Below are 72,089 nucleotides of genomic sequence, written 5' to 3'. Positions count from 1 at the left end.
ACGAAATGAGTGTCCTAAACCTGTTGCCACAATTGATACGTGCTGGGACCTTGTAAGAACCTGAATCCTTCTAAAAAAATATAATGCTGTAGAACACCCATTAAAGCTTTTAAGATTATAATCCCATGCCACCTACAAAATCATACCAGGGCTAACAGCCATACATGTTTCTATGAAAACCATTACGCATGGAGAATTGCCATAAAACATTTGGTTATTTCTGTGAAGGAGAAAGGAGAATTGGAATTCCGTGCCATGTACTATACTATGTATTACATATTAACTAAGAATACACTAAAGAACCATTTCACATGACAAAAATACAACCATAAATCATATCTAATCTTTTCTAATGCTTACGACAGCTGTCAGTTACGCATGCTTAGCATTTAAGGGCAGCCAGTTCAGCAGGACATTTCATCTTACTACCTTCAAAAAGTATTCATGCCCTTGACTTATTCCACATTGTTGTATTACAGCCTGAATTTAAAATTGATTACAAAAAAAAATGTTCTCACCCATCTACACATAATGACAAAGTGAAAACATCCTTTTAGAAATTAGCAAATTTATTGAAAATGAAATACAGAAATATCAAATTTACATAAAGTATTCACACTCCTGAGTCAATATATGTTAGAATCACCTTTGGCAGCAATTACAGCTTTGAGTCTTTCTGGGTAAATCTAAGAGCTTTGGATACCTATATTGTATAATATTTGCACATTATTCTAGGCCACTCAGGAACATTCAATGTCATCTTGGTATGCAACTTCAGTGTATATTTGGCCTTGTGTTTCAGGTTATTGTCCTGCTGAAAGGTGATTTTGTCATCCAGTGTGTTGGAAGCAGACTGAACCAGGTTTTCGTCTAGAGCTAAGCACAGGCAAAAGCCTATTCCATTTCTTTTAATCCTAAAAATAAAATGTCCTAGTCCTTGCCAATGACAAGCATACCCATAACATGATGCAAAACTAGCTCTCACAGGTCTCACGTTCATCCATCTTTCTCAAACATACAATTTTGAAGTTGTTCCAGATGTCGAATTTGGAAGTATTTAAGGCATGAACTCCACATTTTTAAGGTTAAGTTTAGGTTAACTCCAAAATATTAAGGTTAGGCATTAACTCTTAATGGTTAAGGTAAGGGTTGAGATTGGGATAGGCTTAAAACGAAACTCTCTAAAATAACTTTCTATTGCTGGATTTGAACATGCAAACCTTTGGCTTACGCCTATCCACCATCCCTGTCCTCAACGTCCTACAAACAACAAAACCTACTTGAAGATATTGCTCACTGTTGCCCCTAGTGGCCAGTTTCCACGTCATCTCCCAACATGGATGGAGTCGAACACTGACTTGTAACACGGGTGACCTGGCTGTGATGCAGCCACCATGCTTAAACATATGAAGAGTGGTACTCAGTGATGTGTTGGATTTAAGCCAAACATAAAACTGTTTCGGGACACAAATATTTTATTTATTTTTTCAATTTTACTTTAGTGCCTTATTGCAAACAGGTGCATGTTTTTGAATCTTTTTTTCTGTACAGGCTTCCTTTTTTTCACTGTCATTTAGGTTAGTATTGTGGAGTAACTACAATGTTGTTGATCCATCCTCAGTTGTTTTCTCCTATCACACCAATTAAACGCTGTTTTAAAGTTACATTTTTTTGTAAGCTTATATTCAAATTGCACACAACAAGCTTCAATACCCCCAGTCACAAGGGGAGTTATGGCTGCTTTAAAATGAAACTGTCAACCTTGTTACAGTCAACCCTGAAACTTTAATCACCTTTTAGTTATTTTTTTAATGAATTTAACCTCTGGAAATCAGAAAACATGTTTAATGAAGTTGAGCACGTGCTCTTTATGACAAAGTTAAAATTAGGTGAAAATGAACAAAATTACACAACACAAAAGGCACTACTCGTGGAATGACCTCCTTGCAATACAAGTGTTCAGGAAAAGCTACTTTTCAGTGCTTGTAATTGTGCCTGGTGCATCAGTTAATGCCTAAGGGTTGTTCTTGAATTACGGCGGCATTTGGGCTTGGTCTTTTCGAAAAAATATTTAGTCTTGTAAAAAATACAAAATAAATGCATTTGGGTACTTCCCATTCGAAATCAACTAACATGGCAGCTTAATGACTAAATGTGTGTTACCATTATGACAACATTGTACCACTAGTAGGAGTAACACCACCAATGAGACATTTTTGTTAAAATTAGGATTTTCTGAAATGGAGGCCACACATGCTCAAATCTATTCTTCATGATTTTTTTTTTTTTACTAATGATATGATTAATGATTGCACACAATGTTATTTCCCTTCATTCAAATTTCCACCAGTCTAATGTTCATTGCTCATGTTTCTTGGCCCAAGTCTCCTCTTCTTATTGGTATCGTTTAGTAGTGGTTTCTTTGCAGCAATTCAACCATGATGGCCTGATTCACGCAGTCTGCTCTGAACAGTTGACTTTGATATGTGTATGTTACTTGAACACTGTGAAGCATTTATTTGGGCTGCACGTTGAGGCTTGTAACTTTAATGAAGTTATCCTCTGCAGCAGAGGTAGCTCTGGGTCTTCCATTCCTGTTGCAGTCCTCATGAGAGCCAGTTTCATAGTGCTTGATGGCTTTTTCCAACTGCACTTGAAGAAACTTTCAAAGTTCTTAATTATTTCTCCATATTGACTGACCTTCATGTGTTAATGTAATCATGGACTGACATTTCTCTTTGCTTATTTGAGCTGTTCTTGCAATAATATGGGACTTGGTCATTGACCAAACCTTGTCACAACACAAAAGACTGGCTTAAACACATTAAGGAAAGAAATTACACAAATTAACTTAAGGCACACCTGCTAATTGAAATGCATTCCAGGTGACTACCTCATGAAGCTGGTTGAGAGAATGCCAAGAGTGTGCAAAGCTGTCAAGGCAAATGGAGGCTATTTTAAGAATCTCAAATATAAAATATATTTTGATTTGTTTAACACTTTTTTGGTTACTACAAGATTCCATATGTGTTATTTCATAGTTCAATTTCTTCACTATTATTCGACAATGTAGAAAATAGTCAAAATAAAAGAAAAACCCTTGAATGAGTAGGTCTTCTAAAACCTTTGACCGGTAGAGTACGTGTGTGTGCATAGAACAAGTGCAAGAGACAATAAACTGCAGGTAGTCCAGGTAGCCATTTGATTATCTATTTAGCAGTCCTGTTTAGCAGTCTTATGGTTTAGGGGTAGAAGCTGTTCAGGGTCCTGTTGGTTCCTGCTTGCCATGTGGTAGGAGGTCAAACAGTCGACGGCTTGGGTGGCTGGGGTCTGACATTTTTTGGACCTTCCTCTGACGGCAGGGAGATCAGCCCCAGTGATTTACTGGGCCGTACTCACTACCCTCTGTAGTGCTTTGCAGTCTGTAGCCTTGCAGTCACCTTACCAAGTGGTGATGCAGCCAGTCAACATGATCTCAATGGTGCAGTTGAACCTTTTGAGGATCTGAAAGCCTAGCCAGAACTTTTCAGCCTCCTGAAGGGGGAAGAGGCACTGTCGTGCCATCTTCACAACTGTGTGGGTGTGTTTGGACCATGTTAATTCCTCACCATCTTAAATAAGCATGCCCTATTCAAAAAAGTGTAGAACTAAGAACAGATATAGCCCATGGTTCACAACAGACTTTGCTACCCTTGACCAGAACAAAAACATCCTGTGGCGTTCTGCATTAGCATCAAATAGCCCCTGCGATATGCAACTTTTCAGTGAAGTCAGGAACCAATATACTCAGTCAGTTTGAAAAAGCTAGCCTTAGCTTTCCTAACAGAAACTTGCATCCTATAGCACTAATTCCAATAAGTTTTGGGACACTAAAGTCCATGGAGAATAAGAGTGCCTCCCCCCAGCTGCCCACTGCACTGAGGATATGAAACACTGTAACCACCGATAAATCTACAATAATTTCAATAAGCATGTTCTATGACTGGCCATGCTTTCTACCTGGCTACCCCAGCCAACAACTCAGCACCCCCTGCAGCAACTTTCCCAAGCCCCCCACCCCCGTCTCCTTCACCCAAATCCAGACAGCTGATATTCTGAAAGAGCTGTAAAATATGGATCCCTACAAATCAGTTGAGCTAGACAATCTAGACCTTCTCTTTCTAAAATTATCTGCTGAAATTGTTGCAACCCGTTACTAGTCTATTCAACCTCTTTCGTATCGTCTGAGATCCCCAAAGATTGGAAAGCTGCCGCGGTCATCCCCCTCTTCAAAAGGGGGAGACACACTAGACCCAAACTGTTATAGACCTACAGCTGAAGTCAGAAGTTGACATAAACTAGTTTTAATGACTGCAACCTAAGTGTTTCAACCACTCCACAAATTTCTTGTTAACAAACTATAGTTTTGGCAAGTCAGGTATGACATCTACTGTGCATGACAAGTAATTTTTCCAACAATTGTTTAAAGACAGATTATTTCACTTATAGTTCACTGTATCACAAATCCAGTGGGTCAGAAGTGTACACACACTAAGTTGACTGTGCCTTTAAACAGTTGGTAAAATTCCCTAAAATGATGACATGGCTTTAGAAGCTGCTGATAGGCTAATTGACATAATTTGAGTCAATTGGAGGTGTACCTGTGGAGGTATTTCGAGGCCTACCTCCAAACTCAGTGCCTCTTTGCTTGACATCATGGGAAAATCAAAAGAAAGCAGCAAAGACCTCCACAAGTCTGGGGGAGGCCTGCAAGCCGGAGAACACCATCCCAACTGTGAAACACAGGGGTGCCAGCATCATGTTGTAGGGGTGCTTTGCTGCAAGAGGGACTGGTGCACTTCACAAGACAGTCAGGAAGTTAAAGCTTGGTCACAAAATGGGTCTTCCAAATGGACAATGACCCCAAGCATACTTCCAACGTTGTGGCAAAATGGCTTAAGGACAACAAAGTCAAGGTATTGGAGTGGCCATCACAAAGCCCTGACCTCAAACCTTTAAAACATTTGTGGGCAGAACTGAAAAAGCATGTGCAAGCAAGGAGGCCTACAAACCTGACTCAGTTACACCAGCTCTGTCAGGAGGAATGGGCCAAAATTCACCCAACTTATTGTGGGAAGCTTGTGGAAGGCTACCCAAAATGTTTGACCCAATTTAAAGGTGATGATACCAAATACTAATTAAGTGTATGTAAACCTCTGACCCACTGGAAATGTGATGAAATAAATAAAAGCTGAAAAATAATTATCTATTATTCTGACATTTCACATTCTTAAAATAAAGTGGTGATCCTAACTGACCTAAAACAGGGAATTTTTGCTAGGATTAAATGTCAGGAATTGTGAAAAACTGAGTTTAAATGTATTTGGTTAAGGTGTATGTAAACTTCAGACTTCAACAGTATATCTGAATGTAGGCATACTTTTAAGATATACAGTGCCCTCTATTATTGGGAAAGTAAAGCAACTTTTTAGAAAATTATGGCTCTATACTTCAAAATGTTTGATATTTAACCTCAAAGTCATTGTTTAATTTGAGACTTGTCACTTTAATTGAGGGTATTTTCATCTATTTCAGGTGAACCGTATTTGTACATAGTCCGTCCCCCCCATTTCAGGGGAGCAAAAGTATTTGGGGGGGGGGGGTGTATGTAATCTTCTGACTTCAACCTTATATCCATCCTGCCCTGCTTTCTAAAATCTTCAAAAGCCAAGTTAAACAGATCACTGACCATTTCGAATCCCACCGTACCGTCTCCACACTAAAGGTCCTAAACGATATCATAACCGCCATCAATAAAAGACAGTACTGTGCAGCTGTCTTCATCGATTTGGCCAAGGCTTTCGACTCTGTCAATCACCGCATTCTTATCGGCAGACTCAATAGCCTTGACTTCTCAAATTACCTTCTCGCCTGGTTCTCCAACTACTTCTCAGACAGAGTTCATTGTGTCAAATCGGAGGGCCTGTCTTCCATACCTCTGGCAGTCTTTGGGGGTGCCACAGGGTTCAATTCTCAGGACAACTTTTTTCTGTATATATAAATGATGTTGCTCGTGCTGCTGGTGATTCTCTGATCCACCTCTACGCAGATGACACCATTGTGTATACATCTGGCCCTTCTTTGGACACTGTGCTAACAAACCTCCAAACAAGCTTCAACGCCATACAACTCTACTTCTGTGGCCTCTAACTGCTTTTAAATGCTAGTAAAACTAAGTGCATGCGCTTCAATCGATTGCTGCCCGCACCCTCCCACCCGACTAGCATCACGACTCTGGACGGTTTGAACTTAGGGAATTGTAGATCTCCACATATTCTAGGTGTCTGGTTAGACTGTAAACTCTCCTTCCAGACTCACATCTTCAATCCAAAATTAAATCTAGAATCGGCTTCCTATTGGTTGGCCCTCACTACATATTCGTTGCCAAACCCACTGGCTCCAGGTCATCTATAAGTCTATGCTAGGTAAAGCCCCGCCTTATCGTAGCTCACTGGTCACCATAGAAACACCCACCCGTAGCACACACTCCAGCAGGTATATTTCACTGGTCATTCCCAAAGCCAACACATCCTTTGGCTGCCTTTCCTTCCAGTTCTCTGCTGTCAATGACTGGAACAAATTGCAAAAATCACTGAAACTGGAGTGTTGTATCTCACTCTCTAAATTTAAGCATCAGCTGTCAGAGCAGCTTACGGATCACTGTACCTGTAAACAGACAATCTGTAAATAGCACACCCAACTACCTCATCCCCATATTGTTACTTATCCTCTTGCACCCCAGTATCTCGACATGCACATCATCATCTGCACAACTATCACTCCAGTGTTATTGCTAAATTTTAATTATTTTGCCTCTATGGCATATTTGGACACACTGTACATAGACTTTTATTTTGTGTTATTGACTGTACGTTTGTTTATGTGTAACTGTTTTTGTCGCACTGCTTTGCTTTATCTTGGCCAGGTCGCAGTTGTGAATGAGAACTTGTTCTCAACTGGCCTACCTGGTTAAATGAAGGTGAAATAAATAAAATAAAAATTAATTAGTGATGTGGACACCAAGGAACTTGAAGTTCTCGTCCCACTCCATTACAGCCCCATCAATGTGGACATACTCGCCTCTCCATTTCCTGTAGTCCATGATCAGTGCCTTTGTCTTGCTGACATTGAGGGATAGGTTGTTGTCCTGTCACCACACTGCCAGGTCTCAGACCTCCTCCCTATAGGCTGTTTCAGTCATTGGTGATCAGGCTTACCACCATCGTGTCGTTTGCAAACTTGATGTTGACGTTGGAATTGTGCGCCACTACCACACAGTTGTGGTTGAACAGGGAGTACAGGATCGGACTAAGCAAACACCAAGGGGCCCCCATGTTGATGGTCAGTGTGGAAGATGTGTTGTCGCCTACCCTCACCGCCTGGGGTCGGCCCATTAGGGAGTCCAGGATCCCGTTGCAGAGGGAGGTGTTCAGTCCCAGGGTCCTGAGCTCTGGGATGATGGTGTTGATGTTAGCCATGACCAACCATTTCATAGCTATAGATGTGAGTGCTATGGGGCGATAGTCATTTAGGCAGGTAACCTGGGAATTCCTGGGCACAGGGACTGTAGTGGTCTGCTTGAAACACATTTTGCATCTCAGACCAGGTCAGAGATAGGTTGAAAATGTCAGTGAAGACACTTGCCAGCTGGTCTGCGCATTTTCAGAGTATGTGTCCTGGTATTCGGTCTGACCCTGCAACCTTGTTAACCTATTAACAAAAGGTCTTACTCACATCGGCTATGGAACGCGAGATCACACAGTCTTTTGGAACAGCTGGTAATCTCATGCATGGTTCAGTGTTGCTGGTCTTTGAAGCAAGCAGAGAAAGGCATTTAGCTCATCTGGCTGGCTCAAGTAACTGGGCAGCTTGCGGCTGGGTTTCCCTTTGTAATCCATGATAGTTTGAAAACCCTGCCACATCAGTCGAGCATCAGAGTCGGTGTAGTAGGATTCGATCTTAGTCCTGTAGACGCTTTGCTGTTTGATGGCTCGGAGGTCGTAGCATGAGTTCTTATAAGCATCCGGATTTGCGTCCTGCTCCTTGAAAGCGGCAGCTCTAGCCTTTAGCTCAGTGCGGACGTTACCTGTAATCCATTCTGGATGGGGTATGCACATGCTCTGTGGGGACAACGTTGTCGATCCACTTATTAATTAAGCTGGTGACTGATGTGGTAAACTCTTCAAAATTATCAGATGAATCCTGGAACATATTGCAGTCTGTGCTAGTGAAATAATCCTGTAGTTTAGCATCCGCTTCATTGGACTACTCCTGCATTCAGCGTGTCACTGGTACTTTTTGCTTGTAAGCAGGAGGATAGAGTTATGGTCTGATTTGCCAAAGAGAGGTTGAGGTAGGGCCTTGTATGTATTTGTGTGTGTGGAGTAAAGGTGATCTAGAGTTTTGTCGCTTCTAGTTGCACAGGTGACAAGCTGGTAAAACGGATTTCGGTTTCCCTGCGTTCAAATCACCAGCCATAAGAAACTGAACGTGCATTTTCTTGTTTGCTTATGGCCCTATACAGCTTGTTGAGTCCGGTCTTAGTGCCAGCATCGGTTCGTGGTGGTAAATGGGCAGCTAATATATAGATAAACTCTTGGTAAATATGGTCTGCAGCTTATCATGAGGTATTCTAACTCATGCGACCTATTTTAAATATCCTTTTATTGATCTATACAGTATATTAAATACTTTTTCACTGCTTAGCCTTCAAAATAATATATATTTCTCTAAATCCCAACATGTCACTACACCTCTACACAGATATCACCAGTGGGTGAAGACAGTAGCCATCAGTAGTTTATAAAATACATACAAATATATGTTTTGCAATATAAAAATGACTCATGTTTTCTTATTAAATAAGTTAAATGAAAGATTGTTTCCCCAACAAGTTATTTTTCATTTGAAAGTGTTCTTGTATAAAAATGGTGAAAAATTAAAAGGGACAGCATTTACCACTGCAATTCAAAAATGACTCCTAATTATGTTCTGACTCATTACTTTACTTTATCTGGACATTTCCTATGACTATCACACAATCATATTTATACCCCATATTTATACCCCAAGAGTCCTGGGAGATGCCCACTGCAGTCATTGCAACCCTTCACTTTGACCAATTCCTCAATTTTTCCCGCAAACTCCTCCAGTCCTTTCCTTATCCAAGCGATACATCAATTATTAGTCATAGCCGCTAGCCCCAGAGCGACAGGGACCGCGTTGTCCATCTCCTTCTCATCTTGGCTGCCACAGAGAGAATACCTGACATCCTACACTCCAATCACATTATATCTCTCCCATTTCCTGCTCACATCCAAACAAGGCCAAGCCTTTTGGCAGCGAATCGCAACAACTCATCCTAAAAGGTTAATACAGACACCGTAGTTTCCGCTTAGTCACTCACTAACTCAATTTGAAGGAAACAAATCATGTTTGACAACGTCTTTTACAAACAACTTTTCTTATTTTGTCCTCTGCTCACCAGATCACAATGACAGCATAATATGCTGAGGTAAACACTGCTATTATTCCTATTCCCAATGTTGCTCTATTTTCTCATTAGGTTACACTTAATGTTATAGCCTCGACAAACATACCATCAAACTAATTTTGGCTTCCCATAACATATTAAATGCATTTTCATTACAAGCACTATTAGATTGCTGTGCCCCATCATTGGGCACCTAATTTATCACTCAAACAATTCTGGAAACTGACCAACCAACACACAAAGTGTCATTTCAGTCAACATCAACTCTGCAGAAAGGAATTGAAGCTGGCAGGTGAAGTGGAGAATCACACTCACTCTTTTACCTCACAACATGGCCCACATACTTTCCTTAAATCATTCACTGGTACTGAAGCACGACTGATGCATAAAACACTCCACCTTATAGCAGAGAGAGACACAAGAGATACTGTACATAGACATAATGTAGAGGGGAAATGAGAAGAGGTACCACAAGAGAGACACACAAATGTAAAAGGCAGAAAGAAGGAAAAGGCAGACAAAGAGAGAAAGAATCTTTGGAGGATGAGCTGGCAAAACGGTTAAGCTCAGTGAGGCGTATCTCTATCTTCTCTCCCTCCCTCTCTAGCCCCCTCTGCTCCTGGACACAATCAACACTGAATCAACAAGCTAATCAGAATCACAAGGCCAAACTGTTGGCACCCTCACCTCTTCCCAGGCTGCCCTAATCTCAAACACATGATAGAGACAAATCCAATGAGCTCCATCCATTCAGCCATCAGTTCTCTCGCAAGCCAGTGCCATGACAGGACAAATTTGACCCCTATTGCATCAGAAGTGAGGTTGTCTTTACTGGAGATATTAGGCTCACAATGTAAAAGGGTGGAGATTCTTGGTTGGGTCACTGCTGTTTATCCTTGAGGGAAATGTTTTGATCTCAGACAGTAACCAGACGTGCAAATTAGATGAATTTATGATTTGTTTGAAGTGACGGCAAAAGACATGCAGGAATAAACCTCACACAGATAGCCGTTTGAAGTTGACACAAAAGAAGCTGATGGTTATGCTTCAATGTCTCGTGTGTCCAATTCTAAAAAGGAACTTTCTCACCAATCATTGATCACCAATCATTGAAGATACTGTGTGTCTATTGTGACATCTCTAAATCAGAACCTACAGAACTAACGTGTTTCTAGTCATCAAACTACAACTTCACCACTGCCGTAGTGCTCTGTGGGATACAGTAATACTCAATGACTTGCTCTCGGTTTAACTTTCCTGCCTGTAGCGAATTAACTACATGTGTAAGGGGCACAGAGTCAAACTTTGGCCCAGTCAGCAGCACACACGCGTCTGCCCTATACTCCGTCTCGTCTAGTCAGTAGGGCTCGTCCATATGGAGATGGTTAAAAGCCTCATTAGTCGGCCTACTTGAAATACAGTCGCAGTGACGCTTGTCCATAAAAGCACAAAGTAGAGTGGTTTCTGCGGTGGCATTAACCAGGTCGAGGCATCGAACCCCAGAGACTTGGCACAGGCCACGTTCGCTCGAGTGATGGCTGAAACCTGAACGCATTCCAAGAAAGGAGAAGGAAGGACGTTTTCTTGGAAGGTCTCTGGAACCTTTTCGTTGGAGTAGACTCATCCATCTTTGGGTGAGGAAGGATGGAACATTTTCAGAAAAAATGTATGGTAGCCTACAATGGGATATGGTCCATTGAAAGAAAAATGACTTGGTTTTACTCAAAACATATGGTATTACGAAAGTGTAGCTTGAGGGAAGGCAAAATCTTTCACTGGATCGACATAGAATTTTTACAATTCTGTCTGTCTAAAAACTAGATGAGGATCCACCAATAGGACAACCATCTACAATGTGACATTTCACCTGTATTGAACAGGTGACATTAAATTACCCTAACTTCTGAAGTTAGGGATATGAGTCTATACGTGAAGCTTTATAGCTAAAGTATGTTAGTTTGAGGGTTGGATAATGTTACCCAAAAGTGTGTCCGAGAGAGATTTGCTGGGCCGTTTGATTCAGACCCTAAAAGTTCTGATCTGTTTGGTGAGCTGACAATATGAAAAAGGGCAGGCCTAAAGCCACTCCCTGTAAAATCTACAAACAGGAGAAATTATGCAGAGCTATTGAGAGGTTTTATAATCAAACAGCACTCCAATTTTAACGGTGTGTGTGTGCGCGCATGAATGTATGCGTGTCCTCATTACCAGTTCACTTGAAACAATAAAATTGTATTTCTTATTGAGAACCTTTATTTTACCTTTATTTAACTATGCAAGATCCTGGAGAGAAGTTGCTTCTTTGCTGCCCTTCTTGACACCAGGCCATCCTCAAAGTCTTCGCCTCACTGTGCGTGCAGGTGCACTCACACCTGCCTTCTGCCATTCCTGAGCAACTCTGTACTGGTGGGACCCCGATCCCGCAGCTGAATCAACTGTAGGAGACAGTCGTGGCGCTTGCTGGACTTGCTTGGGCGCCCTGAAGCCTTCTTCACAACAATTGAATCGCTCTCCTTGAAGTTCTTGATGATCCGATAAATGGTTGATTTAGGTGCAATCTTACTGGCAGCGATATCCTTGCCTGTAAAGCCCTTTTTGTGCACAGCAATGATGATGGCACGTGTTTCCTTGCAAGTAATCATGATTGACAGAGGAAGAACAATGTTTCCAAGCACCACACTCCTTTTGAAGCTTCCAGTCTGTTAGTCAAACTCAATCAGCATGACAGAGTGATCTCCAGCCTTGTCCTCGTCAACACTCACACCTGTGTTAACGAGAGAATCACTGACGATGTCAGCTGGTCCTTTTGTGGCAAGGCTGAAATGCAGTGGAAATGTTTTTTGGGGTTAATTTGCATGGCAAAGAGGGACCTTGCAATTAATTCTCTCTCTTCATAACATTCTGGAGTATATGCAAATTGCCATCATACAAACTGAGGCAGCAGACTTTGAAAATGAATAGTGTCATTCTCAACTTTTGGCCACGACTGTACAGCCATAAACTTTGAGCAACTTTACAACAAAAGACAAAACTATGTATTTGCATTGATTTGACTACAATTATCAACTGTATCGCCACTGACATGGAATGAGCCGTCCTACTGTAAGTGCAGGGTTGTTGGAGAAGCTTCTGAATGAACCCGGTTGGAAAACGGAAACCACAGAGCCGTATAGTAACACTGTCAAAGGCAATTAAAAGTGAAAACCTCAGTCACTAGAGAGATAAAAGATGTACTTATGAAAACCACAATAGGTTGTAATTGGGGTCAATACAGAGGTATTAATGCAATACTGGCGTCCTCAGTTCTGTGCCAAATGTTTTCTCCCACACAAACACACACCCACCCAGGGTGAGAGGGTCACCACATGGTATCCACTGACCATTTCTAAATATATGGCAGAAAACAGACTCATTAAAGTGATCTCTTTGCTTTTTATTAGGTGTTATATCTATGTAACGCAGACAATTGAGAGGCGTTTCCACTCCCTGCAGATGCCAATTGCGTGTGTGCGGGAGAGTAGGCCTGTGTGTGTGTGTGTGTACATGCATGTCCAGCCACACGTGTATGGGTGTTTGTATGTGTGATGGGAAGAAAGAGAGCGCATACCTAAAGTATGAACATCTGTCAAAGCAAGCATGTCCATATGCAACATTGAATGTGTGACTGTGCGCAGTCTACCAGCGGATGAAAGAATTCAAGTTAGTAAATCAGTCGCTGTCAAAAGTAGGTGAAGTTCAACACAGGAACCTGTCAGACAGTCAATATACATGGATTAAAAGTACCCTTTTAATACCTTCAAGAGTCACTGCATAATATCTTCGAGGTGATAGATTTTGACCCACAGGAGATTTTTACGCTTCATACTAACAATTAAAGATTAATTGAATGCCGACTATTAACAAAGCATCCGATTACACAAGTGGCGCCATGTGTCTGTTTGAACAAGTACTACAGGACCTTCTGGGGCAGTGTGACCCGTAAGCAATAAGATAAATTCCCATCAAGAGAGGGGGTGTGGGAATTGTGTAAAGGTGCACAGCAGATTGCAGTGAGTGCTTGTGCATGCATGCGAACAGTGGACTTAGTTTACGGTACTCACCACCAATGATTTAACTTAAATTCCTGTCAATATTCCATCATTTCTGAGCAGCACTCCGATTGGTCCAGTATACAGTATTTCTGTCTTACCCATCCACAACATAAGAGACAAACAGAAAGGTTTCCACCAAGCCACCTGAGAGTACCAAGTGCCAAAAGAATTCAGTCAAGTCACTGTCCCTGGTTTGTTATGTAAGCCTGTGCATTCTTAATGGTCAGGGGTTTGGAGCCAGGCCTGGACCCAGATGCCTGCGTCTGCTGTGTATCTGTGGTGTTCTTGCTGGTAGGCTGTGTTTGTTTGTGTAAGAATAAGCGTATTTGAATGACGGTGGTATGTATAGTATGCAGTGAGAGGGAAGGGATAAACAGTGAAAACAATAGCCTATCTACAATATACTTGGAGGTATTTCTTACAGCCTTGCATCCAAACCATGACAAACCACTGGTCTGAAGAGTTGTGTGACTACAATGTACAACCTTTGAACAAATGTACATTTGTAACATCAAAGAAATTAAGGATTGCGCCTTTGTGGCCACAGAATGAAATGCCCCAAACAAAAACATTTAAGCCAATCAACGTGCAGTACTCACAAAACCCCTCCCCCTCATCCCAACCAGGTCAACACTGACCTAATATCTTCCTTTCTATAGACAGATTGTGTTTTTAAATCAGCATTTCAAAATAAATACATGTCCTCTCAGGTCTTTCCCACAAACACTGATCCCAAATCCCCATCCTTCGCTCTGGAGAGAACAGTCCTTATGGGGCTGATGTCAAAGGTCACAGAGGATCACTGATCAATAACCCCCTGCCTGATCGATCAGACTTCCTTTTCTTTTCTCTCCACCAACCAGATACAAGCTCACTGCATAACAAGAGAGCTCGGGATAGAACGAGACAGGGGAATGGGAGAGAGGCCTCCCTTCCTCCCTCTAGGATCACTAAAGTATTTGAGTCTTGCTTGATATTGTCAAGGACTAGGCATTGATGAGAGCGGTGCATCATGATACACCTGCCTTGCTATGGAGTCCTCCTGTTTTTGTTGTAGAACTAAAAAAGGGGTCTTACAGGAGATGTAGCTCTCCAGTTGGTAATTATTTCCTTATGGCAAAAAACACCCACATCTCCAGACATTTAGACTTACTTGCTACGCTTCTCACCCAGATTGGTAGCCTATTTGACTAACAGATATTCTGTACAGAGTAAGTGCCTAGGGCGGAATCCAAATAAAGCTGCAGTGGGTGTGTGTGTGTGTGTGTGTGTGTAAAATGAACATTAATCGCCAATAAGGCATTGAATTTAATGGAATAATCACACACATGAAAGATTTGGCATGTAATGAAGAGCCAGAAATCACCATTATCAAAGTAGATTTCTAACTAAAAATGGGGAGCTAGCCGATGCATATGGACAGAATTATGAAATGTGTCCAGATTAAATTTTCAGTTTCTGATGATTGTCTAAACACTATCAAAATAATCTGTCAGCTTTGATTATCAGAAAAGACAGATAAGGGCTGTTTTTCAGCATCTTTGCCAATACAAAATGCACAGGTTGTATTTTGAGGGCAGTGTTCTCATTCCAAGAATGAATTATGCTCCTCAAAAGATTAATTGCAGAGCACCAGTAGTTACAAATCAGAGAAATAAGATGACGGAATAGGAAAGGCACTCATTGCTAAATCATTAATAATGAACTTGCATTACGTTGAGTCCAAAGCGGGACCCGAGGATGACATAATATGGACGGGAGCCAAGAGCTGGGCAGTTAAAGGTGGAAGGCATTAACCGCCTTCACTCCTCACAACACGGACGCTATCACGGAAGCAGACAAATCGCTCTGAGTGGGTTTCGGTCATCTTTCAGTGTTGCTGTCTTATAATATTAATGTTTGAATTCTTTGAAGCAGACTTGCGTTATGACACAGGGGCTCATACATGGGTTCAAGTCAGATTCATCAAGACTTGAAAAGGCAATTCCACATTACAACTTCACTTTCATTATCTTCAGCCAATACCAATGTGTACATATATGAAAACAATGCATTTCAAAGTTATGTAGAAGAAAATATACATTTCTACCTGATGACAAAAAGTTTCCATTTTAAAAATAGTGAATTTCAAAAACACTGAGATAGGCAGTGACATGGTGAACAAGAAAATGACAGGAATCCTGTATAGCTCAACAAAACAAGTAGTACAAAAATGCTTGTGCATTTTCATTATTGTGTGTCAAACTTGACTGACTCATTGACAGCAACTCACAATTACCCTAGATTCTTTCTACATAGAAAGACACACTACAAGCCAAGTGGCTGAATTCCATAATACATTTGCTTAAAATGGACCATTTCATATGCAGCACACCCTCCAGTGACATGGGGAAGGGTAGGAAATTAGTTAACTTTCAAATGAAATGTTGATGAAGATTGGGGATATGATCTGTGCAGCTTTGGCCACAGAGACCTCAATTACGCTCGCTCTCCTTCCTCGTCATCTGTCTTGACATTCTCATTGGTCGTCAGACATCATGCAGGGAGCTAGCCCGAGTCCCCAAATTATGACTATGATTAAAAATGTAGAGATCACAGCTATATTTATAGACAGTTCAACCTGGACCTCACTTCACACACTGACCACGGTCATCATCCTCAAGCCAAGACCACTACATCATCCTTTCACACCTTCCGCTCACCTCCTTACTATGAAATATTAACACCAGCATACTGTATTTTGGAGGGTGGGTTAAATGGGGGAAAGTAGCACCTGTGCATTTCATCACTGGGCAGCGATAGACCTGTGTGCTTCCTCTCTAGACAGTAGCTATTAGTGTTGGTAGATACACCTGCATAATGTGTCCATTAGAAGCAGTGTCAATTGCAAACATGACAGTGATACCTGAATGCGGTGTCCTTATAGGACAAGACTGCGTAACACACTGCACCTCCTGTCATTTGTTGTAGATGTACTGTGTGTAACCCAGGAGTATAAAGCCTGTATGTGTCTTCAGAAAGGACAATTTTCTGCCTTACTGTATCGTCTGCAAAAAGCTAGTTGGATCCAGGCCAAGGTGTGTGAGTGTGTGTGTTGGAGTGCTGGGAGGGAGATGTAGGCAGGCAAGCAGGCAGGAAGGAAGGTACATTGGGTGCCTGTGAGGTCGGGGGGGATAGGTGGAGTGTTAACAGGGGAGACACCTGACAGCAGTGGGGTGTATGCGCCCTGGCACTTCTGTACATTCATGTCACCGCGGATAAAGTCAGCACCTGTGAAGAAGAACTACAGCACTGCTGCCACGGTCAGGGACAGGAGGAGTTCTATATATGTTGGTTCTTGTGTCCTCCTCGGTCTCCCTGTGCTCACTGAACAGACAGCTAGGGACAGGTGGGCACCGGTGGAGATGCCAGCACCCTTGTCATTGTCAGGCACATGGTATGAGATGCATGTACAGAACACAAGCTGAAGCTGTGGTTCTCTCTCTGCTTGGGTAACAGTCAAGAAGTCCACTTGGGATGTGACCTTGTGTGAGTCAAAGTGCCTCTCCTCTCCTTCGACTGGAGAGGCAGGATCTGGCTAACACTTTATTAGAAAATGACAATGGGGCACACGCTAGTGTTAGGAAGTTAGCGCAGATGAATAAGCGAACATGATACTATTGAGGCACAGCCATGGTGGAGAGTGAGTGTGAAGGGCTAGTAGTGTTGTGTATTGTAGAAGACATGGCATAATGCCCAGCGAGAGTCATCAGATTGAACCAGTGTGTGGGCTGCTTACTTAATTAGACTTTGCACGGTACCGGGTGCAATAATAATCAGTTCTCATTCATCAAACTACTACTGGCTGAAAAAGAGAGTCATCTTACGTTTAACTAGAGGTTAACACAGAAGGAGTGCCTATATCCATCACACTTCCCTGATCCTGGCTTTCGGCTTTCACTCCTGTCTCCATGTATATGGAATATTAAATAAACACACACACGCTGGACAGGGGCTGCAAAACAAAGCCAAAACAACTATGATTGGATGGCCCTCCGCTCTTGGCAGCAGTTTACCTGTTCAATAAATCTGCCTCCCGCTTCCAGTCCTGACATGCATGTCTAAGGGGGATCCACGCGCCTTTTCCTGCCCCATAACACACAGCACAGCTCAGCAAAGCCAAAGGTTACCTGGAGTTGGGCTATCTATCAACGTGTTCCCAGTTCACCCCTGAAGAATGGCTTGAGCTAACTCAAGCTAAAGCCTGGTACTGCCACCTCCTGGCACAGGGAGTAAACAGGGGAACCCCTCAATCCCAGAGTCCTGGGAAACTAACCTCTGCCTACCAATGTAATGAAGCACTAGTCCGGTTAAAGTAGTTATAAAGCTACAGGTTATAGAGGTGCTAAAATTAATGTGAAAACACATTGTATGTGCACAACATACAGGTAACTGCCAAAATAAAAGTTAACACTTGAAAGAGGGATAAAGTATATTGAAAGCTGCAGTTTCCACACAGGCGTGGTTCCTGAGTTAATTAAGTGATTAAAACATCCCACTTATGGGAGATTCTGGAGCGGTACCCAAGACACACTATTCCACCACTCGTGGAAGAATGTGTTCCTTTATTTTGGCAGTTACCTGTATTTGGATACTACACCTAGAAAGAGCCGGTCTGCAACAACTTCTCTCACTAGCACATAATGGGACATAATTGTCTGAGTGGTGGGTCGTTTTTTTTCTCCACCTCTTTTCTTTCTAAATTACTTAAAATGACTTTCCCAACACTTGTGCTTTAAGCAAACATCCAACTGTGGTTAAACGGTGTGGAAAAACTCACCTTCAGCAGTGGGGCGGGGAGGGAGAAGGGGAGACAAAGATGGGCGCATGTGCTGTGAATTAGCTTTCGCGGGTAGGCTTGTGGTGGAAGTAACCTTGGAAACCAGCACGGTTGTTTCTGCATGGCTGCAGTCTGCAGTGCCTCAGGGGCTCAGTGACCCGGGTGCGAAGGGAGGAAGAAAGACAGCAGGCCGAGACACACACACTCCCCCTCTCACCAGTGGCCCCCGGGGAACCCTTGCACGCACCTCCAACCAACCAGCCTCTCTGTAAGGCCTCACTCTCTTTCTCCTTGCAAGTGAGTCGTCTCTCTCACTCTGCCTTTATGTAAGGCCTATTCGCCCCCTCAGTCTCACTCAGCCACTGTGTAAGGCCTTGCTCTCCCTCTCCATGTGGGAGCCCTCTCTTTCTATGCCACTGAAAAGCAGCCACCAGTCTCTCATCATGTTCATATCTGAATGGTGGGGCTAACTAACTTGGTCTATATGTTAAGAGCCCTTTCTGTCTTTTACACACACTCAATGCATGGACACTGCACAGCCAGAGGCTGATGATGTTCATTTCAGCCAGTTTATTCACACAGCACATACTACAGTGGGTAATGTATTTCATAACATTGTACAGCGCTGTCACGCCTGACAAAAGACTCTTGATCCTATCAGTAGTATAAAAATAGTGTCACTACAAAAGTATAAATTAAGCCTACCGATAAGACAACTCAAATCCACAAAAACAGAACAAAACTATTTGCCAAAGCGTGATAAAATGACAAATTATGGAATCAAAATAAGAAACTTGAAATATTTTTTTTTTGCAGCCCAGCAGAGTATAAAAAGAAAAGCATGACAAGTCTCCATAAAATAACAACACAGACTATTCTCAATTCCAATTGAGCATCAAAAATTCTGAACATGAGGGAAAGACTATTCATGTTAGCCATCTTGTATTTACAGTTAACATTTGCATCTTTTTTCAACACACCCAATGGAAAAAGATTGCGACCTGTGTTCCTGTGAAGCCATAGGTTAGCAGCAATTTTTTGTATTATTTTAAGTTTGAATTTAGTTCTCTATAACAGTATTTAGCTTGAGTTGTGAGTATCAAAACCTTTGAAATGCTAGTTTATAAAAAGAGGTATGGTGTTATCAACGGTGCTCCCCATTTCTGCAACACTTGCTCCCTCTAGTGGAATAAAACAGCAGTTCTCTTGTATTTACACACTGCCACCCCTGAAAGGAGTACGTCAAAGTTGCCCCTAGACTGAGCTAAAGTCAGTCTGTGCCTTTGCCCCTAATGTTTAAAGCTAGGATTTTGGGAGGTTAAGCAGATCTTAGATCTGTGCCTAGGAGCAACTTCTGACCCCCTGAAACTGTTCCCTCTTAGAAGAAACACACTGGCTTATATGATAGAATAGATCAGTACTCTAGTATTGATTACATGCATATCTTGTAATAATTCTAATCTTACCAAAGAAAGCGTATGAGACAATCGTAGTAGTAGTATTGGAGATACCGACATCAACGACGGCGTGTTCAGGATCATTTTTTGCTTGAAATCCTAATTTAAGATCTACAGGTAAAAATCCATTCACTACGGTTGCTAAAAAAAAAAGACCAAACTAAAACATCAATTTCAGTTCCATTATCTATATGCTACACTTACTATTTGATCATATTGGACAGATCCAAAAATTATCATGTCGGAGCCTTTACTGCATGTCCTTCAGTCATAGAATTTGAGGTAAAAAAAAAAAAAAAGAAGCACACCACTGCTTTGGACAGAGGAAAGTTAAGTCTGAACTATCTATACTGAATGGGAAGGTTATCAAGATGTACCTTGGTGTGTGACACTCACTTCCAATATAGCATTGGTCAAGCCATTTGAGATGTTATGCACATTCCAACTAATTTGTGCAAGTTTGTACAAAGGCAACAATGATTTCACACACTCAACTCCTAAATTAGAAAGTGTCTCTCTGAACGGAGGCCAGACAAAATTCAAGTGCGGGGAAGGTTGAACATACATTGGCAAAACATTTAATCCTTCAATCGAAATCATAAACAAATCCAGTGCATTAATTAAAAGCATGAAAACATAAACAGCCACACCACTAAGTTTCTTTGGACTATTTGCTTTTGGATAAATTAACACATGGGTCTATCTTTGATGTAAAAAGTACAAACAACAAATGAAGTCTAAGAAAGACTAATAAATATGAGAAACTGACATAGTACATAAAGACACATGATGCTTGGTGTAGTGGAAGACGGTCTAAAAACAACATGGCTAAAGACAATTGAGGACCAGACTGAAAGACACCACAATGAAAAAGTAGAAAGATGCCACTAACAAGCCAGGGGCAATCAGACCAACGAGTTCCCAAACATACCCACCCCAACTGTCAAGTCATTCAGTATAGTCACTCAGTAACACAGTGGAGTTGAATCGCAACATTGTCCAAAACGAATCTGAAGCCAGGCCATACACAACCACCGGAGGTCATGCTCGCCTTAAGCTGACCATACGATTATAAACTGAGATTTTGCCACAATTTGGGATCCACTACAATCGCAGGTAAATCGTGATGTTGTAAGCTCCAACCAGGTCACATAATGTGATTGGGTGAAATAAGTGCGATTATGGGTTTTGCACAGTCCCGATCCACATTCTAGGTCCCGATTATTTTTCTGCACACAATGTTCTGTCGTATCTTGCGTAGTGAGGGGGGTGCTACAAGGTGACTTGCAACTTGTCCTCCGTTGCTCAGCTACAGCCACACAGTAGGAGGTGGCCATGACACATCTGGAAATAGGACAGGGAGGGGTCTAGACATGTCGCAATGTGAGCAAACTGGTGTAATGTGAGCACACCTGTCGCAGACATCAGGGTGACTACTAGAGATTATGCAGACAATTTGCATAATGTAAGTGGGCCAACGACGTAAAGATTTGTATCGTTGTCTAATGTATGCCTAGCTTAGTCCTTCAAGTAGTTACTAAAGTCAGACAACTTTAAGCCATGGATGAAAAGAAGGCAATTTGATAATGTGAAGGCATGATGTTGACTATGACGTCTAAGGTCAGAAGTAACCTCGCCTGGTAACACAGTGCAATAAAGTGGGACTTGAAAAGTGTGTGGTTAAAATCGAGGAGAGAGCGGTCCTGTGATCCCATGTAGCTTGGTTGGCAGAGCATGGAACTTGCAATGCCAGGACTGGGGGTTCGAGTCCCACGGGTGACCAGTATGAAAAAAAAAGTATACAAAATGTATACACCCAGTACTGTAAGTCGCTGTGGATAAGAATGTCTGCTAAATGAATTATATGTCAATGTAGAGAGCCGCTACAGCTGTATTATGTTATCACATTGACCATATTACTTTTGGGAAACCCAGTCGAGTCGGAGTTCGGGCATATGACTTTGATATGTGAAAACCATTTATAAGATGCATACTTTCAGATTTTCTGAACTTAATTCCTTGTTTAAATTAGTTGCGCTGCTCATGCTTTGAAGTCCACTATGTAGGGAAGAGGATCTAACTAATGGTTAGATGGTGATGGAAAGAGACCAGTCAATTAAAACCAGTGCTTGTTTCATCTGCTCCTACCATAGACTTCCAATCAAGTCTCATTCTGAGGCGCTGTGAAACCATACTGCTTGACAGAAGCAGAGCCGGCTGGTGGACGAGACTAGGCTAGAAGTGATTCAGCGAAAGACAGTGTTCTTTAAGGCTCAACGAATAATAGAGGTTACTAGCTAGCACCATATGCAACACCCTTAACATCCTTGACATTTATCCTAGGAATTTTAAGCCATTCAACTGCTGATAATTCTTGGTTGTTGCATTTGGCACTAACCAGATCAGCATCTTGAGAAGATCCCCCTATTCCTTACCTTCTTGAACAGTATCCAACCAGTCCAGGTGTTTGATAAAATGAAACATCCCATGGGGGATTCGAACCTACGCCGCAAGTTGTGACAATTGTCCAGGAACCAGACGCTCTACACTGTGAACTAGCTAGTTACTAACTTGCCTGTGGACTTCTGGCAAGGACGCTTTCGTGAAAATGTGCTGGATCACATCCAACTATGTCAATGATTTGAATTGGCCGATACAGAAACTTTTACATAATTTAATGATGTGCTCAGCTGGTTGTCCTCAGCATCATAGCTAATTGTGCCAGGTTGGCCTATGAGAAACACTAGCAGCTAGCCATTTTAGACAACAGGTATAAACCTTGGGCCTAAGCGAAAGTTTACGAGTATGGCCCCTCAGGGTTCCCATATCCCTATGTAGATGGTCTGTAGTCATTGGTGGAGAGGTCATGGTTAGGTCAGCGTTGGTGGTCAGGCTAACGTTCAGGCCATGTTGGAGCGCAGGAAAATGAGTTTGCTCATCTCCTCAGTGGTGACCTGCTGTCTCCTCTTCATGGCCAGGCTCTGCTCACACACGCTCACACACTCGCTGCGGATGCCCACGGCGGGCACGGCCAGCAGCCACAGTGCTAGGCGTGCCAGTCTGGGGAAGCGGTCACCCACCGCGGTGCTCCAGTAGTGGAAGAGGTCTGGGGTGGTGCCCTGAAGGAGCGGTTCAGCCAGATACTGGAAAACCTCCTGTCTCACCTGGGTCTGGCTTTCATCTGACGATGCCTCCGATGACACAGCTACTACCCCTCTGGTGTTCACTCCACCCCCGGGGACGTTCACTCTAAGCCGTTTTGTTGTTGAGGGTCCATCCACATCCTCACCTCCGGACCCCCCACCGGTGGCTTGCCCCCCATCGTGGGGGTCTGTGGCCATCTCGCAGGCGCGGGCGATGATCTCCTCATGCTGGTAGGCTGGGACGGGACGCAGCTTCAGCTGAGGATCCAGGACCATGGCTACCTGGTGGGCTTTCTCCACCTTAAAGTTCTCCTTCAGGGCTTCCAGGAAGTAGTGGCAGAGCTTGCTGGCAGTCCCCACCTCCCCAGCCTTGGAAGTGAACAGTTTCTCCAGTCGCAGGTAGACAGGTAGCACCTGCTGCAGGGTGGGCCTCCTCTGACTGCTGAGCTCCAGGGCGGCAAGGCGTAGAGGGGCCAGCAGGCAGGCCAGGGTCCCCAGCAAGTGTTTGTTGAGGCCCTGCAGCGTAGAAGCTGTGGCCTTGCTCCTCCCGTATGCCTCACATATCTGCTCAAAGTGGGCATGCACCTGAAGCAGGGCCTCAGCCGTGCGGTCCCAGCAGGGAGGGGTGGGGCTAGGCCTGGGGGGAGCGGAGGGGTTAGACGTGCCCTCGTCGATGGTGGCACTGGTGGAGTCGTCACGTAACGAGAGGCTGGTGGAGGCAGCAATGTCACGGCAGGTAGCCAGCAGCTCAGTCAATTCTTGGAGCCCCCGCGCCTGCAGGCTGCGCTTCCCAAGCACCGCCTGGACCACTACACCCAGCGAGCACCCGGCGCATCGCAGACACACCCTCCCCCGCCCGGCTCCACCCAGCGGCGAGCCCCCCACCCCCACCGCAGACACCCTCGGCTCAGTCACGTACACCGTGCGGATGTCCGACATGACGAACTCCGACAGCACGTTCTGGGTCCACTGGTGTACCTGCTCAGGTCCCTCCCTCAGGTCTGCCTCCTTGACACCTAGAACATAGCGTTTGAGCCTGGATCCCTCCACCTGGTAGGCTGTCAGCACTAGGCAGGCGTCAGGCCCCACTGCCTGGGAGTGGCAGGTGACGGCGATGCCCAGTGAGGTGTTGGAGCCCAGGGCGCAGGTCACCTTCACCTTGATCTGGTTGTACATGCGGGGAAGCTGGCGCAGGGCCAGTGAGCTCATGTTGCCCAGGGCTTCGCGGGTGGAGTAGGCACCGTGGCGGGCGCCCGTGTCCACTAGAGTCTGGGCCAGCTTCAGGAAGTCCTTGCTGTTGAGCATGTTGAGCACGCCCAGGTCTGTACACATCACCCTGAGGAGACGCTCAGCCACCTGCTGCCTTTCCTTCTCCGGTAGTCCACCACTGTTCTCTGTGGATAGAGAGAGGCATAGGAGAGGAGCAGTGAGAGAGTGAAAGGAGAAATAGAAAAATAGATGGAAAATGAGGTAGAGGAGAACGAGTTTGAGTGTGTTTTCATAGGCAGTGTGGCCTAAGTGTGTTCATTCATAAGCAGCATGACTATGACATTCATGAATAGTAGCCTACTCACGGTTGGTGTAGTGGTTTCTCTGTGTTGGCTGGGGCTGAGCCTGTATCTGGACTTGAACTATTTGAGCTTGGGCCTGATGCTGGGGCTGGGGGGACCTCCACAGTTGGTCCTGTGAGGCTGGGCCTGGTGATGTCTTTGGAGACCCCCCTTTGGTGTGGTTCTCATTATCCGCTGGGGGGATAGAGGGTTAGCATTCTGTGATAGAGAAGGTCAACAGCTACAAGTTGGTTAATTGCTAATAATAACATGAGGTTGGCTAAAGGGTTAACTAATGACTAATTGTTAATGGGCCAGCTAGCAACGAGCTACAATGGATTTAGCTAAAAGTTAATAACCAAAGGGTTGGCTATTGGCTACTAGCGCAAAAGTTAACAGATAGTTACATAGGGTTAGGAAACAACCACTAGCCTCTAATAGTGGCTACACATTATAAAACAACAGGGGTGAAATGGTTGTAACAAAGCATACTCAATTTAATATGCAAAAAATGAAATTAGAAAATGCAAAAATCAAAGTGTAGATGAAAATATCCCTTCTCTCTCCTAGGAATTTGTACGTTTTAGCTTGGAGTGCTGTACAGCAGCTATTTCGGACACCTAATTTGGCTGAGCTTTGTACAAAGGAATAAGCAATTCCAATAGCTGGAAATACAGTATCTGAAGTATTCAGCCATTACAACAGTACATTTCCACTTCTGCTGAAAGCCCCTCTCCAACCCATTTGACTGATAGTGTTACACTTTAGTGTTACACTTGGGCTACAGCCAGTCTGGTGCTGTATCTGTCCCTCGAGGTGCAGGTAACTCACCAGCGTGGGACTGCATGTGCTCCAGCAGGTTGTTGTAGAACTGGAACGGGATGCCACAGGCGCCACATGTGTAGGGTTCTAGAAACACAAGGCCCAGAAAAAAGGGTTCCCGTATTGTAACAAGAGCACATCCACTGTGGACCTGCCCAGTCTATCCCCTGAGTGGTCCAAGATCTAGGCCACTGTGACAAGATGTTTAATTTTAACACATATAAAACACATGTTAAACCTACTTAATATCATCTATCTATGCCATTGAAGAGTGATTGAGTCTTCCTACCTAGAGACTTGGTCTCTGCCACTGTCGCCTTGTCTTTGGGGTTTTGGGGACTGTAGGCCCGGATTGTTGTGAAGCACTTTGTGACTAATGCATTTGCAAAAAGATGTAAATAAATAAACATCATTTGATTGCTTGCTTAATTGAATACCTTTTTCATGACATTTCCCAACTGGCTTGTCAATAGTAAAAGGTTTTTGCTGAAGGGCACAGAAGCAGTATGGCCAGCTGAAGTAAAGTATAAGTCATCTGCTGCCACGACAACACTAAAAAAACAGTTATGCCAACATAGTCTCTTCCAATTCACCATGGAGTAACCTGCCCAAATCCAAACCTTCACATCAACTACTACAAGATCACAAACAATTACGAAATGGAGGTGCAAGTGTGACAAGCCCAAATTAACAGGGAGACTGATAAGAAATGACAAGTGAGTAGGAAAATATCAGTGGCAGTAGCTGCATCTCATTATGGTCAAAATAAACAACACGGAGAGGGTGAAATGGTCACATTTGTGTTTTCAGGCAGGCAGCGAGAGAGGTGGACTCACTCTGTGATGCAGGGAACGAACCGGCCACCAGGGGGCTTGGAGTACCTGAGGGAGAGCGTGAGAAAGTGACATCACAGACATTGCATAGATTTTTAGATAGGATTCCCTATTTGTCACCAATTTCAGAGTGTGCACTTGTTCTCCTCCCCTTGTGGAGTTAAAAGCATTCGATTGATGTAAGCATTGGCTAGAGAATGTTACCCCATATTTCTAAGCCAATCAATTATTTTGTTTATCCACAAGGGGGAGAAAATTAATGTGTACTTCAGGGAGAGGGGTAGAGAATCAGACCAAGGCCTCAATTTGAATGTGCTTGGACACTAAACCAACACTCACACTCCTGTCTGATTCACTCTCCATCCACCCCAGTGTTCTACCCAGGTCTCAGTAAGAACACATCTGTGCAGAAAGATATTCATAAAACACAGAGGCACACAGCTTATGAGAAGTGCCTCAGTGCTTACCGCTTGAGTTCTGTGAACTGTTGGTGTCCACCAGGCTGGACTGGGTCTTGCTTTCCATTTTCCGACTAAAGGGACTGTCTGTGAAAGATAAACAATGTTTGAACTGACAAGGAAAAAGGAAAACCATGGCGCGCTCCCGAAACATTTCCTACCTGGTGTGTAGAACCAGTTAGTCCACATACACAAAAAAATACCTGAGTGCAGACCTACTGTATTGTTTGAGTGACTGACAACACATGGGTGAAAAGCAGGTGGATACATATCATACAATAGTAGGGGATATTGACGCAATAGATGATTTCCGAAGCCTACACAATACCAATCCATAGCGAAACGACTACTATACTCTGTGTATTGAATTCTATCATGTCCTTGGTATGATTCACTCCCTTTTCTTCAAAGTTTTTTTATAAAATGAATATTCACCCATAGCGTTTAAATATGGGTCCGAGTACTCCTCTCCACTCTCTCTTTTGACCCATATTTGTGCGCTAGGAGAGACTGTCAAGCTTTAAATAGCTCTCCATAGACAAACTGCTCAGTGGAGAGAGATAGGAACTGATCAGGTGAGCGATATGATAGATAAGAGGCGCGAAGGCAGCGTTTCAGATCACAGCAGGAGATTGTAGCCTTGGTTTATGGCAGGGATGGGGACTACAATAAATGTGAACACCTCATGAGGGGCTGCAGTGCCCCACCCCAACCCACCTTTCCAGAGGCCCCCATCTTAATAACAGCGGAGAGAAAAAAGTGAAAATGTTAGTTTAAATGCAAGTTCGCTACCATTCTACACATTTTTGCCATGGGGCAGAGAGAAGATTTAGCAATTGTATAACTAATTTCATGCAATTCTACTCATTCTGCCATGGGGCAAAGATGAATGTTTGACGTTTTTAATATGACATCACAGTGAGAGTGGCTAATAAAATCAATGTGGGCCACGGTAATTTGACCATGAATACTACAAGTTTAGATACAGTGCCTTCAGAAAGTATTATTACTTCTCCATGCTCAAAAAATTATTGAATGTGTCTGTTTTTTTTTTTTTTTTACCCAGCTACCAGTAGGTGGGGTTGAGGGGAATAGTTCCGCGGGATTACAGTGATGTCAAATGATGTTACAGCTAACGGTTTGTGGGGTTTGATTAAACCTACCCACGATTTGGGTAAATTTGCAAGTCTATTTGATGGTCTAAAAGTTTACATCTTTAAGTGGTATACACTATACTGTATTCGTTCACGCGCAGTGATTGCAAAAGTCTCAGTTGTGAGAGTGCGAGAGCTGCTTAAGCACAGATCCCAGGCCAGTTCTCCATACCTGTTTCTAATTTAGTGGCACTGTATTTGCTAACGTCCATGTTTCCATCCACACTTCCACGTGATCGAGGCGACTTCATATTATCAAAGGAGAAATCTGTGGGAAGAGAGTTGTCATTATCATCAAATAAAGTGGTTCATTATTTTACTTTACATGAACCAATGAGAAGTGATTTGAGGACGCCGGTGAGTTTGATAGGTAAGAGAGGGAGGTTATTGACTACAACAGACGACTAGTCCCTTTTGTACACCTGTGAGATGACTTACTCATTGGTTGGTGAAGAGCCACATGCTCCTGGTATGGGTTGAAGTACTTATACTGCTTCCCACAGAACTCACACTCGTAGCTTCCCGTTTCTGTGGGGGACAATGAGAAAAAGTGGTTACATAAAATATCACATTTGCATGCGATAAATATACAAAATCTCATTCTGCAACGGTAAGAGTAGCATCCTTGGTGGTTCACTGAAATGGTTTCCTTCATTTTCAATAGTTGGGACATTGATAGACATCTAAATAATATGTTATTACTGTCATAAATTATATGTACTAACTACACCTATCCTGAGAGCAAAATTGCATTGCAATTTAAATGTGGATAAAACTAAAAACATTGCCTTAAACTGCAAAAGTAGGATTTCAGATATTTAAAAAAACTACTTTGAATATAAATAAAATATACAGTACCAGTCAAAAGTTTACACCTACTCATTCAAGGATTTTAATTATTTTTAACATTGTAGAATAGTGAAGACATCAAAACTATGAAATAACACATGGAGTCATGTAGTAACCAAAAAGAAAGTGTTAAATCAAAATATATTTTATATTTGAGATTCTTCACCCTTTGCCTTGAGAGCTAGGCTCACTCTTGGCATTCTCTCAACCAGCTTCATGAGGTAGTCACCTGGAATGCATTTCAATTAACAGGTGTGCCTTGTTAAAAGTACATTTGTGGAATTTCTTTCCTTCTTAATGCATTTGAGCCAATCAGTTGTGTTGTGAATTGGTATGGGTGGTAAACAGAAGATAGCCCTATTTGGTAAAAGACCAAGTCCATATATGGCATGAACAGCTCAAATAAGGAAAGAGAGTCCATCATTACTTTAAGACATGAAGGTCAGTCAATCCAGAAAATTATGAACTTTGAAAGTTTCTTCAAGTGCAGTCGCAAAAACCATTAAGCGCCTATGATGAAACTGGCTCTCATGAGGACCACGACAGGAAAGGAAGACCCAGCATCCAGCTTTGCTGCAGGGGAAAAGTTCATTAGAGGTACCACCCTCAAAGCGCAGCCCAAATAAATGCATCAGAATTCAAGTAACAGACACATTAACTGTTCAGAGGAGACGACGTGGATCAGACCTTCATGGTCGAATTGCTGCAAAGAAACCACTAATAAAAAGGACACAAAGAAGATGGACATTAAACAGGTGGAAATCTGTCCTTTGGTCTGATGAGTCCAAATTTGAGATTTTTGGTTCCAACCGCCATGTCTTTGTTAGACGCAGAGTAGGTGAACGGATGATCTCCACATGTGTGATTCCCACCATGAAGCATGGAGGTGGTGGTGTGATGGTGTGGGTGCTTTGCTGGTGACACTGATTTATTTAGAATTCAAGGCACATTTAAACAACATAGCTACCAAAGCATTCTGCAGCAATACACCATCCCATCTAGTTTGCACTTAGCGAGACTATCATTTGTTTTCAACAGGACAATGACCCAACACACCTCCAGGCTGTGTAAGGGCTATTTGACCAAGGAGGAGAGTGATGGAGTGCTGCTTCAGATGACCTGGCCTCCACAATCACTCAACCTCAAACCAATTGTGATGGTTTGGGATGAGTTGGACCGCAGAGTGAAGGAAAAGCAGCAAACAAGTGCTCAGCATATGTGGGAACTCCTTCAAGACAGTTGGAAAAGCATTCCAGGTGAAGCTGGATGAGAGAATGCCAAGAGTGTGCAAAGCTATCGTCAAGGCAAAGGGTGGCTACTTCGAAGAATCTAGAATTAGTTTAACACTTGTTTGGTTACTACATGATTCCATGTGTTATTTCACAGTTGATGTCTTCACTATTATTCTACAATGTAGAAAATATAAAAATAAAGAAAAACCCTTGATTTTCAACAAAAAAAAGGTTTTGGTTTATCTTCCTCTAAAAACAGAAATAAGTCATTATAAATAACAAACTGTCTTTATTTACCAGTGTGAACGAGTGATAGCCCCTCTATATAAAAGGGAGTTTCTGAAACACAGAGTCCTTTGCTGATGTGATGAAGAAACGGAATGAAAGTCCAGCGAGGATTTGTCAGTGAGTGACTCACTCATTCATGGCTTTGGATCAAAATACATAAGTACCAACATTCTTTCTGATAGTCTTAATTAATAAATGTTTTGACCAAAATAATCTGCTCATGTGTGTAATCTGCTCATGTGTGTGTTCAATTATTTGTGACATTGTGGTTACAATGAAGAATGTAAACAAAATCCTATTCGTAATGAATAAATCAGATGCGTGTTGCAAGCTTCATTTTTCCTCATTTTTTTTGTACTAATTTTATATCCAGCACCCGCATAACTCTCCACCTCATGGCCTCAAACTGCACCATTTTGTTTCTCTCCATCGCATTTGGATAATAGAGCATTTTAAAAGGCTGACATTGTTTGATTTTAATACTTCTGACAGACAAAATTCTATCGCCACCCATAACTTTTGGATTTAACATTCCCAGAAGGCAGGGATTATTACAACCTACTGCAGGCCTAAAACCTATGGGTTTATCCTTCTGAATTAACGATTATATTGAAGACAGTAGCCAGTTAATGAGTTGTGGGATTATTATGATGATTATTATTTTTATTATTCCTGCATTATAATTATAGAAATGCCCCTTAGAAATGTAAAATCTTACAGAATATCTAACTCAATATCACATACCAGATTTGCCCTAATGAAAAATGCCCCTTAGATATTAATTCAGAATCCTCCAATCCTCAATTGAATAAGATCTACAGGGACATATTATTGATCTACAAGTATTTTCATTTAGAAACTGCCCCATAATGGGTTCCGAAAACCGTGTCATACCAATTATTATTGGATTATTCACTATGGCAACCACTTGTTAGTATAAGATTGAAAATGTGCATTAACCTTTTTATCAAATTCCATTATATATTTGTGCCACTGTAGATGCTGTGTTTTTATTTACAGTAGTGATGGACAGCTGAAGGCATTTTTGTTTTTCTCAAGCGTAGCGCGCTGTGAATTCTGCAAACAATGATTCCATGATGGGCTATTAGCAGGACAATAGACTTCATACTTTTACAAAAAGGATAGTCTAATAGCTCGGCTAGGTGTGAAAAGAAAATCCCCGCAACTTGCAATGTATTAAGTACTCTAAAGTTTTACATTTCGAACTCCAAACCTCATGCAACCGCAAAATGTTGGATAAAGCATATACTGTACAGTATTTGTTCATCAACATCTTCATGCTTTTGTTAATAAAATTCTAAAAACACTTTCAAAATGCAGATGTTTATTTCAACTATCAGCAGGACACTAGGGAATAAATGTCACTGAATAGTGCCATATTTTCCTAACGGAAACACTTAGGCCTACATCGGCTACAATAAGAAAGGTTTTTTCATGGAATAGAAACACCATAATATTAATCAAACGAATTAAGCTACAAAACTAAATTCTCTGAGGGTAGCAATACGGGCTATAGCTGATACATTGGCAGAGAGCCAGGCGTCATTGGCGGAGAGCCAGGCGTCATTGGCGGAGAGCCAGGCGGAAAATTACAAGTTGAATATTGCAAAGAACAAAATTTAGTCACAATCCATTCCAGGCACACCGGTGAGCTCTCAGCAGGACAATAGACTTGCCGAGTTTAGGGACTTTAAATGTACAGTATTAATGAATGTTTGCGAGGCATGTCAATTCTCCCATCTCTTTTGCATAGCCCACCAAATGCACTGTTTTCTAACCACATCTGGATGGCTCCATAACAAATTACTATGGGAATAAAATCATTGAATGACAGAGCATGGGGACTGGTCTTTAAAATTCAGATTTTTATGTGGAAATGTAAGGATTATTTTGCTCTTCACTCGCAGTCACTTAATAGCCTAGGCCTACTCCAACAGGTCACGTTGTACAGCACCATATTTTCCTAACTCAAACCCTTAATTAAATCACTTTAGCTGTGATTGTAAAATTAATCAAGGCTCCCTTTGTTATTTAGTTTTATAACTAAAATGCTTGACTGTATTTAAAAAGACATGGATGACTTGTATGCTGTGTGATGACATGCACAAATGAATGATTGATATACTGTATATTTAAGTAGGCCTTGCTGCAAATAAGTAAGTTACGCTAAAACAGCTACAGTAAGAAATGCATTTGTTTTTCTTGGAATAGAAAACACATAATATTCATCAAATTATCAAATCAAAAAAATCTATCCCATATAGTCTGTGCTATTCAAGGCTCCCTTTGACTCCAAGTAATTTCTATAACTTAGCGTCTCAAAGATGCCCTCTGGTGGGCAAACTAACACTACCAATAATGGCAACAATGGCTGACAAATAACATGCAAGCAGTACGCCAACTTTTATAGGAAGAACCACTGTGTGTGTGTGTGTGTGTGTGTGTGTGTGTGTGTGTGTGTGTGTGTGTGTGTGTGTGTGTGTGTGTGTATATAGAATATATACACACACAATATAGAATATTTCTCTACATATATGGAGAGAGATATGTAGATATATCTATCTCACACACAACCTTTCAAAGTTTGGGGTCACCTAGAAATGTCTGTTTTTGAAAAGCACATTTTTTTTGCCCATTAAAATAGCATCAAATTGATCAGAAATACAGTGTAGACATTGTTAATGTTGTAAATGACTATTGTAGCTGGAAACTACAGATTTTTTATGGAATATCTACATAGGCGTAGAGGCCCATTATCAGCAACCATCACTCCTGTGTCCTAATGGCACGTTGTTAGCTAATCCAAGTTTATCATTTTATAAAGGCTAATTGATCATTAGAAAACCCTTTTGCAATTATGTTAGCACAGCTGAAAACTGTTGTTCTGATTAAAGAAGCAATAAAACTGACCTTCTTTAGACTTGTTGAGTATCTGGAGCATCAGCATTTGTGGGTTCGATTACAGGCTCAAAATGGCCAGAAACAAAGAACTTTCTTCTGAAACTTGTCAGTCTATTCTTGTTCTGAGAAATGAAGGCTATTCCACGTGAGAAATTGCCAAGAAACTGAAGATCTCATACAATTATGTGTACTATTCCCTTCACAGAACAGCGCAAACTGTCTCTAACCAGAATAGAGAGAGTGGGAGGCCCCGGTGTACAACTGAGCTAGAGGACAAGTACATTAGAGTGTCTAGTTTGAGAAACAGATGCCTCACAAGTCCTCAACTGGCAGCTTCATTAGATAGTACCCGCAAAACACCAGTCTCAATGTCAACAGTGAAGAGGCGACTCCGGGATGCTGGCCTTCTAGGCAGAGTTGCAAAGAAAAAGCCATATCTCAGACTGGCCAATAAAAAGAAAAGATTAAGATGGGCAAAAAGGACACATACACTGGTAAAGTGGTAGATTTGTACATGGTAAAAGGGATCTTGAAGAAGGAAGGCTATCACTCCATACCCTGTGGACAGTGCTTAATTGCAGCCAATTTCCTCCTACAACAGGACAATGACCCAAAGCACAGCTCTAAACTATGCAAGAACTATTTAGGGAAGCAGTCTGCTGCTATTCTGTCTACAATGGAGTGGCCAGCAAAGTCACCGGATCTCAACCCTATTGAGCTGTTGTGGGAGCAGCTTGACCGTATGGAACGTAAGTGCCCATCAAGCCAATCCAACTGGAGGTGCTTCATGAAGCATGGGGTGAAATCTCTTCAGATTATCTCAACAAATTAACTAGAAATCCAAAGGTTTGCAAGACTGTAATTGCTGCAAATGGAAGATTCTTTGACACAATTCATATTTCAATTAAAAATCATTATTTATAACTTTGTCAACGTCTTGACTATATTTCCTGTTCATTTTGCTACTCATTTCATGTATGTTTTCATGGAAAACAAGGACATTTCTAAGTGACCCCAAACTTTTGAACTGTAGTGTATATAAGGCAAAGTACGATGTGCCCAGTCACAAACCCCTAATCTGCCAAGCAACAGTAGACCAGCATACAGTGCAGCCTTACTTGGCCCTACTTTCTGGAAGGGTTCCACTGGCTCCTCCTCCTTGACGTCTTCCACAGGTCCTAGAACAACCTGCTCGTATGGGTCTGGGGTGAAAGGGGGGGCGACAAAGATATATGGAGAAAAAGAGGTCAAGTTAATTGACAGAGGTTACTTTATTTAAAGCAGCAGTAACCATGATAGTGGAAGTTAATGAAATCTGTTTTTTTTAGGGCAACAATGATACTTATGCTTACATGCTGACCAGACCGATCAGGTCGCATGCGCGAGCGTTTCAAAATAAATGTATGCATGTTATTCAATCATGGCGCCAACAAGCGTCAGCGTTGCCAGGCGCAAAAATAGAAGTCACTTTTATTTGTGACGCAGAACGCGATGCAAGTCCTGCCTCTCCCACTCCTTATTGGCTTTTGGAAGCATATACACACACGTGCCATCTCCTCTTTGGTTATACCCACGTGGGTGATTGATAGATGAACTTGAGGTCGGTTGTGGTAATGCACATTATTATGAAAGTTGCCAAGTCATATAAAGTTCAAAGAAGAAAAAGCCTGGAAGGCGGAGCGATCACTAGAAACGATTCAGCTGACCGTTTTATGTGTGGATTAATTGTCTGGGTTGAGGACCTTGTGCATTTCAGGTAAAATAACACAATGTTTATATCCCAGGACAAATTAGCTAGCAACAATGCTAGCTAGCTAAATAGGACAAATTAGCTAGCAACTGCAAGCTAGCTAGCTAAATTGCCATAAAAGTTCAATGCTTTTCAACATGTCTCCAAATTAATATAATTGGTTCAGAGTTTATTTTGATATTTCAACCTGCGTGTTGTGATTGTGTTTGGTGTGGGGGGGACGAAATCAATTTGCGTCCGGTATACAGTACATTTCCACAACACGATAATTTGGATAGCCACGTTAGCGTCGCCATCAGGTAGGTGCTAGGAAGCAGGCTAGGCAGTGCTAGGTATGAACAGCCAATCCACTAGGGTCTGGAAAACCTTAATTAGTGTATTTGGCTTTTTCAGCAACACCCGACAGGTGTATAAAAATCGAGCACACAGCCATGCAATATCCGTAGACAAACTTGGCAGTAGAATTGCCTTACTGAAGTGCTCAGTCGCTTTCAACATGGCACCTACATAGGATGCCACCTTTCCAACAAGTAGGTATGTCAGATTTCTGCCCTGCTAGAGCTGCCCCGGTCAACTGTAAGGGGAGAGAGGTAGCCTAGTGGTTCGAGCATTGGGCCAGTAACCGAAAGGTTGCTGGATCGAATCCCCAAGCTGACAAGGAAAAATCTGTTATTCTGCCCCTGAATAAGGCAGTTGTTCCCCAGTAAGCTGTCAATGTAAATAAGAATTTGTTCTTAACTGATTTGCCTAGTGAAATATAGGTAAAAAAAAATTAAAAAGCTGCAACACTCACTGCGACTTCCAAACTGCCTCTGGAAGCAATGTCAGCACAAGAACTGTTCGTCGGGACCTTCATGAAATGGGTTTCCATGGACGAGCAGCCGCACACAAGCCTAAGATCACCATGCCAAGCGTTGGCTATAGTGGTGCAAAGCTTGCCGCCATGGGACTCTGGGGAGTGGAAACGCGTTCTCTGTATTGACAAATCACGCTTCACCATCTGGGAGTTGGACTGACAAATCTGGGTTTGGCAGATGCCAGGAGAACGCTACCTGCCCCAACACATAGTGCCAACTGTAAAGTTTAGTGAAGGAGGAATAAATGGACTGGGGCTGCTTTTCCCCCCACACCTTAGTTCCATTGAAGGAACATCTTAACGGTTCAGCATACATTCTAGACGATTCTGTGCTTCCAACTTTGTGGAAGGCTCTTTCCTGTTTCAGCATGAGAATGCCCCCATTTACAAAACGAGGTCCATACAGTAATGGTTTGTCGTAATCGGTGTGGAAGAACATGACTGTGGCCTCCAAAGAGCTGACCTCAACCCCATCGAACACCTTTGGGATTAATTGGAACGCCGACTGCAGTGCCAGGTCTAAGGCAGAACAAGTTACCATTCGAATCCAAACAGACAAAGAATAGAAAAGGCCTAGTAGGAATGCAATAATGGAGAGTAAATGAGAAGAGGGTAGGTAGTCAGTTACCATCCACAGCGTGCAGGTCGCGGTGCTCCTGGAAGCAGCTGTAGTATTTGTACTTCTTCCCGCAGATGTCACAGGAGTAGCGGAAGTTATCTGCACTCGGATACACAGAGATCGCATTGTCTGGTCTGTGGCACACTGGCATTCAATGACATCACATCATGCTGGTCATAGTCTAGCGCACAGCACCGATTTGTTTCATATCACTTAGTAAGGTATAAAAACCAGTGGATGGTTTGCTGTGTTATGGGTCCATCGACTTTGCTTGTGTGTAGTGTTGGCATGTAGACCTATTCTCTTACTAGGGATGGAATCAACACAGTTGAGTATTGCAGTATTTTTTATAACATATCAAGTCTGACTCAAAGTACAGATTCTCATTTTTTTTTTTAAGTTGCCAGGTAGTTAACATTAGTTTGCGCTAGTTGGCTGTAACTGCGCCAAGACTTCGGTATTTCTCATCTTATAGCTTAGACTCAATCTTCTTTAAAAAAAGAAAAAAAATGGTGAGACAAAATGCTTTCAGCACTTTTATTTCCATGACTCCCAGCATTTATTATTGCTCTCTCTTGTACCTGATAAATTGTGATATGATAGGTATTGCCATTTTGTATGTATCGGCACCAAAATATTGTGACAATCTTGTATCAGGGGGTCTCAGCAATTCCCAGCCCTATGTCTTACTGGAAAAATGATTAAGATGGTGTTTTGGATAGGGCTGGATGATATGGCCTAAAAATAATATTTTTTATTTTTCCCCCCCAAACTTATGGGCGATTCACAATACGTGTCGATTTTTTTGTAATGTTCTCTCTAAATAAGCTATACGGTACAATTAAAAGGCCAAATACACTGCATTTCAAACAGTCAAGAGTCATCTATTGAATTCAGGGTTTGTGACATTATATAGGGTAAATATAAGCCTTCCACAACCATAAGACCCAATCATAATATATTTTGTATCATCATAATACAGTAGTTTACCTGATTGTTTGCAATAATCACCGATCTGGCTTTCAAGTCGGTCTACGAAAATGACCTTTTTGTTACAAATTCAACCAGAACCATGCATAGTGCACATTCACTAATAATGACTAACTTTTTATAGAAGGCATTATAGAAAATGAGCACAGGTCTCAAACAATCTTTCAAGCACAAGCCCACGAGCTAGTGAGTAGCCAGCTAACCTTAATATTTGAAGTTTAGCTAACTTGGATCTATTTGCACACCCTTCTGTCTGTCTCCAACTGTTTGAACAGCATGCTGGCCTGTCCACTTTGAAATCAAGTGGCTTAGCTACCTTATTTCTCAGAATGAGAATGAGTTGCCAACTCCTTATAAAAGTGTTTTATGCTTATTGCTCATTTATAAAAACAGACTAGACAGCTAATATAAGAATCCTTTACTAAAATGCTGCTAGCGGAGCATGGTACAGCAATGGGCACAAGACAAACTGAGCATTGATTTTCCAGAATCAATGTTCATTGATACTACTGTTTTAGTATTGTCTGCTCTGCGAGCAATTTAAGGAGCTGAGACCCAATAAAAAGGGTATGGTTCAAAAAGGTAACTTCTCTATTACAGTAAAATAATGTCTCTGTTTGTGTCCATGTGACCCATTCTGTTGGACCAAACCTCAAATGCAAATAGTGAGCTGAAACAGCTTGTTAGAGGTGAAGAAGTGACAACATTGTTGTGAGTGGCAGGGGCTTGTTGTGTGTGTGTGTGTGTGTGTGTGTGTTAACAGAGGAAGAGGTTTCACTCTCGCCAAAATTTGTCCAAAGACAAGCCCAATGCGTTTCTATGGGTTTATTTTGGACGTAAGCTTGTTGCCTGCCTTCCCACCTTTGGGACAATGACTCCCATTGTTAGGGCGGAGACATGAGCATCTTATCAGTATATATAGATCTCTGGTGTAAATTGGAGGATGAAGGTGCAAATGCCTTCCGAAATGGACCCGTTCCGTAATGGACCTGGTGCTTTTTCACCCGGACCCAATATGCATAAATCAATTTATTTTCAATATTTTGAGCGTTTATATAATTTTGTTGATTTTCAGGGTGTGCTGCAGCACCCTCAACACCCCTACGACGATTGACAATGCTGATGACAAAGCAACAAAACACTTATAGTGGAGCTGAAGTGTAAGGGACAATGAAGTTGTCAGTCATACAGTAAGGCTAGTTGTCAGTCATACAGTAAGGCTAGTTGTCAGTCATACAGTAAGGCTAGTTGTCAGTCATACAGTAAGGCTAGTTGTCAGTCATACAGTAAGGCTAGTTGTCAGTCATACAGTAAGGCTAGTTGTCAGTCATACAGTAAGGCTAGTTGTCAGTCATACAGTAAGGCTAGTTGTCAGTCATACAGTAAGGCTAGTTGTCAGTCATACAGTAAGGCTAGTTGTCAGTCATACAATAAGGCTAGTTGTCAGTCATACAATAAGGCTAGTTGTCAGTCATACAGTAGGCTTAAGCATCTGGAATCTGCTCTGTGCCTGCCTGAACATACAGCTGAAATTGTCCCAAAGCCAACCCTTAATTCACATCGACTTTAGTGTTCCTTCCATTTTTTTATGCGCATTAGCAACTCACAACAAAAAAAAAGGAACCTAGCCAAGTGATCACAACTCTTCTCCCTACATTCTCTTTTCCCTCAGTTACGAGTCTCATTCAATTTCGATCCGACCACTACATTCCTTGCCAAATCACGACAGATTTATCAATCTAGGGACATACTTTGTTTCATGTTTAAAAAAAGCCTGTCCACCAAGTAGAAGGTCACAAATACAAGGTAAAAAATACATGCCAAATGCAGGATTCTACTGGTTAAAACTGAAGGATTTTAGCTTTCTAATGCTGTTAAACTGCATGTCTCAACTCCCATTATAAAAAGGAAATAGCACGGTGTTGAAACAGGAGTACACGGTGTAAAGGAGTGAAGGAAGTGTTTTTGATGAGAAAGACACCTGTTTCAGTAGTGAGTCGCAGCTCAAATGGCACTTGCAGTCTTTCAATTAGCAAATTACCTCACAACTCAAGTAGGCCAATGACAGTGGCTGCATTTCAACTATAATCATTTCTGTAATTAACACTTTTTTCCAACTGTTAATGACAATGTGCTTATAGAATTTTAAAGATGCATATCCCCTCTTACTAACCTTACAGGAATTGTAGCGTTAGGTAGTAAGGCTGGGCGGTATGCAGACTCAACTCATCATACTGTCCTTCTCTCATACTGGGATATACATAATTACCGGCTTAGTATACAAGGGGGCACCAAAAGGGACAAAAGAAAACATTGGGCGTCTATTACCAGAATGCTACCAAGTAAGATACAATTTCAATAGAGGCTGCTAGCTAAATATTCTAACAAGCGCAAATGAAAATAAATAAATTGAAAAGACCGATAATACAACTCATGAAGTTATACCTATACACACACACACACACACACACACACGTATATGCATACATAAACCCAGCAAAAAAAGAAACGTCCTCTCACTGTCAACTGCGTTTATTTTCAGCAAACTTAACATGTGTAAATATTTGTATGAACATAACAAGATTCAACAACTGAGACATAAACTGAACAAGTTCCACAGACATGTGAAATGGAATAATGGTTCCCTGAACAAAGTCGTCAAAATCAAAAGTAACAGTCCGTATCTGGTGTGGCCACCTGCTGCATTAAGTACTGCAGTGAATCTTCTCCTCATGGACTGCACCAGTTTTGCCAGTTCTTGCTGTGAGATGTTACCCCACTCTTCCACCAAGGCACCTGCAAGTTCCCAAACATTTCTGAGGGAAATGGCCCTAGCCCTCACCCTCCGATCCAACAGGTCCCAGACCTGCTCAATGGGATTGAGATCCCGGCTCTTCGCTGGCCATGGCAGAACACTGATATTCCTGTCTTGCAGGAAATCAGCCATACTGCTCGTTCTGTGCATGATGGCATTGTCATGCTGAAGGGTCATGTCAGGATGAGACTGCAGGAAGGGCACCACAGGAGGGAAGAGGATGTCTTCCCTGTAACGCACAGAGTTGAGATTGCCTGCAATGACAACAAGTTCAGTCCGATGATGGTGTAACACACAGCCCCAGACCATGACGGACCCTCCATCTCCAAATCGATCCTGCTCCAGAGTACAGGCCTCGGAGTAAAGCTCATTCATTCCTTGGACGATAAACGTGAATCTGACCATCACCCCATGTAAGACAAAACCACGACTCATCAGTGAAGAGCACTATTTTCCCAGTCGGATGATGTAAGGCAGGTCCTCACCAGACAACAGGCCTACAAGCCCTCAGTCCAGCATCTCTCAGCCTACTGCGGACAGTCTGAGCACTGATGGAGGGATTGTGCATTCCTGGTGTAACTCGGGCAGTTGTAGTTGCCATCCTGTACCTGTCTCACAGTACGGACATTGCAATTTATTGCCCTGGCCACATCTGCAGTCCTCGTGCCTCCTTGCAGCATGCCTAATTTGCACATTCACGCAAATGAGTAGGGACCCTGGGCATCTTTCTTTTGGTATTTTTCAGAGTCAGTAGAAAGACCTCTTTAGTGTCCTAAGTTTTCATAACTGTGACCTTAATTGACTACAGTCTGTAAGCTGTCAGTGTCTTAATGACCATTCCACAGGTACATGTTCATTAATTGTTTGTTCATTGACCAAGCATGGGAAACAGTGATTAAACCCTTTACAATGAAGATCTGTGAAGCGATTTGGATTTTTACGAATTATCTTTGAAAGATGGGTCCTGAAAAAGTTAAGTTTATTTTTTTGCTGAGTACACACACACACACACACACACACACACACGCTACCGAATGTCATTTTTGGTGAGTTCGGACATTTGCAAGCGAACGTGAACGAGGCGTTATACAAATGAACAAAGTTTAGACACATGCTTGTCTGAAGGACAATCGCTAGGACAGCGTTTCCCAAACTCGGTCCTGGGTACCGTTTTTGTCCTAGCACTACACAACTGATTCAAATAATCAAAGCTAGCTGATTAGTTGATTATTTAAAAATCACTTCTGTAGTGCAAGGGCAAAAACCAAAATGTTTGGGGAATGCTGTGCTAAGGCAACGGGCCTGCCTGCTCTGAGAAGAGGGGGGAGGAGCAGACTGAGGGGGTTGAGAACAGAGAGGAAAAGAAATCAAGAGAGGCAGCTGTACAAATAATGCATCTAAAGGGCTTTGACTTCTAAAACACAGCAGAAAGCTAAGACAATATGATGCACAATCACATTATTTCAGCCACTTACTCAGATAATTAACTAGCAAGTTAAACTTAGGGGTCGTGTTAACGCAGAATCTTGCATTTTTCACAAAAAATAAGAAAAAAGACCAACCAAAAAATCTTGCTGCGTTTTGTAAAAGCAGACGTAAAATGCTTCTTATTGTCATTTCTACTCGGAATCAGACTCAATTCATGCTTCAGCTGCACTTCTAAACTCACGAATGCGCATTCTATCAGCAGACAGCACTGACTGATGTGTAGCTACTTTTCTAGGTTTAGCCAACCTACTTTTCACGCAAGATTAACTTTAAGGAAATGTAGCTGGCTACATTCTTTCTATGATAAACAAGACCTTGCTAATACGTAAGAGTTGACGTGTGGCTGCCAGCCAAATAGCGTTGCACTTTGTTGTCATCGGACGAAAATGATGCTATTTTTTTGCAGAATGTGTTGCACTAATGTATTTTCTTTGAAGAAAAACTATAGTAGCACATCCCTGATAACTCTACTAATAAAATATATATATATATAGATATATATATAAAAAAAAATAATAATAGAAACACTACACAGCTGGACACACCTGCTCCTGCTTTCTCCCATTGTGCTATTTACAAAACACACACGTGACTGGCTCAACTGTTCTGGGGAACTACAGTAAGCTTCATAATGTAAAATAATGTGACAGGTAAAATGAAAAATGCATCCTTTTTGGGGGGTAGATGAACACAATATGCTTTATCCTAGTGTATGTACAAGTTGACTGCAGGTATTAACTTAAAAAAGTACCGAAAAATATTAACATGTATTGAAAAACTTTGAAGATATTGTTTTAACGGTGTAGAAAAACATACCCATGGCTATTTCCAAATACCTCGGTATACCGCCCAAGCCTATTATGTAGGCCTACTTGTTATTTTTTCCCATTTGTGAGGATGGTGTACCTTTTTGATAACTGCACTGTGATTAACATTTTGTGAGGGGACAACATAATTTTTCCGTTAGGGATTTTTCTTAACGTTAACTATTAAATTTAATTTAAACGTTCACAACCCTAGTGTGCATACACATCCGTGTACTCACTGTTGGGAGTTGTTGGTGCCCCCTCTCCTGGCATGCTGTCGGACTCTGCGGGGGGGGGGGATAGAAAGGCACATGCATAAAAGATCTGCTGTTGGCTTGGCGCCAACGCGTAACAGCTCGACTCACTCAGATCTCTCACACACACACAACATTTGGCATTGATCACATGAAAGATAGATGTCAGGAAAGTAGACTACTTGAAAAGTATTAGCAGATGAATGCAGCTGACAAGTTAGAGGGCAACTCCACCATTTTTCAACCTCAAATTCACCATACCAGTGTCTAAATATGTGAAATCCCCACATTTCTATGTTTTGTAGAACAAAATATAAAAGTAAAATGGTTCTACCCAATGACATCAAAAGTTAAAACAAATGTTCAAATACTGATATTCCCTGTGACGTGGGGAGCAAGAAAATACCCTCCATCTGGCTAATAACTCATTGGAGGTTTTGAAAATCACAGGTCCTTTCTTGTTTCAGCATGTGCACAAAGCAAGAGCCATACAGAAATGGTTTGTTGAGATCGACGTGGAAGAACTGACTGGGCGGCAAAGAGCTCTGACCTCAACCCCATCGAACCCCTTTGGGATGAATTGGAATGCCAACTCCGAGCCAGGCCTAATCGCCCAACATCAGTGCCCGACCTCACCAATGCTCTTGTGGCTGAATGAAGTCCCTGCAGCAATGTAACATCTAGTGGAAAGCCTTCCCAGAAGAGTGGAGGCTGTTATTGCAGCCAGGGGGGGGGGGGGGGGGGGGGGGCAACTCCATATTAATGCCCATGATTTTAGAATGAGATGTACAACGAGCAGGTGTCCGCATACCTTTGATCATGTTGTGTATCAAACAATTCCCATGTCGTCACACAAAGCCTTAGTGTTTCAGGTTAGGCCTTCCTTACCTCTGTGTGCACGGACATGTGTTTGAAAGCAGTTGTAGTACTTGTATTTCTTCCCACAAATCCCGCAAACGTAGGAGCCTGTATGAGAGAGGAAAAGCTAAATAGAGAGTGCTGCAAAAGCTACAAGAGTCAACTGCATTGATATCATTGGTGTGTAACATGGAACTTAACTAAGACTAACCTTGTGCAATCATTTAAGACTGTAAAACAGGTGACCAGTCCTGATTTACATGTATTTATCAATATATTACATGGTCAGACAGTTCTGACATAATATCCTAATGATTACCTTTTCTTGTAAATAGGTACAGAAATGTATTAGGTACAGAAATGTACCGGTTTCCTAGCATGAAATTTCACAGTAAATACCAGCTGAGATAGTTAATGTTCAATGTCAGGGGGCCAGTATGAATGAGGGCAGTCTGTGAAAAGGGTGAGGTAGTTGCTCACAGGTGCAAAACAGTTTTGTGTAACGAACCCAGATGTTGGGACTAGGTAAAAAGGAAGCAGCTGAGATGAGGACATTTGCATTGCCAGGTGCAGGTGCACAGGTTTGGAAGAAGACAGATACAGAGGGAGAAGTTAAAACGACAGGTGCATGATGGAGAGAGTGGATGCGTTCGATTTGCATCACCCGTTTTTCCATCATGGTCTAAAATGTGCAAACTCCAACAACCTGGAGCACAGATGGCGATGCAAAATGAACATGCCCGTTGTGTGTGGAGCGGGAGGTGACGTGTTGGGGGGGGGGGGGGGGGTCGTACCCTGGGTCTGGTCATTGCGCGACCTTCCTCCTCCTGCTGCTGCTGCTGCTCCTCCTCCTCCGAGGACCACACAGATCTCGGCTGGCACATCTTTCCCGTTACTGGCTCCCTGCATGTCAGGCTCCTTCTTTATTGTGACCGGGACAGCAAGGGTGGTGGTGGTGGTAGGAGAGGGGCCATCTGGGACTCCACCCCCCGCGTCAACCTGCTCTAGTCCAGGATTGGTGGGCACCTCCTGAGCACTCATGACTGACTGCTCAGGGCCAGCGCTCCTGGGACTGTGAGTGAGTGCAACAGACAGCCAGGCAAAAGGTAGGAGGAAGAAACAAAACAAGTCAGAATTACTAATACAACTTTCAAGAAACAGCAGCCTTCCTTTGAAACGGGTGCAGTTCAAATACAGAAAAGGATAACACCAAGAAAGCAGAGCTCTGCCAAACCATCTCTTTAGCCAGTTCTAAAGCAGAGCTCTGCCAAACCATCTCTTTAGCCAGTTCTAAAGCAAGGCACTTGACACTCAGATTGCCATATGCCTGACCAAGGTACATCAAAAAGTTAGAGGTAGTCCGTCCGGCATACCAATGAGAGAAAGTGCAATTTAATGGGTCTATAAATTGTCTCCATAATGACATTATTTAGGACATTGTCTAGTTAAATACATTTAAAAAACAATACCATTTCTCTACTCGTGACAAATGGGGTTTGTCCAATATAGGAGGGGAATAGATGGGAGATATACATTATTACCCATTATTTGCCCTACAGTGCAGTGATTCATTTTGTATGAGTGACCTTCGACAATAAATCCACAGCACCCAGGTGTTCTAATTCCAGAAAAATCCAAATTACCCAGCCTTCTACAGTAAGTACCATTGTACACTAGGACTATAATGAGGGGGCTCAAATAAAGTCAAATGCAACCAAGCAAAACAGAGTTATAACAAGGATGACAGATTTTTGGTGTAAAGAGAAATTACCTTTCATGGGCAACACCTTTTCTTGGAAGGGATAACTGATTGACATTGGCACTAATGATTAAAACAGATCATGGATACATGGACAGCTGTTGTTCCCAAAAATACAGCATTGCTATGTTTCTGTTTGTCACCCTAAATATGAATTATGCAGAACTTTTAGATTCCTAAGCTGTGGAGGGAGTATTTCTGGATGGCAATTAGTTAGTCAGGAGTTACTTAGAAAGCTGGCAACATTGTAAAAGGGTATTGGTTCAATAGAATAATGTGTGGTAGGAGGGAAGAAGCTCATTGCAAGTAGGCTAGTCATTAAAACATTAAACAATTCCCAGTTACTCCAACTTTGTTAAATATTAATTTAAAAAAAGGTGTTACCTGCTCCACTGTTTCATGCCCCATTTCTGCAATCTAGCCTACATTGGTTTGTTGTGGTAGAGAAAACATTCCTAATCTGGTAGAGAAATGGACAATGGCAGAACCTCCATGTTTTCATATCAGCATGGGTGCAACAGTTTAAGGGGATGATGCTATACTAACCTCATATAGCATTAGAATAAATGCAAAACGACTAACCACCTCAGACATCTATTAGCCTACTTGATAAAATGATGCATGCAAAGAAATAGCGAGCCGACAATCTAAATATTGAAAATTCTAATCTCCCTCAAAAGAGGCCAATTCAACAAGCCTGGGCAGATTGGAGGCCATAAAAGCTAATTTGGGAAGCGAAGGGAATGGCCGAGTGTTCATTTCAGCAGCAGCCGTGTTACCGCCATGCGCCATGTTGTGTTGGAAATTATGACTAGAGTTCTTTTTTTTTTACAAAAACAGCCCCATCAGGAACAGGTGGGGGCAGGAAGCTACATGGAGGGGAATATCAGCTGAGAGGAAAAAGCAGAAAAGTGAAATCCCTCTCAAAGCTGGACATGATTGGATTTCATACCCTAATGGCAGAATGTGATTAATTTCTCCACAAAATTCCTTTTAGCACACGTAGGCATTAATGCTGTGCTGCTTGGTCGGCTGCTATGCAATTGTGAGTTAGCCCAGTCTATTTGTGTGTTTGCTTCTGTGCTGGAACCACCATGTAATAAATCTAATCAAGCTTGTGAAATCTCATGGTGGAAAAAGCAAACAAACCATATTTTAGAAAACATTGTGCCGTTTCAGGGAATTTCTCTCATAAGCCATACAATGATAGGTTATTTCTCATTTATATATGCAGGTGAAAATAACTAATTTATAAGCCTCATGTAGGCCTAATTTGGTTATTCCATTTCATCACCGTTTAAATAATTCCATCACATAACTACAGAGGCATGATAGTCACATGACATTTTTTTCCTCTACATTCAAAATGGAGGATTTAGACCTCTTGCTATTCACATCATGGAATTTGACAATATCCTTTCCAAGATTCAATATCAGGAACAAAAACATACCACAGAATGTGTCCAAATAATCTAATGCGGTGAAACAGAATTGAAGCTAACTCCAACATGGTATCGGTAAGCACAACACTGAACACAGCCTGGAAATAGCATTCATGGACATTGACAAATGAATTCTGGCAAGGCAAGGCAGCATTGATCCCAACCCCCCTCCCCCCAATTTGGTTGAAATGGATGAAAAATCAATGGCCAAAAGGTCAGGTATTGAGCACATTTCTCATGCCTTAGAACAGCCCATTACATAAGGTTTTGCTAAAATGGAGACTAAAAATGGTAAATTCACCCTGAGAGAAAAAGGAAATCAAATAAAAACTAAAGAATTTACCTATTCAAATTATTGAACAAATGCTTGCTTTGGGCTTCTAACTAGGTCAAATTCTGTCAGGAATCTCAGCATTTTGATGAATTGTTTTGGCACCTATAGAATGTTTCCACTGAGTATAACTTTCATGTATATAGAATGGATACCCTGCAAACAAAATGGCTTGCTGTATCTTTTATTGAATTGAAAATGTGAAACCACCATCTTTCATTGATCATAAATCATTTCTGTTGCATCTATAAAAATAAAAAAAATTCAACCTTGTTTTGACACAAAACGTCAATGATATTCCTATTTAATAAAACGTTAAAATGAATGTCATGGTTAAAATGTTCCCATTTCATGGCTGATAGGAAAAATGTCTATGAAATAGGAACACATGACCAGATCCTTCTGAAAATGTATTGACATAAGAAATAAACATGAGGCCCCTGGCAGTTCCCAGCCCTAATACAATAGTCATTTGAACATTTTATTACAAACATTTTATTATTCCTTGGATAAAAGCAGCATTAATACAAGCTGAATGTTTTTTGGGGGGCAATAGGCCCTGTGTGTATGTGAGACGGCATGTTATGAAAATAGTTTAGCTTGAAACGAACCCATTTGAATAGACTGCTTTCCTTAAGATTGAGGGCAGTGGTTCAGTTAATGTCACTGCATGGATATTAAACATATTGTGCTGGACTACAGCCCTAAGCAAATCAGTCTCAATGCTAGCGATGTCGGAAAGGTCAACATTGGAGGGGAAATAAATGAATTAATATTTATTTAACAGTACTGATTTGTCAAGATACTTTAAAAATACTAGGCAATATGTGGAAAGTACATTGGCTAATACCATAACAAATTACAGTGCCTTCAGAAAGTATTCATACCCCTTAACTTATTCCACATTTTGCTGTTAAGGCCTGAATTCAAAATGGATTAGATAGATGTTTTGTCTTACCCATCTACACACAATGCCCCATAATGACAAATTGAAAACAGTTGAGAAATTTGTGCACATCTATAGAAAATGAAACAGAACTATTCACACCCCCAAGTCAATACTTTGTAAAGCACCTTTGGCGGTGATTTATAGCTTTGAGTCGTCTTGGGTATGTCTGTTTAAGCTTTGCACATCTGGATTTGGGGATTTTCTCCCCTCGTTCCTTGCAGATTTTCCCAAGCTCTGTTAAGTTAAATGGGGAGCGGCGGTGAACAGCATTCAAGTCTTTGCACAGATTTTCTAATGGGATTCAAGTCTGGGCTTCGGCTGGGCCACTCAATGACTTTTGCATTCTTGTTCTAAAGCCATTCCAGTGTTGCTTTGGCTGTATGCTTAGGGTCATTGTCCTGTTGGAGCATAGACTGGGGGGGGGGGTTAAGGTCATTTTCACTCTGAAGCAAGTTCTCGTCAAGGATTTGCCTGCATTTGGTCCATTCATTGTTCCCTCTAGTCTTACCAGACTCCCAATCCCTGCCGCTGAAAAGCATTCCCAGAGCATGATGCTGCCATCACCATGCTTCACAGTAAGGATGGTCTTAGGCAGGTGATCAGCTGTGCCTGGTTCTCTAGACATAGCACTTTGCATTCAGGCCATTGACATTTTTGTCTCATCAGACCACAGAATCTTATGCCTTATGATCTTTCACATGCCTTTTTGAAAACTCCAGACGTGCTGTCATGTGCCTTTTTCTCAGGAGTGGCTTCCGTCTCGCCTGTACAACCCAGATCGGTGAAGTGGTGTAGAGACTGTGGTCCTCCTGGCAGGTTCTCCCATCTCAGCCAAGGAACTCCACTTCTGTCAGTAGTCATTGGGTTCTTGGTCACCTCCCTGACCAAGGTCCTTCTTGCCCAGTTTAGTCAGATGGTCAGCTCTAGGCAGAGTGGGTAGTTCCATAATTTTTTCCATTTCCCACTGACTGAGACAACTGTGCTCTTGGAAACTTTCAACACTCTAGAAATTGTTTTATACCCATACCCAGATATATGCCTCACCACAATTCTCAGATCTATGGGCAGTTCCTGGACTTCGTGGTACGGTTTTTGCTCTGACATGCACTGTCAACTGTGGAACTTACATAGACAGGTGTGTTCCTTTCTAAATCGTGTCCAAACAATTTAATTGGCCACAGGTAGACTGCAATCAAGAGTGCAGAGACATCTAAAAAATTATGATTAAGGGAAATTGGATGCACCGGACCTCAATTTGGAGTGTCATAGCAAAGGGGTGTGAATACTTATGTAAATTAGATCAATACATTGGTTTGCTATATTCCTGCTATGCAGAGGGGAGTATCAGAGTAGAATATTATCTGCCACAGGGATGAACAAATCCTATTTCAGCCTGAATGCTTTCCCCCGCTCCTTAAAATCAGAAGCACATTTTCCTAGCCTCCTCTGTGTAATGTCTCTCAAAATTGCTTCCAACCAACGATTTCAAAAAAGCAATAATGCAGAGAAATGGGAGAATTACCCCCCCCCCCCCCCCCCTTTCGACATTTCCTTCTATTAGCCGGAATGGTATAGAAACAGAACTGTGTCAACTCTTGAAATTACATCCGCATGCAGTCCGAAACCCCATAAAATCTTTTCAATTTATATGTTAATGCTGTGAATTAAAATTTAATAACTAGATATTGAAAAGTGGCCTTGAATTATACAAAAAATAAATCCTGAAAGAGCAGCCCTAAAATTTGAAATTCAGGGCAGCATCCGGTCTGCCGCTAAGCCCTTGCACACTAGCAGATTTTATTTGAGTGAAAATCTAAATTGCAGTGCAGTCTGAGGCAGGTCTGGTAAACCCGCTCCTTTGTGATTTATGGATTCATTAGAGCAAGAGAAGACACCCCCCCCCCTTCACAGAAATGAGATTTCCCTTTGTAAAAATGTATATTTTTTGAAAAGGCAAACTGAGCTCTGAAACATTTAGAAAACTGACAAAAACACCCTATGTGCATATAACCACAAAGACGGCCCTTAAATCATCTTTGCTGCAGCAATTGAACGTCCCTGTGCATTATTCATGAGACCAATAAGGTCCATTTTAAGTAGAGAAGGGGAAGGAAATATGCACAGAATGCACATATTCCCCCAAATGCCAAAAGCTCTTCATGTAGCCATCCAAACCTGAAATACCATCCTGCTGTCCCTAATTTGAGTGGTATCATTTTCAGAGATTTATCAGGACAAGGATGCTTATATAAGGAAGGTAAATGTTGATACATTTAGCAGATTTGGACAGAAGCCCAATAAATACACACTATAAACTACAATTGCTTAACTTTTGCAGGTCTCAGCAAGAACATCATAAGGATTACATCTATCTGCATTTCAACAAGGTCTACTCAACGACAGGTATGCCTACATAATGTTTGTGACTGCACTCTAGGCAATAGAAATAAATTACACCAAGTCCTGGCTAGTGATATATGGTCTAGGGAGGCCTTCATGGATTGTTATGAACTGACAAGATGGTTTACTATCTTGTTGTCCATCATTCTTTCCAGACCTATTGAGTTTTGTTTTAATTGGGGTGGCAGATATTTTTTGGTTCACAAGCAGACCAGGACATCCTACCTCTTGGTGATCAGTGTCTGAAGGTGCAAATAGCCCTGTCCTGCTCAGTCTTCGGTCTCCCGCAAGCCAGTGTGACCTGGGTGGGTAGAGTGTTTAGGTCTGAGAAGGTGTCAAACTACTATGAATTCACACACAAAAGTTAGACAAAATAAAGAAACCCTGGTGTTCTATGTAAAACTGTGAAGACATCAAAACTACAAAACATATGGAATCATGTAGTAACCCCCCCCAAAAACTGTTTTTTCAAAATATATTTTATATTTGAGATTCTTCAAAAGTAGCCACCCTCTGCCTCGACAGCTTTGCACACACTTGGCATTCTCTCATCCGGCTTCATGAGGAATGCATTTCAATGAACAGGTTTGCCTTGTTAAATGTTAGTTTGTTGAATTTCTTTCCTTCTCAATGCATTTGAACCAATCAGTTGTGTTGTGACAAGGTTGGGGGGTATACAGAAGATGGTATTTTACCAAACAGGGCTAAGTCCATATTATGGTAAGAACAGCTCAAATAAGCAAAGATAAACAACAGTCCATCATTACTTTAAGACATGAAGGTTAGACAAACCAAAAAATTTAAAAAAGTGCAGTCTCAAAAACCATCAAGCACCATGGTGAAACTGGACCGCCACAGGAAAGGAAGACCCAGGTTGCGGTCAAAACACTTAAGACACACCCTATCCCTCAAATTAAAGGGGACACTTCTGATGACGTATCATGACGTCTGACAAGTATATACTTGTAGGGCAAGGGAAGGAATTATTTTTTTAAATGGACCACCCTTTGCCGGAAATTAATCTCTCGTCCATCCCGCGATGATTGTCAGCTACCGGTAGCTTGTGGGTGCTTTATATGCACTAGTCAATTATGAATGCATGTCTACTTATAGTAAATATACACCTACTGTATGATAGCTAGCAAATGAATTAGCTAACATTAGCCTGCCTAGCTGGAACCTCTGAAGGAAAATGTTTTATTTCTACAATTTCCAAAAGATGACCAAACAAAAACATTTTTGCTTTTTACGAGACGTGTTTGTGCCGGCATGTGCATTAGTAGCACAATTTCACTTATTTGCATTTGTTTTTACTTACGTGCATGTTGACTTCTCCATTGATGTTGTTTAAGTTTTCGCTGACTTTTCTTAGCGGATGTACAATCGGCACAAACTGAATTATGGGGAGTTTCAGGCCCCGGAGTGAACATAATTGTACACTCACAAAGCCGACAAAAAACGAGGGCTGGGGGCATACATTGCAAATTTCCATTGCTTGGCTAATCATTTGGACTGCCCTCCAAGATGGCAACAGGGATTCCCCAAGGGCAGAAGGTGAGGGTAAGTGGAAAATGGTGTGTCTTTTAAGTGTTTGGACCGCAGCCCCAGAGTTACCTCTGCTGCAGAGGATAAGTTCATTAGTTACCAGCCTCAGAAATTGCAGCCCAAATAAATGCTTCAGAGTTCAAGTAACAGACACATCTCAAACAGCAACTGCTCAGAGCAGACTCCGTCAAATCAGGCATTCATAGTCAAATGGTTCCAATGAAACCACTACTGAAGTACACCGATAAGAAGAGACTTGCTTGGGCCAAGAAACACAAGCAATGGAAATTAGACTGGTGGAAATCTGTCCTTTGGTCTGATGAGTCCAAATTTGAGATTTTTGTTTCCAACCGTCCTGTCTTTGTGAGACACAGTAAGTGAACAGATTAACTCCACATGTGTGGTTCTCACTGTGAAGCATGGAGGTGGAGTGATGTTGCTTTACTGGTGACACTGTCGTGATTTATTTAGAATTCAGGGCACACTTAACCAGCATGGCTACCACAGCATTCTGCAGCGATACACCATTCCATCTGGTTTGAGCTTAGTGGGACTATCATGTGTTTTTCAACAGGACAATGACCCAACACACCTCCAGGCTGTGTAAGGGCTATTTGACCAAGAAGGAGAGTGCTGGAGTGCTGCAATGGGAAAGAATTTCAGGTGAAGCTGGATGAGAGAATGCCAAGAGTACAAAGCGGTCATCAAGGTAAAGGGTGGCTACTTTGAAGAATCTCAAATATATTTGATTTGTTTAACACGTTTTTGGTTACTACATGATTCCATGTGTTATTTCATAGTTTTGATGTCTTCACCATTATTTTGCAATGTAGAAAATAGTAAAAAATAAAGAAACCATTGAATGAGTAGGTGTGTCCAAACTTCTGAGACTGTAGCACCTTTCACTTCAATGCAACCTTCCTCCAAAACAAATCCTAAATGCATTTTATTACTTGGCTGCTCTGACATTTAATAATAAATAATAATAAACAACATTCTGTCATTCATACATTCATGCTCTTCTATTAAAAACATGGAATTTCCAATGTAATTTATAGCCTGCATTTGATTACACTGAATGTGGAGGGAAAAGGTCAGGGTTCCAATTTAGCATACACACCAAATAAATTCCACAAACACTTCAAATTCATACTACAGTTCTGAAGGTCAGCTTCAAAATTAACAAAGTAAAATGGCTCGGCGAGATCTACTTACAATGACAAACCATGCAAGACAGAAAATTGTTTTGCGTCTACAAGATTGTAAAAAGCAGAGATTGGTAATGATTGTTTTTCCTTTTCTTAAAATGTGTCACCTCTGTCCTCCTCTGCATTTGTCCTCTTTCGTGTACTGTTCCCTTTTGTTTGGTCAGGGTTTTCTTCCCCCCTAAGTTTAGACGCATAACAAGTCCGGTGCATTCCTTGTTTCACCATTTGAGCAGGCCATGAATTCACTCTATCATTTCTCAAAATACACAAAAAAAACAAATTGAAGATGACCAACCTTGACCTTTCAAACATTGCATTTCTATTATTTATTGCAAAGGGAATTCTTACAGAAGAATCTTAGAATGGGTGACATGCAGAATCTCTTACTTGAATGTATATGTATATGTGTACAAGTGTTTTCTATCTCTTTACCCTCTCTTCTAATGTACATCTAAGGGCTTAGATGTGTCATACCCAGTCATCATTTCTTTAATATTACGGAAATGCACAACAAGCTGACAGATTAGGCTGATTGTTACTTTATTTGGTAGCCTACTAAACACCTCTTCACAGTAACCAGCAACATCAGAGAGGATGTTAGTAGTATAAAGCCATATTATAAACTGGGTGGTTCGAGCCCTGAATGCTGATTAGCTGACAGCCATGGTATATCAGACCATATACCACAGTATGACAAAACAATATTTTTTACTGCTCTAATTATGCTGGTAACCAGTTTATAATAGCAATAAGGCACCTTGGGGGTTGTGATATGTGGCCAATATACCACGGCTAAGGGCTGTGTCCAGGCACTCCGCATTGCTTTGTGTGTAAGTACAGCCCTTAGCTGTGGAATATTGGCCATATACCACACCTCCTTGGGCCTTATTGCTTAAATCTACCATTTCAACAGCCAGGCCCTGCCTGCCACTGTTTGGTACAGCTGGGTGGGGCTGGGTAAATGTAACCACTCAAATGCATCTAAGCTGTGGAAACAAGGATTAGTTCTAAACTGATTTTGAAGCTATAGCCTACATTGTTGTCAAATGACAAAAACATCAACAATGGATTAATACAGCCTAGATCTTGGGTTATGATTGGGTAAAACAGTTTCACTGTAATATAATGCATTTATAATTGCTTATTTTAAGTATGAGCCTGCTAATTAGAAGAGTATTTGAATTAAGGACATTGTTACTATTAAACAAAATAGTCCAAACTGAGATAAGACATTAAAATGAGTTTACACACCCTGTTTCAAACTGTAGCCTACTCCTATCGTTGCTCATATTCAACATCAAATAGCGCATGGTGATAAAACTAATCTGTTTCTAAACGGAGGTAATTTTGTAACTGGTATCAATTTGATCGTTTTTCATGCACTCAAACAGAGCTGCTCGTGCAATCTACTAATTATCCTCTAAAGGGTCCACAGTCAAGGGATCTTATCATTGGCTACCAATGTAGCCTACTTATATTCAAAAACACATTCGACAAAAACAAAGTCACAAAACTAAAAAGGTTAGTTAGAATAAAATGCTTAAACAAGTCAAATTAATTGGAATTTCTTAATTTCACAAAATAATCGCCAACAGGTGGCGCCAATTTCAAAATGAAATTAATTTAAATCCTACAACCATTTTGAAAACAGAAGTAGAAATTATATTCGAAATTGGGAAATTCTCATATCGACCGATTGAAACGGAAACAAATAGCCTACCTTCGCTTTAACACAACAAACACGGACGGCTCAATTGGTGCGATTATAAAATGTTGAAAGAAATTTGAAGCAAAATTCCCAAAACATGGCTGCAAGGTTGTGTTTTCAGATTGTTCTTCGTCCTTCATTTAACCACCACTGCTCATTTCCCACGCGCTTTTAAAGCTACATTTTACAAAGTATCACTGGGTTAATTAGCCAGTGTAGACAACTGAGTTTACTCAAACTTTCTTCGAAATCGCTGTCTAAAATCAACAGATTATTTGCGACGGAAACTAAAGCCAGCACCCTTGCTTTTGATAAAGCTCACCAAACATGCATTAGCGTGAAAACCAAATGGTGAAAACACACACCCTCACTAATTATGAAGAGAGAGTCGAAAAAACTATCAGCAACCGCGGCCTGTATAAAATTTACAAATTTTGGATTTCTAAATCAGAAAAAAAACGATTAAGAATGGTTTGACGTTACCTCCCAAAATGATGCAGCACATGCGAGTAGGATAGCTCGAGCTCCAAAATCCTCCTCGGACACCAAAGGTGACTGCACAACTAGCGCTTTGAAATAAAAATTAGTTATTAATTCTCAAATTATCTAAACTAAAACTGCTTTATTTTCGATATTGTAACCTTCACATCTTCCGGCATGAACTCGAGTGTATGATTGTGTTGACGAAGGTGCAGGCTAGTCCGCCCAGGCTCAGCTTTTCCAGTATTCAGGGTAGGCTATGCGTTGCGGTTTCTCCAGTGGAAATTTTCGTCGTCCGCCATCATACAAGGACAGATTCCGAAATTGCTACGCCTGCTAGTTATATCAAAATGATTCTGGGCAGAGCGAAAAAAGGTCGAACGACCGTAAAGTTGCGCAGGGAATTAGAGACTAGAAATCACATGCAGAATAACATTTCTGCATCTAATAATGTGAAAGTTGAATTGGAGTTGAAACAAGTAACAGCTTCATGACACACATGATTACAAATGATGTTGAACATTCTAAATATTCTGTGAAATGCACACTTTGTCCATTTTTTCCCAAATGATAGTCTATACGTCCATAAAACAGATGAGAATATTTTGTTGTATATTTTGTCACTCATGCCATTTTTTTATTCAATAAAGTTTGCTATTGTTGATGTTCAATTACTGGAGAGTAGGGTGGTTTGGCTTGGCTCTATATAATATATGAGCTATGTGTATGAATGTTTACATATATATGTATATGACACTATGTCTGAAATAAATAAATATATATATATACATATATATATAATTCAGACATACATACACACGTGTGTATATGCATCTGTGTAGTGATGTATTTTTTCAGACTGTTGTTGAAAAAAAAAAAACACTATTAGCTTGCTAGGCTAATGAAACTAGATGAGAATTGCTGACTTCTTGGTTGGCCAACACTTTAGAATATTTCCAATTCAAAGAGTATGCTGACCCTGCATTCATAATCAAGTGGGAAGGTGATATTTGTAACATATAACTGAAAAATCCACTTGAACGCCCCAACTGGTAATTACATCCCTGAGCTCCGACTTCTCCCACATGCTGACTTCTCCCACATCACCTACTAAGGAAATTACATTGATAACAGCATTTTAGGCAGTTAAATGCAACACAATATTATTTATAAAACCCAATATATCAATATTGTTTTTGAACACCATTTTTCTTTTTACAAGCATGTACTTTTAGTTGATGAATGACAGCTTGTCCAAAGCCAATCAGCCTTAGTGAACAAGTTTAAAGCTTGTGAATGCATCCAACTGGTAAGTTCCACCTTCCCACTTAGTTTTGAATGCTGCATTAGTTTCAGTCCAAATGCTCATACCATGTCCTAGGCTAAGTACATGTACTTTTTAAAATACATTTTAGTCATTTAGCAGACACTCTTATCCAGAGCAACTTACAGTAGTGAGTGAGTACCTACATTTTCATTCATACTGGTCCTCCATGGGAATCAAACCCACAACCCTGGTGTTGCAAGTGCCATGCTCTACCAACTAAGCCACGCAGGAATGTACAAGGATAGTAGGCCTAGGCTGTGCTGCAAAATATTGTGTGCTTTAAATGCCAGGATGTCATGCTCATAGGGCTTTGTAATATACCAGCCTAGTCATGCCTAGCTGGAATTTGCTGCATACTTCAGGAAGTAACTGAAATAAGACCCAATTTAACAATAGGCCTACCCTTTACACAAAAAAAAACATATAGCCTATTATGGCACTATATAGCCCTATTATTGTTATTATTACTAATGCACATTGTTTTATACCACAGCATTGTTAAAAACTTGATTTCACCATTGTGTGATCAACTGATCCTCTTATCTGTTTCTGTCCCTTCCCATTCCCTCTCTCCCTATCCCTCATTTTTTCCTCTACCTCTGAGGGCTTTTATTTGCAAAATGAAGAATAAAATAGGCCTAAAAGCATTGGGCCTAAAAGTACTATGCCTGCGCCAACAGTACTTACAGTACAATATTTACAATACATATGACAAATTAACTGAAACCTATAAATCTATAAATCAACACAAATTGTATTTGAATTCCACAATTTTAAATATGCAGGCTTTCAGATTCAGTTTTCTAATTCAGTTCTCTAAATTCAGTTTCAAAACCACAGGCAACACCCTGGGTATGTTGCATTCAAACCCTGGAATTAATGTAATATCGACCATATTGAAACTGAGAATATACATTTAATTGAATTTGAATATTCGATTAACTTGAAATTACTTGTTAAAACTGAATGCAATATTATTTCAGTTAAGTTTCAAATCATGAAATACAAGTTCAATTTATTAACTCAATGATTAAATTTGCACATAACAAATTCAAAATTACTAAATTCAATTTATGTTGGTACTGATTTCGCTCCATATCCATGCACTGAACTAACTTAGCAAGGCCTCAGTAATGCCAAGTTGAGCGTTCCTCTGCACAGGAGTTGCTGATGTCTGCTACATCTTACAACGTCTGGAATGTATTTTAGGTAGCAGCTAACCACATCGTATCGATCAGTCAGTTGATGACACAGTCGATGAAGTGGCACGCAACCATTGGTTGATGCATGCAACATCTGAGCAGGAGAACGCAACCATTGCCTTAGTAATTGCAGCAGCAGGAACAACCCAACCTTCCCTGTCTGGCCACTACAGGGGTGTAATCATTACTCCCTGTTTGCTGAACCTGTTCAATAGAAACACTAGTCTGGAGTAATGGTTACACCCCAGATAAACGAGGGGTTTGAATTATTTTAAGACCTTTTACCAATAATGCATTTCAGAATGGAACATACCCTAGAGCTAGAGGACTCATCTTTGTATCTGTGCCATTATAGCATCTGTGACAGCATTTTAAACGATTGGCTGATCCCTCCCACCCGGTTTGACAAGACTCCAACAGGGTCACCAGGAGGGATCAGCCAATGAAGTAGGAAGTCCCACCCAGTTGACTGAGTTAAAATGGTGGAAGCCCTCAATTGCACTGCCCATGCTAATACAGCCTTTTGGCCACTAGAGGCCTCTATAATTTTCTATGGAACATACCAACATTTCAATTCCACCCGGTCAATCAAAAGGTTGGCATCAACCAAAAAACTTATATTGAGCTCTCAAACTTACTTCCGATTGCCTGTCACCATCTTTGACCTGGAAACATGAAGAACCACTCTATACAATTATAGGACAAACAAATCAGCATTTACATTACTTAGCTTAATTTTAGCATTTTATAACTCTATGGGACCCCCCCCCCCAGAACAGTTGAGCTAACGTAGGCTAATGTGATTAGCATGAGGTAATAAGTAACAAGAACATTTCCTAAGACATATACATATCTGATATGGCCAGATATCTTACATTCTTGTTGATCTAACTGCACTGTCCAATTTGCAGTAGCTATTGCAGATAAATAATACCATGCTATTGTTTGAGGAGAGTGCACAGTTAGGAACTTGAAAATGTATTAATATACCAATTAGGCATATTTGGTAAGTCTTGATAAAAATGCCCCCGTGCACAAAGTGAGGTCCATACAGAAATGGTTTGTCGAGATTGGTGTGGAAGAATTTGACTGGCATGCACAGAGCCCTGACCTCAACCATGTTGAACACATTTGAGATCATGAAATTTAATCAGCCGGTGATTGTCAAGCAAATAACTGTCAGTCTCACAGTAATTGACCGTTACTTAACATAAACACATTTATCATCTTCTGGCTTCCACACTTAATTTAGAGTTGTTAATATAATTTGTTGGGCTATATGTTTTGATTTTTAACACAGTGTAAAGGCTGCACGATGTGACTCGCTTGAAAGGCATGAGCTCTGCTTTGTTTTTTTGCGCAGGCTGTACACACTTCATCAGCCTCTCATTCACAATTTGACAAGCACTTAATAATGCCTCAAATTTCATGGCGACATCCCCTTTGTGGCCGTAATGCACCCTAAGAAAATCCATGCCTTTTGCGCCCAGTGGCCATTGTGCCCTTGGCCCGGAGTGCTGCATTGTGCCCTTCTCCCTGAGTGCTACGCCCTCCTAAGCACCTCTCACTCACATGCCTCTCCATCATGTGATCAGGTCTTTCTCACAGGCTACAAGTGAAGACAGACACATCGGTGATGCAACTACGCTCGTACTACGATCCAATTCCGAGATGCATATTGAATATCTTGGAAGAACTGTCCACATTTACTTTTCGTTAGCCAACAAGATGAGTAGGCCTAACGAACAGCAAAAGCACTAGCCTATGTCCAACTACTATAGTACAAAAGTGAACCTATTCTATTCTGTGCGAGAAATAAATATTTCAAACAGTCTGGGACAGTTGTGGGATGTAATAGATCCCAAATTAATACAACCACTAGCATCAAAAAATATTTCTTACACAATGTGGCTGACGCAACAGATCAGAACATTTAGCTTAACATTTTTTGATAAACTATTAGGATATTTCTTCACATTATAAGCGCAGCAATGCACACATGGCAGTAGGCTATGAATGCAAATGTTCCACTAGCGGGAAAACACTATTATGAAATGTGACTGCAAATGCAATTATGCATGTAATGCTTTTATTATAAAGGTGCATTTGTATGGTGAAAATTATCTTCACCAAACTTGAAACTCACTCGTTGCTTATTTGTGCCTTATGTGTGCTCTAAACCCCTTGTAAAGCAGACTAATGTGTTTAATTTGAAGAAGTTAATTGACCACTTTAGTTGTGATACAAACCTTATCAAAACATATAGGCCTATGGGCTAGGCTACATGAGGTGTGTGACTATGATTTGAAAAATCAGCCTAAAAAAGGCAGTTTTATACTTGGCATCACTCACAAGTGGTAATATTTCTTTCACAAGTGATAGGCTAATATTGTCCCATCAGACCATTCCTGGTGTAATCTCGTCTTTACTAATACCTCGAAACAGGGGCAGCAGGGGAAAAAAATCAATGTCATCTATGCACTTAATTAGCAAATGGAGGACACCTTTCCCATGGTTCATTTTCATGCCAGCCAGGTAGGCTACACTCCTGTTGTAACGATAAACAATGTGCTTAATATTAGGAAAGTAGATAAATAAATATGTAGTGGGCCTAGCCTATAGAAAGCTGATGGAAGTCTCCTCTTTTTAGTAGAGGTCATCACTCTGTTTTCTTGCGCAATTGCATAGCCTATAGAAATGTTGCGCAACATGAGCTCATGGGCTCTAATGGTTTGTTTGATTAGATTTTCGAAAACATTTGCATTGATGTCAGAGTAATTAGAGGGACAATAGAGTGAGGCAGTTAGCAAGTTTGGTAGGCTACTAATGACCATCAGCAGCATCAGAGCTTGGAGAAGCCTAATTGTAATTTGACTGCCTTCATGACTCGTGACCGCCGGTGTGGCGGTAATAGGGTCATCGCAGCAGCCCCATCTCCTCCCTAACACTAGCTATTTTTCCATTTAAAAAAATTATATTGTGTTCTTGACTGTACATTTGTTTATGTGTAACTCTGTGTTGTTTTTGTTGCACTGCTTTGCTTTATCTTGGCCAGGGCGCAGTTGTAATTGAGAACTTGTTCTCAACTGGCCTACCTGGTTAAATAAAGGTAAAAAGAAAAAAAAAGTTGCCCAGTGATTGTTTTTGTCAACAGAAAGTTTGTATATAAAATAGATGAGACAATTGTCTGCTAGGGGGCCTTTCCATTTAACTATCTTGTATAAAAACAGATGGACAGAAAACTATTTTTCACAACCTACAGTAACCACGTTTCCATCCAGATTTATTAACGCAAGTAAAGTCATACCATATAAATAAAACATGACAGCTGTGATGTTATAAATGCAGTCAGATCATTTGTTTGTTCGACATGGCAGGATCCTTTTGTGTCTGTAAAATTAATTATGCGAAAAATGATATGGTATTGATATAACAACCATCATATCAAAGTAAAATTGGGAGCCACGAGATAACACGGTGTGTGTAGTCCTCCCACTACGGCTCGGGAAACCATTCAGTTTATTGGGCAACAGATGAAATAAGTTATGAACTTCACAGGGTTGTGAAAGTGCACAGTGATCTTGATGCTCCTTTCCAATAAATATTGAGGGTTTTATTCTGGTGGCATGATGATTGATGCTTGACTGCGGTTTGATAAATAAAAATATCATTGCTCTCATCCATAAGATGCACGTCTTTGAGCTGTTGGCTAGACCAGAGTAGGAACATTTGCTATTTAATGCAACAGTTTGTGTGACAAAAGTAAATCAGTAGGGTTGAAAATGCAATGGAAATACATTGAACTTTAGATTTTTATTCAGTACATTAAAACTTAAGTGAAAAAGTACATTGTGTGCACCACGTCATCACACACTGATTTTTATCTACAACAAGTCAGTTTGGTGGAATCACACCACTGATGGGAAAATGCGCACATTTTCTATATACAGATTTTTTTATATTTGCATGAAAATTTGTCGCCAAATGGAGGAAAACCTAGCTAGTGTCGAATAAAAATGTAGTGGTTGAAGTGTTTCCTTTACCCATTTAGACAAATTACACATTAATAAATTGGCGACAACCTGTAAGGTCTTCCACGCATTTGTTTCATGTCTCAGGTAGCCACGAAAGCCAGCATGGATAGAATGCAATAATTTACAAATATTTGCCATATGGTAATAAATCTCACATGCCAACATATCACCAAGGTCTGTTCCATGGTAAGACATGCACCCTTATAGATCTGAATTAATCAGATGGTGAAACTTGACAGCCAACCAGAAAAGCAAAGTGAAACAATTCAGACATTCTTGAAAGTCAGGACAATCCTTTTCCTGCAAACAAACATTCTTCTAGCTAAAATTTAGTTATTTTGCAAGCAGTAGGCATTTAGAATTAAATGTGGAGTGGAGTTTATAGTTAGGTCCACGGGGCATGTGATATCATCAACTTCAAAAGTATCAGTGTTGGAAAAAGTACTTAAATCAAAATAAAATAAAATGTTATTTGTCACGTGCCGAATACAACAGTGAAATGCTTACTTACAAGCCCTTAACCAACAATGCAGTTAAGAAAATACCTAAAATATGGGCTATATACAGGGGGTGCCATGTACACAGTCAAGGTGCGGGGGCACCGATGTCGAGGTAATATGTACATGTAGGTAGAGTTATTGAAGTGACTATGCATAGATGATAACAGACTAGCAGCAGCGTAGAAGGTGGGGGGGGGGGGGGGGGGGGGGGGGCAATGCAAATAGTCTCGGTAGCCATTTGATTAGATGTTCAGGAGTCTTATGGCTTAAGGGGTAGAGGCTGTTTAGAAGCCTCTTGGAGCTAGACTTGGTGCTCCGGTACCGCTTGCCGTGCGTTAGCAAAGAGAACAGTCTAATGACTATGGTGGCTGGAGTCTGACTATTTTTAGTGCCTGCCTCTGACACCACCTAGTATTGAGGTCCTGGAAGGCAGGAAGCTTAGCTTCGGTGATGTAATGGGCCGTACGCACTACCCTCTGTAGTGCCTTGCGGTCGGAGGCGGAGCAGTTGCCATTTCAGGCAGTGATGCAATCCGTCAGGATGCTGTCGATGGTGCAGCTGTAAAACCTTTTGAGAATCTGAGGACCCATGCCAAATCTTTTCAGTCTGCTGAGGGGGAATGGGTTTTGTCGTGCCCTCTTCAAAACTGTCTTGGTGTGCTTGGACCATGTTAGTTTGTTGGTGATGTGGATGCCAAGGAACTTGAAGCTCTCAACCTGCTCCACAACAGCCTGTTGATGAGAATGGGGGCGTGCTCAGTCCTCCTTTTCCTGTAGTCCACAATCATCTCTTTTGTCTTGATCACGTTGAGTGCAAGTATGTTGTCCTTACGCCACGCGGCCAGGTCTTTGACCTCCTCCCTATAGGCTGTCTCATCGTTGTCGGTGATCAAGCCTACCACTGCTGTGTCATCGGCAAACTTAATGATGGTGTTGGAGTCGTGCCTGGCCGTGCAATCATGAGTGAACAGGGAGTACAGGAGGGGACTGAACAAGCACTCCAGAGGGGCCCCCGTGTTGAGGATCAGCTTGGTGGATGTGTTGTTACCTACCATTACCACCTTGGGGCGGCCCATCAAGAAGTCCTGGATCCAGTTGCAGAGGGAGGTGTTTAGTCCCAGGGTCCTTAGCTTAGTGATGAGCTTTGAGGGCACTATGGTGTTGAACACTGAGCTGTAGTCATTGAACAGCATTCTTACATAGGTGTTCCTTTTGTCCAGGTGGGAAAGGGCAGTGTGGAGTGCAATAGGGATTGGCGCGGTATGCAAATTGGAGTGGGTCTAGGGTTTCTGGGATAATGGTGTTGATGTGAGCCATGACCAGCCTTTCAAGGCACTTCATGGCTACAGACGTGAGTGCTGCATATCGATAGTCATTTAGACAGGTTACCTTAGTGTTCTTGGGCACTGGGACTATGATGGTCTGCTTGAAACATGTTGGTATTACAGACTCAGACAGGGAGAGATTGAAAATGTCAGTGAAGACACTTGCCAGTTGGTCAGTGCGTGCTCGGAGTACACGTCCTGGTAATCTGTCTGGCCCCGCGGCCTTGTGAATGTTGACCTGTTTAAAGGTCTTACATCAGCTGCGGAGAGCGTGATCGCACAGTCATCTGGAACAATTGGTCATACTTGAGTAAAAGTAAAGATACTTTAACAGAAAATGACTCATGTAAAAGTGAAAGTCACCCAGTAAAATACTACTTGAGTAAAAGTTTTAAAGTATTTGGCTTTAAATATACTTAAGTACATTTTAGCAATTCCATTTACTTTTGATACTTAAGGGAAAGGGGGATACCTAGTCAGTTGTACAACTGAACGTATTCAACTGAAATGTGTCTTCCGCATTTAACCCAACCCCTCTAATTCTTAGAGGTGCGGGGGGCTGCCTTAATCGACATCCACGTCTTCGGCGCCTGGGAAACAGTGGGTTAACTGCCTTGCTCGGGCAGAACGACAGATTTTTACCTTGTCAGCTCGGGGATTCGATCCAGCAGACTTCAAGTTACTGGCCCAACGAGTTAACCACTTAAGTATCAAAAGTAAAAGTATAAACCCTTTCAACTTCCTTATATTAAGCAAACCCCTGGGGTGCGTTTAGTACATGTTCAATTCAACAGAGACTGTACTGAACGACTAGTTGAAGAATGGCGTGATAATGATAACCCAGATGGTGTATGGTGTGCCTCACTAGTTTTGCGATTTCAAATGGTCACACCCATATTGATCAGGCCATACCTCACCACACCCACGGGGAGCAAACATACTTCAAAAGCTGTTGTATAACAGTGCGAACCATTTTGGGGAATTTGTGTTGTTCAGTCCAAACCGTCACACAACATAGCAAACATTGAACCAAACTGAACGCACCACAGGGGTGTATTCACTAGGAACCAAATGGAAGCCAGCAGAAGCAAACGTAACGAAACGGGGAGGGACCTACCTGCATTTGTCCAACATAAACAATTTTTGTAGTAACTGGTTTCCGTTGCAAACCTTTTTGCAATTGTTTTTAACATTTTGCTACGGTCTTGGTCTATTGAATACACTCCAGGAATCAGATTTCACTCAGATCTAATTCAGTTTTTCCGTGACTCGATTCGGACTCGACCAGTTGTCACTCGAACTCAACCAGTAGTGATTTTATCAGAAAACCTCTCCCTTGTTAAACAGTATCTACTGTAGTTAGCCCTACTAATGTGCATCACTGTAAGTCAGCTAGCTTTCACCATTATGAAATGTAGCTTCAAAGATTGCTGAACCACATCTTTAGCCTTTCAAGGGACTCACGACTCAACTTGGTACTCTATCTATAGGACTCGGGACTCAAACACTAGGGACTTAGTTGGATTTGAGGTTTAGGGACTTGATTACCTCACTGCGATCAGGACTGCTTCCCCATAATTCAACAATCAAGTCTGCATTGTATGGGTAGATTGGGTCAAATTGCTACGATTTATTGGATAAAAGGACATTTCTACAATATTCCTTTTAAACTATCTCAATGTTCCAAATGGTTTGCCTGATGTGATATTTGTGGCATAAGAATGCAGGTGATTGACTGAAAAGTATACCTGCAGTGACATTATGCTGAAAAGAACATCAGAAGAAAATTGACTTGATGTCTTAAACTTTTCTTCAAGAACAAAATATATTTAAATGTTTGTAGCTTTATGGTACAAGAACCGTGTCGGTTTAAGGTTAGGGTTAAACGTACCTCTGTGTCACGCCTACTCCCCTTCCCTGGCGCTCAAAGGCGCCAGGCTCCCCAGCATTATGCACACCTGCCTTTCCTCGTCAGGCGCGTCAGTGTATTATTGGACTCAATCACCTGTTATTACCTCCACTATATTCGTCAGTTCCCCTTCTCTGCTGCATTGATTGTCGTATGTTGTTGTTTTGCCCGTGTGGTGACGCTGTGCCATGCTCAGACCCAGGTGGGTCCTAACTAGAAAAATCTCTCTCCTTCTGCTACTGTATTGGCTAGTTAGCCCTACTAATGTGCAACACTTAGCTAGTCAAACTATTTTAGAATTTCTGGAAAAATGTATATTTTTATTAAAATTATTTATTGCTTTACCTTTAATGGCAATTATCTAAAAACTTGTAAACTATGGTTTGACCATCTCAAAATTATAGTTGAAACCATGTTTTGAGGCTATGTAGTATTTGTATACATTTACTTTGTTTACAAACATTGGAGTTAAACAAGCTTATATTTTGGGTCCTGTACGACTATGCAGTTGAACTAAGCTCATGTGACATTTATAAGTTATATTATTCATGAATCAATGGCTACTAAGCAAAACCGCGTAGAACCTATTTTACATCATGGAAGGTTTTTGTGTTGTGCCCGGCATCAGCTGAGACACAACATGCTCTTGAATACAGTGTGGGTGTCATGTTTTGGCTGATAAATGTACTACAATGGGGGAAAAATGTAAAAGCAGCCATGCATGTATTGGCTTCAATAGCCAATGACAATTAGGGTCAATAACATAAGGTAATATAAAATATCATACAGTACATAGGCAATCAAAACAGTCTCTGAAATGGTTATGCATGTCTTGTCTTTTTCCAGGATGTGAAGTGTACGTCACAGGAGTATCTCTGTCTAAGAAAACATTACTTCCAGAACCTCCAGAATCGTTTTGAGGTAAGAACTTCATACTTCTGTCATGTTATCTACTGTAGACTAGGGTTGTTCAAATCCTGTAAGTAAAATCCAGAAACCCAAGTATGTCATGTTCTGAAATAGGACTGTATCAACACACACAAGTCACGTTTCCATATGGTCATGGCAGATTACTACGGCTGACATGCTTTGAATTACTCATTCCAAATCACAGCACAGTTTTGATTGTCAACTATGATTTCCTAAATCATCGGTTGTAATATTGGAATGATTACATCAAACCTATGAAAGCATGTCAATGGCTTGACAGTGAATAATCATGATGTAATGCTAGTGTAAATGGTGGGGAATTCATCTTAAGGCCTCAGAGCTGACAACTTGGCCTTAGTACTGTATCAAGTCAATCCAGCTGAGCTAGTATAGTTTTTGCCCAGTAGAGAGCAGCAAACTATAAAATTTCCAGCTACGAGGATCAGCTCTCCGGTCAAAAGCCTGTAGCTCTGCCATGATAACTGAAGAAATCCATGTTAACTCCCATATAGCTGCAGCCTGAGTGGGTTACTTCTTGTATCTCTTTGTTGTCATCTCACACTCTCTTGTGTTTGATACAAACCTGTGTTTGATTATATCATTATTCCTGGGACTCCTTAAATCTAATCAAATCAACATTTGGTCGCATACACAGATTTGCATAATGTTATCGCAGGAGCAGTGAAATGCTTGTGTTTCTAGCTCCAACAGTGCAGTAATACCTAGCACTAATAAAAAATAAAACTATACACACATAATCCAGAAAAATGTCAGAGACCGGAATATAAATATATCTATATATACATATAATGTATATAAATATATAGAGAGTATGAACAGTGTGTACAGCTGTAGTTATATAGGATGAGCCATGACTAGAATACAGCATATACAATGCTTTGGGAAAGTATTCAGACCCCATTACTTTTACCACATTTTATTACGTTACAGCCTCATTCTAAAATGGATTAAATAGTTTTTTTTAATCATCAATATACACACAATAGCCCATAATGAGGTTCCTATGTTGTATATAATGAGTTCACTTCTGTCACAGACTTTTTTGACTACCCAGTTAAATCATCACATTTGGGAGTCTTCCTTCTGTCAGATATGTCTTTAAATCTGAAATATGTCAAGGTAGATGAAAGCCTTCTAAAGTATGTGCTCTTGCCATTTAAAAACTAATTTGTGGGTATGCTGCTTCTTCATTTGGTTGAAGGTTAACATCTGCAATCTGTAATCTAACAGATATTGCCATATACTTGATTGTATTTTACAAACATAATATATAAAACTGCAGTATGTAGTTGGTTCAGTATGTAAATGGTTGTATAAAAAGTGTAAACTATATAAGTGTTTTAACTATTCTAAAAACAAATGTGTATTTTAAAGTGCACGAATGTGTGTCTAAAGTAATGAGCACAACATCATTCATATCATATTGAAGTATTAAGTAATATTCAGTGCCTTGCGAAAGTATTCGGCCCCTTTGAACTTTGCGACCTTTTGCCACATTTCAAGCTTCAAACATAAAGATATACAACTGTATTTTTTTGTGAAGAATCAACAACAAGTGGGACACAATCATGAAGTGGAACGACATTTATTGGATATTTCAAACTTTTTTAACAAATCAAAAACTGAAAAATTGGGCGTGCAAAATTATTCAGCCCCCTTAAGTTAATACTTTGTAGCGCCACCTTTTGCTGCGATTACAGCTGTAAGTCGCTTGGGGTATGTCTCTATCAGTTTTGCACATGGAGAGACTGAATTTTTTTCCCATTCCTCCTTGCAAAACAGCTCGAGCTCAGTGAGGTTGGATGGAGAGCATTTGTGAACAGCAGTTTTCAGTTCTTTCCACAGATTCTCGATTGGATTCAGCTATTGGCCATTCTAACACCTGGATATGTTTATTTTTGAACCATTCCATTGTAGATTTTGCTTTATGTTTTGGATCATTGTCTTGTTGGAAGACAAATCTCCGTCCCAGTCTCAGGTCTTTTGCAGACTCCATCAGGTTTTCTTCCAGAATGGTCCTGTATTTGGCTCCATCCATCTTCCCATCAATTTTAACCATCTTCCCCGTCCCTGCTGAAGAAAAGCAGGCCCAAACCATGATGCTGCCACCACCATGTTTGACAGTGGGGATGGTGTGTTCAGGGTGATGAGCTGTGTTGCTTTTACGCCCAACATAACGTTTTGCATTGTTGCCAAAAAGTTCAATTTTGGTTTCATCTGACCAGAGCACCTTCTTCCACATGTTTGGTGTGTCTCCCAGGTGGCTTGTGGCAAACTTTAAACGACACTTTTTATGGATATCTTTAAGAAATGGCTTTCTTCTTGCCACTCTTCCATAAAGGCCAGATTTGTGCAATATACGACTGATTGTTGTCCTATGGACAGAGTCTCCCACCTCAGCTGTAGATATCTCAAGGACAATGAAACGGCAAGAAGCACCTGACGAAACATGGGACTTGTTGAACATCAGGTACACTAGAGGTGAGTTAATGTTATATTTGCAGTCAACGATTTATAACTGACATCAACCTCCTGAAACATTATGTATCTGCAATCTAAACACGATACATTAATATTCCCTTACAGACACATATGAAGAGGCTCGCCGTAAGCTTCCTATGGCTGTGGTCCAATCTGATCTTCAGACTGAGGAGGAGGATGACCGCCTGCATATATGAAGAGAAAAGGAAGGTATAACTATAAAAAATATGATTTGAAAAATACATTTATCAGTGTATGGCCTAAATATCCAACATATGTTTACTTCACTGGTCGTTCTTATGAGTTCAATAACCTTGTATTTTTAACATCAGGGGCACAAATACGCAAATATTCAGTGCCACTGAAACTTAGGATGAGGAGCCAATGGAAAAGTTTTCACTCAAGGGCCAGTCAAACACCTCTATGGGTTTGCCACCTGCACCAGTTATCAGACCAGTTATCAGACCAGTTATCAGTTATCAGACCTCCATTGGACAGAAGAGAGACACCTGGGAATTCTGATCGGCCAACAAGGCTTGAGCCAAACATTCAACAACAGCAGCAGCCAGTGTGTGATTGTAAGTGTTACATGTCAGGTACATATTGTGGCCGCCACCAACATCAAAGATTCCCACCCCTGATCTATAATGTGATTGCGTTGATTATGTTGTATATATTTATCTTTATTATCCTTTATAACTTTAACTACTGGAAGAATGTGAGGGATAAAACACAACTGTGTTCTGTTTTGTATTTTTGCAGCAATTCTTTGTGAGATCTTAACCTCTATAGAAATGATTAAGCAACAGCAACAGCAAAAGCTGATTGTGTTGCATCTTCAAAAGCTCCAGGCGAACAGATCAACCCTGGATGAGGTTCCAGATGTGACAGACCTTCGACATCCAATATCCTCGCTGGACGACTTGAGGAGAGTTGAGGGTCAACTTTCAGATCAAGACTTAAAAAAATAACCTGGTATGACAAGATATCATTATCATTACATGTATAGCTGAAAAGTAATTAACCAGGCCACAATCTGACCAAGAGTATCATTCCAGCTTCCTTCAAATTGGTATTATATTCATCATATATGCGTTTTTGTTTTTTAGACATATATTTGGGACTGTCTGGAGGGATGAACACCAAGGAGAATGTGTGGAGAATCCTCTCAAAACTCCTTACAAATGGCCTGGTCATGAAAATGAATTGGAGAGGGGCCAATGGGAAACAGGCTTTTCAACCTCTTGCCTTAAAAAGTGTAGTTACAGTGCCTTGCGAAAGTATTCGGCCCCCTTGAACTCTGCGACCTTTTGCCACATTTCAGGCTTCAAACATAAAGATATAAAACTGTATTTTTTTGTGAAGATTCAACAACAAGTGGGACACAATCATGAAGTGGAACGACATTTATTGGATATTTCAAACTTTTTTAACAAATCAAAAACTGAAAAATTGGGCGTGCAAAATTATTCAGCCCCCTTAAGTTAATACTTTGTAGCGCCACCTTTTGCTGCGATTACAGCTGTAAGTCGCTTGGGGTATGTCTCTATCAGTTTTGCACATGGAGAGACTGAATTTCTTTCCCATTCCTCCTTGCAAAACAGCTCGAGCTCAGTGAGGTTGGATGGAAAGCATTTGTGAACAGCAGTTTTCAGTTCTTTCCACAGATTCTCGATTGGATTCAGGTCTGGACTTTGACTTGGCCATTCTAACACCTGGATATGTTTATTTTTGAACCATTCCATTGTAGATTTTGCTTTATGTTTTGGATCATTGTCTTGTTGGAAGACAAATCTCCATCCCAGTCTCAGGTCTTTTGGAGACTCCATCAGGTTTTCTTCCAGAATGGTCCTGTATTTGGCTCCATACATCTTCCCATCAATTTTAACCATCTTCCGTGTCCCTGCTGAAGAAAAGCAGGCCCAAACCATGATGCTGCCACCACCATGTTTGACAGTGGGGATGGTGTGTTCAGGGTGATGAGCTGTGTTGCTTTTACGCCAAACATAACGTCTTGCATTGTTGCCAAAAAGTTCAATTTTGGTTTCATCTGACCAGAGCACCTTCTTCCACATGTTTGGTGTGTCTCCCAGGTGGCTTGTGGCAAACTTTAAACGACACTTTTTATGGATATCTTTGAGAAATGGCATCTCTGATCAGTCTTCTCCTTGTATGAGCTGAAAGTTTAGAGGGACGGCCAGGTCTTGGTAGATTTGCAGTGGTCTGATACTCCTTCCATTTCAATATTATCGCTTGCACAGTGCTCCTTGGGATGTTTAAAGCTTGGGAAATATTTTTGTATCCAAATCCGGCTTTAAACTTCTTCACAACAGTATCTCGGACCTGCCTGGTCTGTTCCTTGTTCTTCATGATGCTCTCTGCGCTTTTAACGGACCTCTGAGACTATCACAGTGCAGGTGCATTTATACGGAGACTTGATTACACACAGGTGGATTGTATTTATCATCATTAGTCATTTAGGTCAACATTGGATCATTCAGAGATCCTCACTGAACTTCTGGAGAGAGTTTGCTGCACTGAAAGTAAAGGGTCTGAATAATTTTGCACGCCCAATTTTTCAGTTTTTGATTTGTTAAAAAAGTTTGAAATATCCAATAAATGTCGTTCCACTTCATGATTGTGTCCCACTTGTTGTTGATTCTTCACAAAAAAATACAGTTTTATATCTTTATGTTTGAAGCCTGAAATGTGGCAAAAGGTCGCAAAGTTCAAGGGGGCCGAATACTTTCGCAAGGCACTTTATCGGTAAGTTTGCTTTCAAGGCCACTGCATGGGGCAGAGAGGAATCAAGTGATTAATTAAATAAAACAGGCCAGCATGTCAATTTCATTGTCAGCTGAGAAGTTCATTATTACAACATAGTTTAAGGCAGGAAGAATATAATGAACTGGACATATTTTACAAAAAGCTATTGATAGAACAGTGTTGTAGG

At 41.3% G+C, this 72,089-nt stretch overlaps 1 protein-coding gene and 1 long non-coding RNA gene across 10 annotated transcripts in view; both read right to left on the bottom strand.

Annotated features, from left to right (window-relative positions):
• Positions 1 to 18,997: 18,997 nt before the first annotated feature.
• LOC110523597 (zinc finger protein 618) lies at positions 18,998 to 55,880 on the bottom strand. Of its 9 annotated transcripts, XM_021602448.3 has the most exons (15): positions 55,412 to 55,880; positions 50,693 to 50,768; positions 44,381 to 44,658; positions 43,617 to 43,694; positions 42,714 to 42,758; positions 36,385 to 36,474; positions 34,269 to 34,352; positions 28,298 to 28,387; positions 28,032 to 28,127; positions 26,715 to 26,792; positions 26,251 to 26,295; positions 25,704 to 25,787; positions 25,424 to 25,501; positions 24,617 to 24,787; positions 18,998 to 24,436 (listed from the first exon to the last, which is right to left on the bottom strand). In XM_021602448.3, the coding sequence occupies exons 3-15, from the start codon at positions 44,625 to 44,627 to the stop codon at positions 22,800 to 22,802; spliced, it is 2,823 nt and encodes a 940-aa protein (XP_021458123.3). In that variant the 5' UTR covers positions 44,628 to 44,658; positions 50,693 to 50,768; positions 55,412 to 55,880; the 3' UTR covers positions 18,998 to 22,799. The 9 variants fall into 9 exon arrangements, with proteins under 9 accessions (XP_021458123.3, XP_021458125.3, XP_021458126.3 ...); XM_021602450.3 differs by lacking the exon at positions 25,704 to 25,787 and having other exon boundaries at positions 55,412 to 55,788; XM_021602451.3 differs by lacking the exon at positions 36,385 to 36,474 and having other exon boundaries at positions 55,412 to 55,788.
• A 12,516-nt stretch (positions 55,881 to 68,396) lies between these two features.
• LOC149983247 (uncharacterized) overlaps positions 68,397 to 72,089 on the bottom strand; it is a 49,103-nt gene continuing 45,410 nt past the window's right edge. Inside the window, exons 2-3 of the long non-coding RNA XR_016495990.1 lie at positions 69,240 to 69,321; positions 68,397 to 69,094 (exon numbers count right to left, since the gene is read on the bottom strand). This is a non-coding gene — a long non-coding RNA (uncharacterized LOC149983247). The remainder of the gene's footprint in view (positions 69,095 to 69,239; positions 69,322 to 72,089) is intronic.

This window comes from Oncorhynchus mykiss, chromosome 5 (assembly GCF_057628025.1).
Source record: "Oncorhynchus mykiss isolate SJ-2025 chromosome 5, ASM5762802v1, whole genome shotgun sequence".
NCBI lineage: Eukaryota > Metazoa > Chordata > Actinopteri > Salmoniformes > Salmonidae > Oncorhynchus > Oncorhynchus mykiss.
This window is presented reverse-complemented; position numbering and strand designations above follow the sequence as displayed.

Coding starts and splice junctions, on each gene's coding strand:
- LOC110523597 (XM_021602448.3), bottom strand. CDS start 44,627: ATGAGTGCTCAGGAGGTGCCCACCAATCCTGGACTAGAGCAGGTTGAC. Junction 28,388..34,268: donor CTTCCAGAAAGTAGGGCCAA/GTAAGGCTGCAC, acceptor TGTCCCCCACAG/AAACGGGAAGCTACGAGTGT. Junction 26,793..28,031: donor TGCCACTAAATTAGAAACAG/GTATGGAGAACT, acceptor TATCTTTCACAG/ACAGTCCCTTTAGTCGGAAA.